The following is a 72,089-nucleotide window of genomic DNA, read 5'->3' as shown; positions in this document are numbered from 1 at the left end:
GAAAGAAGGAAGGAAGGAAGGAAGATAGTGAGGAAGGAGGGAGGGAAGGAGAAAGAGAGGAAGGGAGGGAGGGAGGATGGAAGGAAGAAAGGAAGGAAGGAGGGAAACAAGCATTTATTAAGTAATTAACATATGTCAGGTACTGTGCTAAGCACTTTAAATATCTCACTTGATCTTTATAACAACACAATGAGGTAAGTGCTATTATTATTCTGATTTTATGGTTGGGGAAACTAAGGTAGACAGAGGACAAGTGACTTACCCATGGTCATGTTGCTAGTGTCTAAGGTCAGATTCAATTTCATGTATATATAATATACATGAATTATTATCTATTACATATATATGTGTGTATATATATTTAATTCAGGCCCAGCACACTACCTAGTTACTTTATTGCTGAGATGCAGCAAATAATCAGATGGAATACGCAATAGTACACAATCCTTTTCTCCTCAGAGATGTACAGAACCAGGGCAATGGAAGGACTAAAAATCGAACATAAGAACAATTCCATCAAAACAACAATTCTACCTATACGGTACAGTGGATAGAACACCAAGCCTAAAATGAAGAAGACCTGGGTTCAAATCCAGCATCAGACCTTTACTAGCTGTCTGTCCCTGGGCAAGGCACTTAACATTGTTTGCTTCAGTTTGATCCTCCTTAAAATGAACTAGAGAGTATCTTTGCCAAAAAAACCCAAATAGGGTCATGAAGTATCAGACAAAACTGAAAAGACTGAACAAAAAGATGAAGCATTTGTTATGCAAATATAATTTGGGTCCATCTTTAGGGAACTGAGATGGGGTCAGAAAAGGAGGTTTTAATGGGCCCCCAAAGAGAATTACACTAACTTCAGCATCACTTTCTTATGGGTATGTTTCATAAGGTGAAATTTCATCTCAGAATAGATGTAAAATTACAAACACTGTAAAGATTTCTTAAACCAATGCAACTCTATTGAATGATCACCTGTTAAACATTACCTTCAAGACACTGAATAGGTACTTTGTCCTCTTAAATGCTCTAGCAAACTGCAGTAAGCATTAGGAAAACAGTTATCAGTTAATATTGAGACTGCTCCACTGTAACCTCATCCTTATATTCCCTAACAGAGGGATTATATAAGTGTTCTTTCCAGTGACATTTTGTCTGTGTACAAGTCTAGATTCTGGCCTGCCTTTTTTCTCCACCTTTAAATGGAAAATGTTTTGTTCTGCTCTTATTCCCTCAAATCATTTTCTGGCAATATTATAGAATTGTCATAATCAAAAACCCAATGCCTCTGAAATATTAAGCCTCCAGGAAACTCACACATATTTCCTGGATATTGATGTCTTCAAAGTTCTAGCTGTATAATACCTTCAGGTTTGTGCAGAACAATGGCACCTCCATGCTGATATGCTTAGCCCTAACAAGGGAGTAGTCCTTATACTGTAAACCGAAAAACCAGTTTGCAATATAAGTTCATTTGGTCTAGTCAATAGCGTCTATTAGATTGTGACACCTTCTCCTTGCAGACTCCCTCAGTGAATACCAATTGGTCAAAAAAATGCCTTGCTGATCAAGGAAGTTTAGAATCCCTTTGATTTATACAGTACTTCATACTTTACAAAGCATCTCAACATTCACTGTCTCATTTTAGATTCACAATAGCCCGAGAGGGAGGACTCCCGAAGTAGAGTTCTGTTTTTTAGAGGTAAAATGTAAGCTACTTGAAGAATTTTGTTTTTATTTTTTAAACTCATATCCACAGTACCTAACACAGTGTCACATTAAAGTGAATTGGATTGAACTGAACTGTTGAACTGCATCATAATGGAGGGTATGGTCCAGTTCTCTTAATTTCCACTTGGGTTCCACTTTCATTGGCTCAATTGGCCATGCAGCCAACATTTCAAATATTAATAAATAAAAGCTTATAGGTATGAAGTGCCTTTCCTAAGTTCACACAGCTTATTAGTGGCATACTGGGGTTCAAGTCCCAGTATTTTCCTTCTAAGTCCAGTGCTATTTCTACTATTCTATGCTGTCCCTCTCAGCTCAAGTTAAAGTGAAACTTGACTTAGACTAGAACTAACTCCAAAATGGTCTTAAAAACATGACTAGAAAAGAAAGTTCACTTCTTATTATATAATGGGAGACAATAATTTTGAAAAAAAGTCAGAAAGCTGCAAATAATCAAAAAACCAAAAGTAAACCTCAAGCAGAATGGGCAGACTCCTTATAAATGATTTTTGAAATATAGGGGCATAAATTGTACAGGATGAAGACACGTAGAGTCATGCCTTATAGCCCAATATCAAAGGTAAAAGAACCATTATGGGGTAGAAAATTTCTTTCAGATAATTTTAATCATACTAGCTCGTTTTTCACCCAATTTGACTGACCTTGATAGTAAGATAGACAAAAATGTTATGAACAGGTTACTAAAGACCTATACAATGATTGAATCAATGACCAAGCATCAGTGAACTCCAGGTGTATATTTTAGACAAGCATAATAAGGAATTGTATTTGAATACTAGAATCCTTAAAAGGGTCTAAGGATATGAACAGGCAGTTTTCAGAAGAAAAACATCAAATTTAGAACTCAGCATGAAAAACTATCCACCACCACAGAAAGAACCGATGGAATCTTAATGCTGATTGAAGCATATTTTTTTTTTACTTTCCTCATTTTTCTCTTAATTTAACTTTTCTTTTAAGAATTTGGATGCTAAGGGGCAGCTGGGTGGTGCAATGAGTAGAGCACTGGCCCTAGAGTGAGGAGGACCTGAGTTCAAATTTGGCCTCAGACACTTGACACACTTACTAGCTGTGTGACCTTTGGCAAGTCACTTAACCCCAATTGCCCTGCCTTCCCCTCTCCAAAAAAAGAATTTGGCTGCTAGATTATTGGGCATATATGTTTAATATTGACATTGCTTCATTGTCTATAGTACCTTTTAGCAAAATGAAGTTTCCCTCTTTAACTCTTGTAATTAGATCTATTTTTCTTCTGCCTTCTCTGAGAATGCATTAGTTACTCTTTTTTCATTTCTACAGCTGAAAATTAATAGCCCCTTATTTTAACTCTCTGTATATCTCTCTGTTTCAAGTGTGTTTTTTTGTGGGTAACATTTTGTAGGATTCTCGTTTCTAAAGCTATTCTGTTGCCTGCTTCTGTTTTATGGTTGATTTCTTCCCATTCACATCCACAGTTATGATTACTTTGGATTTCCTTCCATCCTGTTTTCCTGTTACTCTTTCTCTTTTTGCTCTGTATCTCCCCATACACTTGTACTTTCCTGGGGAGAAAGATTTGTACATGCAACTGAGTATAAAAGTTATTTCCCCTTTATGCCAATTTTGTTGAGAATATGGTTGAAACATTACTCACCACCTTCCATCTTCCTCTTCAAGGTACAAGCTCTTCTTTTAATGCCTCTTTTATGTGAGATAATTTTCCCATCCTTATAATCAATTCCTTTTTCTAAGCATTTAAGTTTTTAGAAATCATCTGATCATACTCAACTCATTCCCATGCCCTTTCATTATTTATATTTCTAACTGCCCTAATAATGAGAAAGTTATTATAAATAATAAGTATCTTCCCACATAGGAATGTAAACAGTTTAACCTTTTTCAGTGCCTTTTCCTTTTTACCATTTTCTGCTTGTGTTGTATTTGAAAGTTAAATTTTCTATTTAGTTCCTGTCTTATCATCAGGAATGTTTGGAAGTCTTCTATTTCATTAAATATCTATTTTTCCCCTGAAGGATTATATTTAGTTTTTCTGGGTACTTTATTTTTGGTTGTAATCCTGGCTCCTTTGCCCTCCAGAATATCATAATCCAAGCTCTCCCATCCTGCAAAGTAAAAGCTGTTAGGTCTTGCATTATCCTGACTCTGGCTCTATGATATTTGAATTGCCTATTTTTGGTTGCTTGTAATATTTTCTCTTTGATCTGAGAGCTCTGAAGTTTGGCTATAATATTCCTTGGAGCTTTTGTTTTGGGATCTCTTTCAGGAGGTGATAGGTGGATTCTTTCAATTTCTATTTTATTCTCCGGTTCTAGAATATTGGGGCAGTTTTCCTTGATAATTTCTTGAAAGATGATGTTTAGGCTCTTTTTGATCATGAGTTTCAAATACTCAAATAATTTTTTAAGTTATTTTCCAGATCAGTTATTTTCCAATGAGATATTTTACATTTTCTATTTTTTCATTCTTTTGCTTTTTTTATTTCTTGATGTCTTATGAGGTCATTAGCTTTCACTTGCCCAATTTTTATTTTTAAGAAAATATCTTCCTGAATGAACTTTTGTACCTCTTTTTTTCCATTTGGCCAATTCTATTTTTTAAGACATCCTTCTCTTCAGTGGGTTGTTGTGCCTTTTTTAAATGATCTGGCCTGTTTTGTTTTTTAAGATGTTATCTTCACTATTTTTGTGCCTCTTTTACCAAGCTGTTGATTCTCTTTTCATAATTTTCTTGCATCTTCATCATTTATTTTCCTAATTTTTCTTTTACCTATATTATTTGATTTTTAAAATCTTTTCAAAAATTCTTCCAGGAATTCTTTTTGATTTATGTTCAATTGACCTTTTTTTTTGTTTTTCCTCTGAGGCTTTGCATATAGTTACTTTGATTTCATTGTCTTCTTCAGGGTTTGTGTCTTGATGTTCCCATCTCCACACTAACTTTTTATGGCCAAATTATTGTTGTTGTGATGGTTGTGGTTGTTGTTGCTGTTTGCTCATTTCCCCAGCCTTTTTCTTGACTTTTAACTCTATATTAATATTGGGCTCTTCTTCTGGGGTTGAAGGTATGCTGCCCCAAGGTTCAGGATTTTTGTGCTGCACTTTCCGTAGCTAGTTCTGGGGGTCAAAAAGTTTTTATTTCTTCCAAGGTGGTATGATCTAATGAGAGGTATGGTCACTGCTTTCCTGGCCTATGCTCTGGCCCATGAGCTTCCACAAGCACTCTTCCATACTCCAGAACAGCAATAAGGGCCCTTATTCCCCTGTGGCCTTGAGCACTCTTGATCTTTCTATCTCTGGAAATTCAAGCTAAGTGATAGCTCTCCTCCATGCCTCATACCTGAGATAAGGGCCCCACTCTCCTGTGAATGACCACAAACACTCCTCTCTATCCTGGAATTGTGATCAGGGCTTTTTATCCCCTAGACCACAATCACTAATGATCTAGTGTTGCTTTTTGCCCTGGAACCCCAACCCAGAACTGTGTATGGTCAATACAAAAAGGTCCCAAACCCAGTGCCAGCTAAGGTTCCCTTGTAGTATCCTTCTATTTGTCTGATCCCCACCCCATACAATCTGTATGCTGAGAGCTCCCTAAGCTGCTGCCCAGATGGTGCAGCCTCCTGCAAGGTTCTGCCTGAGCTGGTCTCTAGGTACCTATCACTCCCCTAGTGAGACAGACTTATCTTGCCAGCTTTCTAATTTGTATTGGTTGGGAAAATGGTTTTACCCCAAGCTTTTGTTGGTTCTGACATCCCAGAGTTTGATTTGAGGCATTACTTTCAAGTTGTTCAAAGTGGAATTTGGCAGAGTTCAAGTGAGTTTCTATTTCAATATCAGCTTGGCTCTGCCCTCCTTCAGCTCTTCATTTTCAATATTCTCATTGAATTAATATATTATAGAGTCAAGGGAGATGTCTGTCATGCTTTAAGTGTAACTATACTGTTTTTAGCGTGTGGGGGAGAGGGATTAGGACATAGTGGAGGATAAGAAAGTATAGTATGCTAGGCTGCTAGACAATGTTGTAACAACAATGTTGCTAGCAGCTGCTGTGGATGTGAAAGACCAACAACAAGAGCACACAGGAGAGTTGCTAGCACAGGTTCTTTGATCTGCTTTTCTAAGGAAAGCAACTTTAAGGGGTTATCAATCTCACTTTAATTAAACATACATTTATTATTCACTTAGTTCAGGGGAAAGTCAGCACCCAGAACTTCAGAGAAAATACAAACAGAAATTATAAGCAGAAATTATATAAATAGACCAAATACATACAAATCAACAGACAGGGTTTCTAGCTGTCTGACCAAGACATTGCATACATAGTTACCAGAAAGAGAAGCACAACATCTGGATTTTCAAAGCCAGGGGGCTCATTGACAATTACTTAGAGTCTCCACACCAGCACTCTTCCAATGAGTGTGCCCCCAAAAGCAAAACACCAACCTCAGAGCTCATATACCCTGTTCAGGGCCCTGAGGGCTCAGAGCCTATTTTGCAAAAAGGGTGTGGGAAAGATCTTTAATCACTAGCACCACATCATATACATTGTTTCTAATCCATGACTCTTGATTCAAACATAGACAAGACTCAAAGGGATTGCCTTAGTGCTGGGAAGTACTCCAAAACAAAAGATCCCACTTTGCTTGCCATTACCTTTGAAAGACAAGACTCATCAAAGGTACTTGATTACCTCAGTGCTGAGAAGCACTCCAAAACAAAAAACAAAAGGTCCCATTTTACCTACCCCATTCAAAGGCAGGACTTACTAAAGGCACTTGATTGCCTTCACATTCCAAAAGAGAACAGTAAAGAAGTCCCACCCTTCTTATCATTACAGAGGTACACGCTGTGTTCCCTAAGGGAGGAGCAGTTTCTCTATTCATGTTACTGTACCCAACCATTGAGTACCTCATAGGAATGTCAATAATTGAAAATTAGTGCTTAAATCCCCAAACATTTCCATAACATCTAGCTTGGACAACCTAACCTCCATGAAGGATATCCTGGTTTCTCTTCAGTTCCCACATTCCTCAACGCTCCCAACAGGCACATATACTTTATGTATGCCAGAGTAGGAAAGCGAAGGAGTAAGACTTCTGAAAAGAATGAACAGTCACAAATTCTTCCTACCACAATTCACTAAAAACTACAGTAAGAATGCATGAATCAAAGAAATAGCAACTGGAAATTCAATCAAGATTGTATTTCTAAAAATTAAAATAATTATTATTTAAGGGAGACTTAAATTTAAATAGCAAATGTGATAACCTTAAAGAGGGAGAGATAGGCTAGCAGAACTGAAATCAGACTTACCACAGTATAGTGAAAAGCCTATGCACTCAGGTTATAAAGTGCTTGAGGTCAGGAGACCTGTGTTCTTTGCATTTTATGTTCTTTACAATGTTTATGGCTAATGTAATTTTTCTGAATGAATTCATTTATGACTCTTGAATGACAGATTTTTTTTCAAGTCTTCAGAAAAACAGTTTTCAGATCCTAGAAGGTAATGCTAAATTCATAAATGCACATAAACATGATATCCAAAAGATAGGGATCTGCAATGTTTGTGCTCTCTGGATTTGGGAATTTCCTTCCTCAAAGCATATGGTTGCCCCTTCTCTGACTTAATAGGTAAATCAGATGGAGTTGCCTGAGGCACACCAAGACTTGACTCTAAGTTGCACACTATATTAACTACAACCTGTCCATGTTGCTCTCTTAAATATATTGAATATGTATATAGAATATATATATTGAATATGTATATATATATATATATATATATATACTGAATACATATGAATTAACTTAAACATTAATGGACACCTATAAAGTAATATTGATGAAAAAGAATGAATAATAATATCTTGTGTTTAGGATTCAGGGAAATGATTAAAGACAACCATCTCTAACTCAAAAACAATCTCAGTAAGGATGCTGTGAGATTCTTAGATACCAATTCAAAAACAAACTATAAAGGAGTATCCCTAGACACCTATTTGTCAAATTTTTAAATTTTATATGCAAAGACAGAATTTTACAAGTTGCCAAGAAGAAAAAAGAAGAAACATTCAGTGAAAAAAAAGATAAGAATGACCTGCCTCATACCTTTCAGAATTTGTAAAAGAAATGGGATAAAAATTCCTCTTATGATATACTGTTGGAAAACTGTTAAAAAATATTCCAAGACCTAGAAAATGTGGAAGAATTTCTCAATATATCCCAGATCCACTCCCAAACACACTTCATCATAGTACCTAAGTTCATATACTGTCTCAAATACTGTATAATTTATATGGTCCAAATTTTCCTTCAAATATTTATTAGCAATGTGAATATGGACACATCATTTAAATCTCAGTTTCCACTTCCTGATCTATTAAATGGACACAATATTTGTACTGGTTAATGCATAAAGTTCTTATGAGGAAATTAATTTGGAAGTGCTATCCAAATGTGTTTTTTTTAAATTAATATCAGTGTTTAAAATTTTATTTTAGTAAGACAGGAATCATTCTTTACATCTCTTTGTACTACCCATAGTTCCAAGCACAGTGACTTGTACATAGTAACTGCTTAACAAATGCTTATCAGATAACTACAAATTTATATACTCATATATGTATATAGATGCATATAAGTACATATGTTGTATACATGCATATATGTATGTATGTGTATGCATGTATATCTGTCTGTCTATAGAGAGAAAGAAAGAAGAGAAAGAGGAGGAGGGGGGAGACTTAACATGGAGATTAATCCTTCTACAATCCTACTGCCAAGCTTACCTGTAGAGTCACAGAACTTGAGATTTGAAGAAACCTAAATGATCATCTAGTCCAACCCATATTTAAAATAATTTACTTGGGGGCAGAGCCAAGATGGCAGGTGGAAAGCAGGGATCTGCCTAAAGCTCTTCCCCAGGACCCTCCAAACACCTATAAAAAATGGCTCTGAACAAATTCTAGAACTGCAGAACCCTCGAAATAGCAGAGGGAAGCAGGGCTCCAGCCCAGGACAGCCTGGATGGTCGCGGGGTAAGGTCTATCACGCACAGAACTGGAAGCAAAGCCCAGCATGGGCTGCGCCTGGACCAACCAGACTGGCAGCTGGGCAGAACAGGCCCTAGCACCCTGAATCAGGAGCTGTGGCAGTTACCAGACTTCTCAACCCACAAGCACAAAACACAACAGAGAAGGTTACTGGGAAAAAAACTGTGGGGACAAAGTGAAAGGAGTTCACAGTTAGTCCACTGCCTGGGGGGCAGCTGAGGTGGTGCGGCTACAGAACTACAGCTACAGTTGCTTCCAGCCCCAGGCCCACCTTGTGGGAGGAATTAAGTGGCAGATTAGAGTGGGAGTACAGAGCCAGCTCAGATCTTAGTCAAGGTATAGGTTGGCGGTTATTGGGGAGAAGGAGCACTGGTGTGGCAGAGCTTCTGCTGTAGAAGTAGCTCTGAAAACAAGAGCACAGCCCCTCAAGATTAGGACAAAGTACTCTATACTCTACCAGCAGTCATATCCCAATGAAAAACTCAAGGGTCAAGTAATTGGCTGGGAACATGGCCAGGTAGCAAAAACAGACTCAGATTCAGACTCAGACTTTGGAATCTTTCTTTGGTGACAAAGAAGACCAAAACATACAGCTAGAAGAAGTCAACAAAGTCAAAGAGACTACATCAAAAGCCTCCAAGATAAACATGAACTGGTCTCAGGCCATGGAAGAGCTCAAAAAGGATTTGGAAAAGCAAGTAAGAGAAGTAGAGGAAAAATTGGGAAGAGAAATGAGAGTGATGCAAAACAAAACATGAAAAACAAGTCAATGACTTGCTAAAGGAGACCCAAAAAATACCGAAGAAAATAACACCTTAAACAATAGACTAACTCAAATGGCAAAAGAGCTCCAAAAAGCCAATGAGGAGAAGAATGCCTTGAAAGGCAGAATTAGCCAAATGGAAAAGGATTTCCAAAAGGCCACTGAAGAAAATACTACCTAAAAAATTAGATTGGAGCAAGTGGAAGCTAGTGACTTTATGAGAAATCAAGATATTATAAAACAGAACCACTCTTCCAATGAGTAAGCCCCAAAGCAAAATACTAACCTCCAAGTATATATACCCTTCTTAGGGCCTGAAGGCTTCACACTTAATCAGCCAAAGGGTGTGGGCCTGGGGTATCACACCTATTTAGCAAAAGGGTCTGGGCCTTCCTACAAACAAAGGCAAGGCTCAATCAAAGGCACTTCATTGCCTTAGTGCTAAGAAGTACTCCAAAAGAAAAAATAGCAAGAAGACCCACTTTGCTTGCCATTACAGGGGTCTGAACTTAAGGCTACTCAGAGTCTCTATCAGGGAATCAAAAGAGCCTTCTCATAAGCAAAACCCCACAGCAAAGTACCAACTCAGAGTATATGTATGTACTTCTCAGAGTCAGAAGGCATCACAACCCTTGTGACTCAGTATATAATTAACATAGTACAAAAAGGTGTGAAAGCCTTCCTACAAGCAAGCCTCCCCCAAGCAAGCTCCTCCTTAGATAAGTCCCACCTCCAATGAGCTCTATTACTCAGGATGTATCACAGCTGTGAGCTGGGCCAGAGCTCAAAGCAAGTCACATAGGCCTATTAATGAAAGGGGAAGATCTTCCAATTCCATTAACATTACCTCAGTTAACTAATTCTCTTTACTTCCTCTGACAATGAGTAATGAGCAGTTTGTGAATATGAGTGGTAAAGTTGTTTGGTAAACTTCTATGTCATATTAGAAATCAGACAATAAGTAGAGGTAAATGTGTCAGAGAGCATCTGGACTGACACAATGGCCTTCTAAAAGTACTTCCTACTTCCTCTTTTTTCTTTCTAATTTAGCATTCACACTACTGACAGAGTCATATTCTTTCCGAAAAGATTTGGTCATAGAAATTAGAACCTTCAAATAACTCCTCATTGCCTATCAATGTCTAAACATCTTAGCTTTGACATTGAAGAGCTTTCTCAATCTGTTTAAATCTACTCTTTTAAGTTTTTTTCTCATACTGCACCCCTTCATATACTCTATGCTCCAGTCACATAGAGCTATTCACAATTTTCCATAAAATGCCTCTCCATTTTAAGTCAGTATGTCATTGATCCTTTTCTACATCTCTACTTCACTATTTGAAATGACACCCAAATTCTGAAGCCCAGTGTAAATGCAACCTCTTCCATATGGTCTTCCTTGATCTTTCTGTCCAATGATGAACTTGACTCTGAATCTCAACTACAATTTTTTAGAAAGGCCTCATTTAAAAGTTTCATGTATTTTTAATATAATAATTTACACATGGCTGCATGTTCCTACCTAAACACAAGTTTGATGTTAGCAGGAATGGCAATTTAACTAGTCTTTGAAACACCTTAATAGGTAGTAAGCAATCAAAATGTTTATAAATTTAATTATATTAATCAACTTTAAAATAATTAACTTTAAACGAAAACAGTCTGAACTCTCTAAAAAAGAAGAGAGGATACATTGGTTTGATTTAAAATTGAGCTACGGTAGACATGAAAAACCAAAAGACATAAAAAAGCCTAAACCTATAGTAATAATACTTGTAAAGAATATGTGAATACATGAAAAACAGAGGCATTGCTATTTGCTGTCTGGTAAAATAAAAGATTTAATGGCAAAAAATATTAAAAGAGATAAATGAAGTCAATACATATCATAAACTATACATCATAGAATGAAAACTGATAATATCAATCGTATATACTCTAAGTAACATTCCAACAAAACTTTTTTAATTCACATCTAAAATGGGCAGATATATAAGAAAATATATGAATATGTGTGTATATATACAAACACTTGTTAAAATTTTAAATGTGAATTTTAACATTGCATTGATAATCTGACATCAAATAGACAAAAATTAATAAAATTTTAGAGCTGAATAATATAGTAAATAAGGCAAAAGCAACTGACCTTGAAAAACAATGATTAGAAAAGATACTTTCTTTTCAATTATATAAGTATAATTCCCCCAAACTAAGTATATAATATGACATAAATATGTAGTTGTTTAAGAATAAGATCCTACATTTTATATTTTCAGACTCAAATAAAATAAGATCAGAAAAAATAAATCAGAATTTAATGGCATACTCATCTCATAGAAGTGTTTATATTCTTCTACATATTCATTATTCAAACTATAAGCTAAGTTTCTAGTGAATACAGTATACCATGATTCATTCATTGTTATAATAAATTCTAAGGAGTGGTCTGAACCACAGAGAGATTATGTGACTTCCCTACATCTCACAGCTTGTAAGTATAATAATTAGGATGTAGAACCATGTCTTGCTGATTTCAAATCTAGTATTCTATCCAACTATCTCTCATCAGACAGCTATAATAAAATAGAGAAAATCATGCACACTTGACAGAAAATGCTATATGATTTTCATAATTTATGGGGCAGGAGATTAAAGATAATTACTAGTGGGGAAACTAAGGAAAGTTTCATAGAAGAGAATGGCATTTGAATTGTGCTTTAAAGATTGGGAAGGAACTTAAATAAATTGAAAAACATAGAATGAAATTATTGCAAATATAAGGAGTGATATTTGAGAAAATAGGGAAGTGGGAAATCATGGCATATGTAAAATGAATAGTTAATGGGGAAGTTTTGCTGAAGTACAAAACTCTTTGGTTATAATCTGTTGTCACTCCCACTTGTCCCATACCTTCATGTCTCCTGACCCTCCTTGTCATACTCAAAAGGGCCCCAGCTTTCCTTACTATCCTGGACCATAATCTTTGTTTTGGCTTTAGTCCCTTTGTGAACTCTATTTAACTAAAGAATCAGCCATTTCAATGTTAGACACCATTTTTGCCACATTTTCCTTTTCTGTTCAATGTATTCTCAGCTCTGAGGGTGCATTACCACCCGACCTCTCCATCCTCATTCATAAGATGCCTAACAGAGGAGACAAGATGGTGGCTGGAAAACAGGGACTCACTTAAGCTCTCCCCTAAATCCCTCCAAACACCTGTAAAAAATGGCTCTGAACAAATTCTAGAGCTAAATCACCCATGAAATAACAGAGGGAAGCAGTTTTCCAGTCCAGGACTGCCTGAATGGTCACTGGGAATGATCTATCACATTGTACTGGGAGCAGAGGTCAACCCAGCATGGACCTCATCAGGAAGGACCAGGCCAGGAATAGGTCAGGAGGAGCAGGCCTTAAGGCCATGAATCATTGAGCCAGACTTCTCAACCCACAAATGCCAAAGACAATTTAGCAGTTCAGTAGGAAAACTGCTGGATATGCAGAGACATGTGCAGTCCAGCCCCAGCCCTGGGACGGTGGAGGTGGTGGTCACACCAGCAAGAAGTTCTGGTAACTGCTTCCAGAGCTCCAGCTGTGGCTGCTTCTTTCCCCAGGCCCACCTGGTGGGAGGAATCAAGAGGCAGATCAGAGTGGGAGTGCAGGGAGCGGTTTGCTCATGCAGACACAGAGGTATCTTGCTTTGCCCCACTTGGATCTGGGTTGCGGTCCTGGTTGGTGGTTTTTGGGGGAGGAGGAGCCCTGCTGTGGCAGAGCTTGCTGTGTAGAAGTAGCTCTGAAAACAGCAGTGCAAGACCCCTGAAGCTTGGGACAAAGAATTCCCCAATGAAGGCAGTCATACCCTGACAAAAAGCTCAAGCATCAAGTAGTTGGTTGGGAACACAAGTAAGCAGCAAGAAAGGACTCAGACTATAGAATCTTTTTTTGGTGACAAAGAAGAAGACAGCTAGAAGGAGTCAACAAAGTTAAAAAGCCCACATCAAAAACCTAAAAGAAAAATATGACTTGATCTCAGGCCATGGAAGCCCTCAAAAAGAATTTGGAAAAGTAAGTAAGAAAAGTAGAGGAAAAATTGGGAAGAGAAATGAGAGTTATGCAAGAAAATAAGTCAATGGCTTGCTAAAGGAGACCCCAAAAATACTGAAGAAAATAACACCTTAAAAATAGACTAACCCAAATGGCAAAAGAGTTTGAAAAAATCTAATTAGGAAAAGAATGCCTTAAAAGGCAGAATTAGCCAAACGAAAAAGGAGGTCCAAAAGATCACTGATGAAAATACCACCTTAAAAATTTGAATGGAACAAGTGGAAGCTAGTGACTTTATGAGAAATCAAGAAATTATAAAACGAAACCAAAAGAATGAAAAAAATAGAAGAAAGTATAAAATATCTCATTGGAAACACAACTGATCTGGAGAATAGATCCAGGAGAGATAATTTAAAAATTATTGGACTACCTGAAAGTCACAATCAAAAAAAGAACCTAGACATCAACTATCAAGAAATTATCAAGGAAAACTGCCCTGATATTCTAGAGCCAGAGGGTAAAACAGAACTTGAAAGAACCCACTGATCACCTCTTGAAAAAGATCCCAAAAAGAAAACTCCTAGGAATATTGTAGCCAAATTCCAGAGTTCCCAGGTCAAGGAGAAAATATTGCAAGCAGCCATAAAGAAACAATTTGAATATTGTGGAAATACAATTAGGATAACACAAGATCAAGCAGCTTCTACATTCAGGGATTGAACGACTTGGAATATGATATTCTGGAGGTCAAAAGAACTAGGATTAAAACCAAGAATCCCTACCCAGCAAAACTCAGTATAATACTCCAGAGCAGAATATGGATTTTCAATAAAAGAGAGGACTTTCAAGCTCTCTCAATGAAAAGACCAGAGCTGAAAAGAAAATTTGACTTTGAAATACAAGAATCAAGGGAAGCATGAGAAGTTAAACAGGGAAGAGAAATCATAAGGGACTTACTAATGTTGAACTGTTCTGTTTACATTCCTACGTGGAAAGGTGATATTTGTAACTCATGAAACATTTCTCAGTATTAGGGTAGTTGAAGTGAACATGCATATATATAGACAGAGGGCACAGGGTGAGTTGAATATGAAGGGAAAATATCTTAAAATAAATAAATAAATAAATACAATTAAGGGGAGAGATAGGAATATATTGGGAGAAGGAGAAAGGAAAAGATAGAATGGGCAAATTATGTCACATAAAAGTGACAAGAAAAAGCAGTTCTATTGGAAGGGAAGAGGGGGCAGGTGAAAGGGAACAGAATCTTGCTGTCATCCAATTTGACTTAAGGAGGGAATAACATACACACTTAATTGGGTATCTTACTCTACAGGAAAGTAGGGGAGAAGGGGATAAGAGAGGAGGAATGATAGCAGAGAGGGCAGATCAGGGGAGGAGATAATCAAAAGCAAACACTTTTGAAAAGGGAGAGGATCAAGGGAGAAAACTGAACAAAGGGAGATAGTATAGGATGGGCAGAATTATAGTTAGTCTTTCACAACATAACTGTCATGGAAGTGTTTTGCATAATGATACATGTGTAGCCTATGTTGAATTGCTTGCCTTCTCAAGGAGGGTGGGTGTGGAGGGAATAAGGGAAAGAATTTGGAACTCAAAGTTCTAAAAACAAATGCTCAAAAAAAGTTGTTTTTACATGCAACCGGGAAATAAGATATGCAAGCAATGGGGCATGGAAATCTATCTTACCCTAAAAGAAAGTAAGGGGAAAAGGGATGGGGAGGGGAGTGGGGTGACAGAAGGGAGGGCAGGCTGGGGAAAGGGGCAATCAGAATATATGCCATCTTAGGGTGCAGTGGAGGGTATAAATGGGGAGAAAATTTGTAACTCAAAATCTTGTGGAAATCAATGCTGAAAACTAAAAAATATTAAATAATAAAATAATTTTAGAAAATAAGATCCTTAGCACTCCCTGCTGGAGGAAGTCTTGGATCCCAATTGAGTGTATCCATTTAAAAGTTAAGCTAGAGAGGAGGTCAAGATGGCAGAGTAAAGCTGTCCCAACCCATCTCTCTAAAAATCTTTAAAAAGTGCATCAAACCAAACTCTGAGTGGTATAACTAACAGGAAGTCATAAAAAGTCATTTTTCCATCCCAGGACAATAACAACACCACACACATGCACATGCACATACACAACACGGACACATGGGGATAGAGAGAGAGAGAGAGAGAGAGAGAGAGAGAGAGAGACAGAGACAGAGACAGAGACAGAGAGGCACAGAGAGACACAGAAAGACAGAGAGAGAGAGTTCTCATATTAAGGTTGTGGACAGTTCTGCAGACCTCTATATAAAGGAATTTTTATGTAATGCGACTTCGCCTGTGAACCTGGAGAAGGGTGAAGGGAGGGAGGGAGGAAGCAGAGCCACCCATGTAGAGAGGGGGCCAATACACAATTCAAGGACATGTAGGGCAGGAAACAGAGAAGTGAGTGCAGGAGGAGGAACACATGGTGGCCTAGCTGCAATTGAGAGGAAGAATACATGGGTATTAGAAATGTGGAGGCCAAACACAGACAAAGACAGAAGAAACAGGGGCTGGGCATAGACACAAGGTACCTGAGTGTAGACATATGGTGGCTGGGGGATGGGGTGGGGCACTGAGCAGAATAGTGTAAACATCACCTCTCTTAGTGTCCTGGGTCTCAACCCAAGACTCTGATCTGGTAGTAGCCTCTGTATGTTCATTCTTCTGCTTACCTGGAGGGTTTTTGGGGGGAGATGTTTTGTTTTGGGGGTTTTTGGTGAGGGAGTGTGAAACCAAGAAGAACCAAGGAGAGGGATAGAAGTGGAAAGAGAGGACAATAATGTACAATAAAGTTAACATAGGTGTTATTTTTTTAATGCAGATTTCTTTTGGAGTTATTTACATATATTTGAATATTCATAATACAAATTTATGTAAAAGGAGAAATGTCTGTAAGTTGTATATACATATACACAGAGAGAGGCACATAGTTGTATATAGGAATTCATGGAGAACCTGTGGCCTCCAGGTCACATGTAACCCTCTAGGTCCTCAAATGTGGCTCTGAAGTTTGGATTCAGTCAACGGGCCATACTTGAGGACCTAGAGGCTCACATGTGGCCTGGAGGCTTCAGGTTCTCTACCCTTTAGATAAGAGGAAGGCAGACAGTGATAAAAGGGAAGGTGCATTAAGTGAGGGAGTGATCATAAGCAAAATAGATTTTTGAGGAGGAGACAGAGTTTAAAAAGAGAAGAAATAGAAGAGAATATGATGGAGAGAAACATATAGCAAGCATAACAGTGAAATATGAATGGAATGAAGTCACTCAAAAAATGAAAGACAATAAAAGAATGGATTCAAAATCAAAATCCAACAATATGTTCTTTACCAGACACATACTTGAAAGAGAAAGAAACAGTTAAAATATGAGTCTGGAACAAAAATTATTACACTTCAGCTAAAGAAAAATAGGCAGGGGTAGCAATCATGATCTCAAAGCAAAAGCAAAAACAGACCTAGTAAGAAGAGATGGTAGGGGAAATTCTATTTTGCTGAAATTTATCATTAGAAAATGAATTAATATCAATACTGCATATATAGGCACCAAATGGTATAGCATAGAAATCCCTGAAGGAAAAGTTAATTGAGTTATAGAAGGAAATAGACAATAAAACTATACTGGGGCAGGACCTCAATTTACCCTTCTTGGGTCTAGATAAATCTAACGACAAAATAGAAAATAAGGAGATAAACAGAATTTTATAATAGTTATATATAATAGGTTTTTGAAGAAAATTGAATGGAAATAGAAATAAATATATTTTTCTTGGGTGAAAAAAATTATACCTTCACAAAAATTGACATATATTGAGGCAGACAAACCTCAAAAACAAAGGCAGAAACACAAAAATTTTAAATGTATCTTTTTCTGACCAAAAGGAAATAAAAAAAATATATGGAATAGAGGGTCTTTGGTATAGACTAAAAATTAATTTGAAAATAATAATCTAAACCTTAAAAAAGAGTAGGTCAAAAAAGGAAGAAAACCAAATTACCAGTATCAAAATTTAAGAGGGTAAATTCACAAATAAAATGAAATTAAAATACTTGTTAGGAGCTATTTTGCCTGACTTCATTGTAATTTAATATAATTATCCTCATGTAATGAGGATAAACTGGAAGGCTTTCCAATAACATCAAGGGTGAATCAAAGATGAAATAGAGTGTCACACAAGGTAAAATGAATAATTTTGATTGTATAAAATTAAAACAAATTCAATTGTGTCTAAATTAGAAATTGTATATAAATAGGAACCATTCTTCAACTGATAAATGGTCAAAGGATATAAACAGACAGTTTACAGAAGAAGAAGTCAGTTATCAATAGACATATAAAAATGTCCTCAATCACTAATAATTAGAGAAATACACTAATAATTAGAGAAAAACTCTGAAGTACCAACTCAAACCTATCAAATTGGCTAAGATGATAGAAAATGAAAATGAGAAATGAGGGAATGTTAAAAAAAAAGATAGGTACACTAATGCACTGTTGGTAGAACTATGAAATAGTTCAAACATACTGGAGATCAATTTGGAGCTGTACCCAAAGGGCTATAAAACTGCATATCCTTTGACCCAGCAATATCATTACTAGGTCTATACCCACAAAGTTATCAAATAAAGAGGAAGAGGACCGATATGTACAAAAATATTCCTAGAAGCTCCTTTTATAATGATGAAGAATTGGAAATTGAGGGTATTCTCATAAATTAGAAAATACTGAACAAGTTATGGTACATGAATGTGATGGAATATTATTGTTATGTAAGATATGATGAGGAGTATGATTTCAGAAAATCCAGGTTAGACTTAAATGAATTGATGCAAAGTGAAGTGAGCAGAAACTGGGGGTAGTAGGGGGGAGCAGTGTAACAATAATGCTGCTTGCAATTGCTGTGGAGGTATAAGGCCAATAACACTAGCACACAGGAGGGCTGCTAGCACAGGTTCTTTTCTAAGGAAAGCAACTTTAAGGGGTTTACAATCTCACCTTATCACTTTAATTAAACATGTGTGTGTGTGTGTGTGTGTGTGTGTGTGTGTATCACCACTCACTTAGTTCAAGGGAAAAAGTCAGCACCCTGAACTTCAGAGAAAACACAAACAGAAATTGCAAGCAGAAATTACATAAACAGAGCAAATAAAAAAAAATCAGCAGACATGTCTTCTGTTGGTCCATAGCAATACATACATAGTTACCAGGGAGGGAAGCAACAACATCTGGGTTTTCAAAGCCAGGGGGTTCCTTAATGGCTACCCAGAATCTTGTCTGGCCATATCACATGAACACTTTTCCAATGAGTGAGCTTCAAAGCAAAATGCTAACCTCAGAATAAAGGTGTCACAACTATGTGACTCAAATTCATGTGACTTAAGCTTTGTAGTGACTTGCACAGGTCATCAAGAACTCTTGATTCAATCAAAGGCAAGGTGCGGTCAAAGGCACTTGGTTGCCCTAGTGCTGAGAAGCACTCCAAAAGAAACAACAGCGAAAAGTCTGACAGCTTGCCATTACAGGGGGAAATCTGTTCTGTAACAAGCAAATTGTATGAAAAATCAACTGTGCAAAACTTAGCAATTCTTATCAATAATAAGATAATATCTACTGATCCAACAAAACTCCAAAGCTCTCATGATATAAAATGCTATGCACCTTAATATAGATAACTATTTTTGCTTGCTCTTTTTTGTTTGGAAAAAATGGTTAATGCAGAAATACATTTCTCATAACTATATAATAGGTATCATATTTTTTTTTCTTTCTCAGTGAGTGGATAGGTGGAGGGATGGAAAGAATGTGAAAAGAGAAACTATCATAAAATTGAAATTGAAAATGTTAAAACAAAAAATGCATGTGAGCCACCCACTAGTCAGCACTGATTATGATACAAGTGCCTTATCTCCATTGTTCATGCATTTTCTGTCCCATTTTTAACATCTATTTCAAATTTTCACTACTTTATTTAGGACCTTGATTTCATCTATGCTCTGTAATGCAATCAGGATCCCTGTACCGGATGGCCAGAAAGTAAAATTAATGGCTATTATCACTCATAAATGACAGTTATTTATTTTTCTTATTTATTTCATTAAATATCATTTTTAAACTTTTAAGTCACAAATTCTCTCCCTTCCGCCTACTCTTCCCCCATCTCTGAGAAGGCAAACATTTTTATTTTGGCATGTGAGATCATGCAAAATATATTTCCATATTAACCATGTTGCAAAAGAAAACACAAGCAAAATGAAATAATAAAAAAAAGGAAGTTTAAAAGTGCTTCAATCTTCATTCAGAGTTCATCAGTTCTCTCTCTAGACATGGATAGAATTTTTCTTCATGGATCTTTTGGAAATTTTGTGGATCATTTTTTTGATCAGAGTATCTAAGTCTTTCACAATTGATCATCTTTACAATATTGCTGTATTGTGTACAATATTCTTATGGTTATTCCTCCAATTACTTTTTTTTGCTTTAGTGCTATATTTAGCAATTCTAGTACAATACTAAAGAATAGTGCTGATAATGGATATCCTTGCTTCACTTTTAATCTTACTGGGAAGGATTCAAATTTGTCCCCATTATAGATAATGCTTGCTCTTTGTTTTAAGTAGATACTTCTCATCATTTTAATAATGACCATGTTGATTCCTATTCTTTCTAGTGGTTTTAATAGGAATGGGTGTTGTATTTTGTCAAAGGCTTTTTTGTATTTATTGACACAATAAAATGATTTTTGTTATTATTGTTTTGATACGATCATTATGCTGACAGATTTTTTTGGTGAATATTGAATCTGTCCTGCATTCCTAGTGTAAATCCCATTATGTCATAGTGTGTGATTTTTGTGATCTATTTCTATAATCTCCTCATTAGTATTTTATATAAAATTGTTGTATCTATATTCACTAAAGAAATTAGTCTACAATTTTCTTTCTCTGTACTCCCTGGTTTAGGTATCAAAACCACATTTATCTTACAAAAGGAATTTGGTAGGATTCCCTCTTTATCTCTTTTTTCAAACAGTTCATATAATATTGGGATTATTTTTTTCCTTAAATAATTGCCAGAATTCACTTTTGAATTCATCTAGTCTTGAGGATTTTTTTTTTTGTAGGCAGCTCATTGAAAGATTATTCAATTTCTTTTTCTAAGGAAGGTTTATTTAAATATTCTATTTCCTCTTTGCTTAATCTGGGAAGTTTATAATTTTATAAACATTCATTCATTTAACTTAGATTTTGAAATTTATTGATATACAATTGGGCAAAATAACTCCTAATAATTGATTTAATGTATATTCATTAGTTGGTACATTTGACTTTTCATTTTTCATAGTAATAATTTGGCATACTCATTAATTTTTTTAAATCAAAATCAAATTACCAATGTTTTATCTATTTTATTGCATTTTTTCATAAAACCAGCTTTTAGTTATATTTATTAATTCTTTTTTGCTTTCAATGTTATTAATCTCTCTTTAGATTTTCAGGATTTGCCTTTTGCTGTTTAATTGAGGACTTTTAATTTTGGGGGGTACGGGGGAGTTTCAGTAGCATGCCCGATTCACTGATCTTTTGAATCCCCCAAATTTTGGAATATTGCCTCATGGTTGTCATCCTCTTTAATGAAAGAATTGATCATTTCTATAATTTGTTCTTTGACCCACTTTTTCAGGATTAATTATTTAGATTCCAGTTAACTTTTGATCTATGCTTCTTCAACCATTTATTAAAAGTAAATTTATTGCATGATGGTCTGAAAAGGGTGTGTCTGAGATTTTTCTTTTTCTGTATTTGCTGAGGCTTTATGCCCTAATGTATGGTCAGTTTTTGTGAAGGTGCCATATACAGCTGAGAAAAAGGCATATTCCTTTTCATTCCCATTGCATTTTCTTCAGAGGTCTATCATATATAATTTGGTTAAGATTCTATTTTACCTAAATTTGTTTAGCTGAGAGGAGAAAGTTGAGGTCCCCAATTAGTGTAATTTCACTATTTCCTCCTGTAACTCATTGAACTGTTCCTTTGAAAATTTGGATGCTGTGCCATTTGGTGGTTTTATGTTTAGTATTTATATTTCTTCATTGGCTATGGCTCCTTTTAGCAAGATATAATTTCCCTACTTATCTGTTTTAACTGGGTCTGTGCTTTCGCTTTGTTTGAGACCAGGTTTGTTAGTCTGCCTTTTTTTTACTTCAGCTAAAGCATAACAGATTCTACTTCAGCACTATATTTTAATGGTTTGTGTTTCTCTGTGTTTCAAGAAGGTTTCCTATATGCAATATATTGTTGCATTCTGTTTTCTAATCCATTGTGTTTGATGCTTCCCTTATATGGATGAGTTCAACCCATTTACAGTCACAGTTATTATATCTCTCCATCTTGTTTTTTTCTATTTGTCCTTCTCTCTCTTTTTATCCTGTCACTCTTATCAAGTCTATTTGCTTCTGACCATTACCTTTTTTCCTGCCCTCCCTTTTATCACCTTCCTTTTGTCTTATCTCCTTCTTCTCCTACTTCCCTGTTGGGTAACATAGATTTCTATCACTAATTGAGTATATATATGTATGTATGTGTATATATATATATATATATATATATATATATATATATATATATATACACATACATACATATATCCTACAATCACTGAACCAATTTAGATGTGATTGAAGTTGCCAGCCCCCCACCACCATTTTCCCTTCCACTATAAAAGAAGAAACAAAATAATTTTAATTTACTCAGTTGGTTTATTCTTGGAATTATTGAAAGACTTCTATGACAAATAGATAGATAACTAACAATGTAATACATCACATGTACAGGAAATATATTGGAAATCACACTATCGCCTCAATAAAAGTCAAGCTGGCATTTCATAAAGTTCAATGTCTCTTCTTGATTAAAAAATCCAAAAAGAGATCTGTATGAGTGTTTTTTTCAATAATGAGTATATATTTTAAATGTCAAATTGATTTTTTTTAAACACAGCTTTTTCCCCAGAACCAATAAGCTATATTGGTTACTTTTTACCACCAGTTTCAAATATAAAATCATTGGTTTGGTTTTCAAAGCCTTTCATAACCTGGCTCTCTCTTACCTTGCCAGACTTCTTATATTTTATTCCTTCCAAGTACTCTGAGAGCTAATGACACAGTCCTCCTGGCTGTTCCTTCTGCATACCATTTTTATCTTCCAACTCTGAATATTTTCTCTGGCTGTCCCCATGCCCTGAGCATCTTCTTAATCTCTGCCTCCCATCTAACCAGGCTCCTTTCAAGTCTCAGCTAAATTTCCACCTTCATCAAAAATCTTTTACCAGTCCTTAATCTTAGTGCCTTCCCTCCAAGTTCACTCTCAATTTATCCTGTCTACTAATTTTACACAGTAGTTTGCATGATGTCTATTCTATTAAACTGTGAATATCTCTGCATTCAATAAAGTAAGGGAAATACTAAATGTAGAAGAGTAGAAAAATAAAACTATATCAAAGGAAAAAAAAACATTTTTAACTGAAATTAACAAAAATGTCACTACAGGTAATGAATGTGTTCAGCAAATACGCAAGATAATAACTTAAATAGACAAAAATTAATTGCACTTCTCTATGCTATTAATAAACAGCTACCAACCATAACAAAAGAGATCTTTTTAAAAAAATAGGGACCAAAATGCTAAATACTTGGGTATAGAATTAATTTAGAATACATGAGCTTTATTAAAATAAAATCATGAAAACCTAATGAGAGAAATGCAAAAAGACATGAATAATGGAGAGATAGATTTTTTTTCCTTGCAGAGAAAACTAAATATAGTAATGATGACAATACACTTTAATATACTGATTTATTGCAATACTATTCAGTGAGGAATAGTTTATAAAAGCTTACAAATTGGTAGCAAAATTTATTCAGAAGAACAAGTAAGCAAAAATATCAGGTTATAATTTATAAAGGGAGTTAAAGTAGTGAATTTGCCCTATAAAATTTTTTAAAAATTATTTAAAATTTAGTTAAGTAAAATAATATTATTTTAAAACAGAAATAAACCAATAGAATTCAATGTCAATTCAAGAAATGAATTCAAACAATTATATACATTATATTAAAATCTGGTCATATGAAATCAATTAAGTGGTAAAGTGAATAGAATAAATATTACTACTGTCCAAATAGACACATCACTAGCATATACCATTGAATCTTTCACTACTTTATCAGGTATAAACATGAGATAAATGTAAAAAAAGTCAAATGAAAAGCAAGAGAATGGGGAGAAATAAGTAGCAAATATAACAAAATAATTTCCTATGTAAAGTGTAATTTTTTAAAATATAAAGCCAATATTCAGATACTATTCACAACTGGTCATATGAAAGTTTATTCATAAGGAAATTCAAACAATAAACATATAGAAATATGAATGTCCTTATTATCCTTCAAAATATGTAAATTAATAAATCTTTAACCCTCTGTTATACACTTAGAGGCATTGAGTTGCAATTGAGAAATCATTATTAACTTTGAAGAGAGCAGCTTCAGTGAAATGATAATGTGAGAAGGTAGATTGTAAGGAGATAAAAAAAATGAGAGGAAAGAAAGTAGAGAGACCCATCATTGATTGCCTTTTTGAGTTGTTTAGCTACAAAGAGTAGAAGAAAAATAGGATAGTTAACAAAGATGGAAGGATCAAGTGAGGATTCTTTCAGTATAGGAGAGTCATAGGCACATAATTAGGCACTAGGAAATGAGCCAGTAGAAATGGAGAGACTGAAAATAAGTAAGAAAATAGGTATGACAGAAGGAGCAATTACTTGGAGGGGATGGGATGGAATGATATCAATTGAACAAGTGATATTTGTGATGTGAAACTTACCTCTGCCTTCCTTCTTCCTTCTTTCATTTTTTTTCTTCCTATTTACCTATGTATCATGATCTTAAATATTTTTTACAGGACAAATCCTATATGTTAATCTCTCTAGTACTCAAATGTCTTCTGAACTTTGGCTAACATACATACATAGACTTTACATGACTGTGATAAATAGATACATACCACTTTGAGTTCTGATTTTTCACTCGACATCTCTTAGACAAGTTTCCACATGTCAATTTACATGCACTTTAATAAACATATTACATTCAATTTTGCCAATATATAATAATTTGTGTAGCTATTCCTCCATTATTGGGCATTTCAATCATTTCCATTTTTTAATGATTATAAAAAGTGTTACTATTCCCTCACCATTTGGGGTATTCCATTTTTTTTATGGTTTGCAAAAATATAATGATTCTGTAATAGGCATGAATGTCTTTGTAGAAATTAATCTGGAAATATGGAACCAGATATGCAGTGTTATCCATGCCTTTTAATACATATAATCCCACAAGTCTTTAGCCTTCCAATCATCTATAATTACACATGATAAAATATAATATGAGAAATATCATAAAGAAAACAATACAGTAGGGAGAAATGCTTATGGATCTCCTTGATTAAAAACTAATTTACTTTATGATGGACGGTATCAACACTATCTCACCTCAAAGGTTTTTCAAATCTGTCGTAGCTTTTGGAATGTAGAATGTGGAGCCTTAGCTCAAATTCTCTTTTTTTTTTCAGGAATCAAAGGGCTTTTATTTAACAAGCTGGTTGTATGCAAAGGGAAACAACATTTGGCAGGAGTTACTGTGAGGAGGCCATGATGCTGGAACCACTCTCTAAGTTGATCTTTTCCACAGTGTTCTTGGGCTTGATACTCTCTTCTTGGCTGCAAATGAAGACCTGTCCTGCTTCATTGGCACTCCAGCCATATTTGCTCATCCATACTTTCAGCTGGTTGTCTGACAGATCTCTCAACATCTCAGCCAGCAGCCAGTGGTCAATATGTTGATATGTGATGGCAGATGAATTTATAGATGGAGTCTTCAAAGCCTGTGATGCCAGTAAGGAGAAGGAGATCCATGTTCTCATCTAGGGCATGCCAGAAAGCTTGGAAATGGCAGGTCTCCAGCAAGTCTCCCAAGTACAGGATCTGCCTGATGGGCTGCTCTCCTTGATGCTTAGCTCAAATTCTCAAGTTTTATTAACAGCAAAGCAATGCTAGTACAAAAGAAGGTGATTATTAGATGGCACTGTGGACAGAGTACCAGGCCTGGAGTCAGAAAGACTCATCTTCCTTAATTCAAATTTGGCCTCAGACACTTGCCAGCTGCGTAACCCTGGGCAAGTCATTTATTCCTGTTTGCCTCAGTTTTTCAACTGTAAAATGAGATGAAGGAGGAAATAGCAAACCACTCCAGTATCTTTATGAAGAAAACCCCAAATGGGGCCATGAACATTTAGATGCAACTGAAAAATAACTAAACAACCACAGAACTGACTAGCTCAGAAATTGTCAAAAGATGAGGATATTCAGCACAGATATTCAGCAAGGATGTTCAAATCCTTGTCTCTGTCTCTGCCTCCAGCTCTTCCTGTTCTCTTTTTCTATGTCTTTTTTCTGTGTCTCTGATGGTCTCTTTTATCTGTGTCTGTCTGAATCTGTCTCTGTCTCTCTGTTTCTGAGTTCTCTCTCTCTCTTTCTCTCTCCCTCCCTCCGCTAAGCACACCTTGGGAAAACCTGGTTATTTGGTACATAAATTCCATTTCTAAAAAAAGACGAACACTTCTGCCTACCTAGTTGCAATAGATCTTAATTTCCAATAGAACACCTAATAAAAAACCATTTTATGAAAGTCAGCTTTCCTGAAGTAATTCAAACTTATAAAATGACAGCATCGTTGCAGTTTCAACCAAAACATCTATATGTAAACTAAATGGATTACCTAAATTATGGTCAAATGGTTGCTTTCTTTTTTTCTAGTAAAATTTGATTTATTTTTTGTAACAATTTTTCTTTTTAAATTTTGAATTTCAGAAACTCTCCCTCCCTTCCATCCTTCCCTTACCCACTGAGAATACAAACAATATGATATCAATTATTCATGTGAAATCACATAAAACACATTTTCTTATTACCCATATCGCAAAAAAGTAAATTAATAGATAAATTGAGAAAATTATACTTCAATTTGCACTCAGAGTTCTTCAGTTCTTTCTCTGGAGGTAGGTAGCTTTTTATTATCCCAAGTACTTGGGAATTGGATCCTCATATTGATCAGAGTAACCAAATCTTTCACAGCTGATCATCATTGCAATATTGCTTTTACAATATTTCACCATATCATCATCACCACCATATAATCATTGCATCCTGTTTTTTTAAGTCCAAAAATTGGTTTATAACCTTTCATCATGTAATCACACAGTATAATTCTGTTGTTACCCACTTAAAATGTAAACAGAGCAGCAGTCTATTCACCAGTGGCATGTACTATATATATATATATATATATATATATATATATATATATATATATGCATTTATCTCTCTCATGCATTGAGAGACATGAGCCTAGAATTCTCAGTGCACATGCATTTTCAGTATTCAACTTCAATGTATATTCACAAGTATTCCATGCATCCTAATCTTGCACCAAATACAGGTTAGTGATAAATGATTTTTAAGTAATACTGGCAATTAAAAAAGCTTAACATAATGATCACACTCCGCATTTTTGCAAAGAACATTTGGCATAAAATCTGTGATAATGATACGGTAAAATATGGTACTGTGCACAATTATCTCCTCATTCTGCTCACTTCACCTTGCATCAGTTACTATAGGTCTTCCCATGCTTTTCTGAAACCACCTCCCACCCATGATTTCTTATAGAACAAAATGAATATTTTCTAAAATCTTTATATGACCCCAAATTTGTTTGAGTACCTACTTTTGTATTATTAATACCTATTATTAATTGATTTGTTTGGTTCCTTTTTCTTTCATCTAAGAGTTATCAACCATGGTTCTAGAAGCTGACCTAACAACAATGCAAAATAATACAAAAGTCTGCTGTGTTTGGAAGTAGTAGAGAGAGCTCTGAGTTTGATTCCCATGAATCCTACCTGTGGGATGCATGGGCAAGTTATTTAACTTCTCTGAGTCTCATTTTCTTCAACTGTAAAAAATGGCATCAATCCATCATTTATTAATTACTATGTGCAATTGCTATTTATTAATTACTAATTAATTGCTATGTGTCAGTCACTGAGCTAAGCTCTGAGAATACAAAGACAGACAAAACTTGTCTCTGCCCTCAAGGATCTCACAATCTCATGGGAGAGGTAACATGTAAATAACTAAGGATATCTAAGATATAACAAAGAGTAGATGCATGTTATTCTAAGAAAGAAAGCTCTAGCAGCTGCAGAGGCCAAGAAAAGCTTCCTCCAGAAGGTGAGACTTGAACTGAGTCTTGAAGAAAGCCAGGGAAACTAAGAGGTATAATTGAGAGAGAACATTCAAAGCGTAGGAGATAGCCAGTTAAAAGGCAGGGTGTGTAAGAATGGCAAGTAGGCTGGTGGGGTTGTATTATAAGAGTGCATAGGAGGGAATTAAATGTAACACGACTGTAAAAGTAAGTAGGAGCTAGGTTATAAAGAAGTTTCAAAGCCAAACAGAGTATTTGACATTTTATCCTGAAGGTATTAGGAAATCATAGGAGTTTATTGAGTTGGAAGGGGAGGGAGTAAGACCTATTCTTTGGGAAAATCATATTGGTAGCTGGGTAGAAGTTGATAATATCTACCTATCTCATGTGGGAGTTGTGAAGATAAAATGAAATACTGTATTTAAAAGCACTTTAGAAAACCTTGTGCTATATAAAAACACCAGCTGTTATTACTCTGTGGTGGTTTCCCAAGTATAAACTATAATATTGGCCCTTATGAGTCCCCACATATACACCTTTACCTCCAAGTCCAGTAATCTCTCCATATTCTCTATTCCCTTCTTGCCTTACCCCAGGACATACTGTAGATGAGAAGCCTGGTAGTTTTGTAGGGAAAAAGGAAAATGAATAAAACTAATATTTAAAAAGAGAAAGAGCCCCAGATTTCCAGGACTTATTTGTAGGTAATAAATCAGTGATGAAGAAGATGTAGTCATTTCTTTCTATCTGAAGATTTCAAATTCAGAGTTTCCAGGTAACACTAATAACCTAGTGTTGACATGGCAGCTCCCTCAGATATATTTCCTCTGACTCAGAATCATCTCATCTACATTCATGGTACTGCTGAACACCTGGTCATTGGAAAAATGTAGACCTCTCACCAAAATGCACCTGTCAGTATTAATGTGCTAGTAAATGGAACTACGAGGGGTGCAGCTTCAGTCTACTGGCAGACATCAGCAGATTGACACCTGGTCATAAAAGTCAGCAGATGGACTCCACCAGTTTCTGGATTTCTGGTTATTGTTCCTGTTTTGTGTCATCTGAGCATTGTATACCAATATTCTTCAGAGTATTATGACTCTGGACCACTGGCAGACCTTGCTACCCATGGAACCAGGCCTCAGCACCTGTGGTTCATCCCACATCCTATGAGTTACATAATTATTCCAAGCTAGAGGCTAGAATCATTCATTGGTCCAGGACAGTGTTGTGTCCTGTGTATTTATAGCAAAGTAGCTCAGGCTCACTTCAGATGATGGTGATGATGATAATAGTACCATTTATATAGCAGTTCAAAGTTGGAAAAGTGTTTTGCATATGTTATCTTATTTGATCCTCACAAAATACTTGTAAGATACATGCTATAATCATCTCCATTTTACAGATGAGGAAGCTGAGACTGAGAGAGGTTCAATGACTTGCCCAAGGTCATACAAGTGTCTGAGGCAAGGTTTGAGCTCAACTCTTCCTAACTCCAACTCCTGTTCTGTTTCCACTATGCCACTTAGCTTCCAATTTCAACCTGTGTCAGGTGGGGAGTATTGGGGATTCTTGGGACCTTTTATTTTGTTACTATAGTTAAGTAGTTACTTACTAAAGTTAAGTAGCAGCCAAGACCTGGCTCACAGAATCATGTCTGAGCAGCAATATTCTGAGACATCACCTTTCCGCAAAAATGGATAATGGCTAACATTTATATGGTGCTTTAAAATTTGCAAAGCACTTTGTAAACATTGTTTCACTTGATTGTCAAAGGAAATCTGAGGAAATGGCATTATAGTTTGAATTTTAGACATGAGAAAACTGAGATTGGAAAATCAAAAGATTTACCTGGGGTGAAACAACTAATAAACACCCGAAGCAAGATTTGAACTCAGGTCTTCAACTCTCCAATTGTAGCCTTTTGTCTACCAAGCCACCTAGCTGCTTCCTGAAAAACTTTAAGAAATATACCATGGTGTTAGAAGAGAAAAGTGCATCAAAAGGTGATTATTGAGGGAAAAAACAAAAATCTTTGAAGTCTGCATTAAGCAGCCATACATTATGAGCTAATTTTTTAAATGTTTCTATAGCCTCCAAATTCCTGCCTTCTCCCCTCCATATTGCCTATAAAATTATCACTTGCATATTGGTCTTGGATTCCATTGAGGAGTGTCATATCTGTTATCTGTTCCAATCTATTGTTATAATCAATATTCTTCATGAACTAAAGAGTCGTTTCTTCCTATATCCTCCACCCTCCACCCTCAGTTCTTCTCTAACAGCCCAACCCATACATAGGATAATACCCCCATTAGTCTCTATGTCTTACTAGGCTGTTCATAATTATAATGGCTCACTTTTATCCCATCATTTCTTGCCATGACAAGCAGTTAGGAATAGCATACTGGACTTGCAGTTAGAAAGAGCCTCTGAGCTAAGTCACTTAATCTCTTGGAGCTGGAGGCAATGCTTATAAGAGTGTAATTTGTAGATAGGTTGTGATATGAATCCATGATTCTAGAAGTTCCAAAACTGAAAAAATCACAAGCCTTTGATATATTGACATATTCCTTATTAATATGCATTTGGATATCTCTGACTATTCCTTCTCCCTCTGTGGCGTTTGCTTTCACATAGACAATAGTCACATTTCATTTTGTCATCATTTAGTTTACTTATGTGCATAATTTAGTTTAAGTAATCTTTCCTCATAAATCACTCCCTCCAGACTATTAATCATTTCCTTGCTCTTATCTAGCTTCCTCTCCCCACCCCAAATTTAAGAATTTTCCTTTAGTGAATCAAAGAGGAAAACTATAATTACATCCAAAAAAGTACATGGAATACAGAACCAATTATCTGTATAATTTAGGTAAATTCATCACTGGATTTTATTCAACATTTGATAGGTTCAGAATAAATATAATTAAAAAATAAAATCCTTCCAGACAATTTCACTTGGGACAGCTAGGTGGTAAAGTGTATAGAATCCTTATTCTGAAGTCAGGGAGAGCTGAGTTCAAATGCAGCCTCAGATACTTAAAAGACATGTGACTTTTGGCGAGGAACTTTAACCTTTGCCTGCCTCAGATTCCTCATCTGCAAAATAGAGATGATAATAACATCTGACCCCCAGGATTTTAATGAGGATAAAATTAGGTAATACTTGCAAAACACTTTGGAAACCTTATAGTGCTATCTATATAAAGGCTAGCTATTATTATTTTTAGTGCTATTATAATTATTGCTTGTGAAATATCCAGGTTTTTATACTAACATCATCTTGTCAGAAATTATCTAAAACAGTATCTGTAATTGTTTAACTTTTATAACTGAGCACCAAAGGTTTTTTTTTGAGCATGTTTTTTAAAATTTATTTCCTTTGGGGTGGGAGAAGAGAATCAGCCTGAGATAGGGCTCATGGGAGAAAAGTGTACTCATCTCTCAGGAGACTGACTTTGTAACTGGTAGATTATCCAATCCCTCTTCTCTCCTGCTGCTCTTTATCCTTTGGACAATGGAAACAGAAAGCTTGTCATGCAACCTGGACCAATAATATTCAAATGGCAAATAGTGTTTTGAGATATTGAAACTATTTTTCTTGATTGTCAAGAACCAAGGAAGGCACAGCTACATAACTCTTGGTCCTACAGTTCAGTTTACACATACCTACTGTGTCTACATTTGTAGGTAATGTAATGAAATTTTCATTAGTGAGTGATGTGCATTGAAGCAATTGTCCAGTGATAAAACTCACTGAATCAAAGATTGCGAAAGGTAGAGTCCAGAGTCCACCTTAATGGAGTCTGAAATTCACAGTCTATTACCTTGATTTTATAAATAAGGAACATGTTTAGAGGGACCACATAATTTGAACAAAGCAACACAATAAGTTAATGCAAGAGCCAGAACTAAAACTGAGGTCTTCTGACTCCAAGTTCTCTTCCACTATGAACATACTGACTCCTCCTGCTCCGATGCCTTTATTCTAGTCAATTGCCTTCTAGTAGTCACATCACCAAATTTTATCAGGCTCATTCATCTTCATTCCCATGTTCCAAAGCATAACTTATTATCTTCCCCACCCCACCCCCAAACTCACCCTTCTTCCAAATTTCTCTATTACTGCAAATAATACTGCAATCCTTCTAGTTACCCAGCTTCAAAATCTGTTTCATCTTCAACTATCCTTTCTCACTTACCTCAAATATCCAATCTCTTGTCAAACTGCATAATTTCTCAAACCATAACACTTTTCAATATATGCCACTCACCTCCACTCCCACAGTCACCACTGCGGTTCAGACCCTCATTACCTCTTAATTGGACGATTGCAATAGTCTTCTAATTTGTCTCTTTGTTCCAAGCCTCTTCCTAATCCACTTATTTATTCATGCAGCTACCTAAGTAATTTTTTCTAAAGTGTAAGTCTGTCCATATCAAATCCTTTCTCCCTCAATACCATTAATTCCCTCTTACCTCTAGAATGATAGATAGATGATAGAGAGATAGACAGATAGATAGATAAAATCCTTTGTTTGGCACTTAAGTATGTTCTTGAGTGGTAGCCTGGCCCTTGCTTGCCTCTCCAATTTTCACAATTCATCTCCCTTTCATGAATTCTACAATGCAATCATGTTAGTCTTCATGCTATTCCTCTCCAAAATCTATAGTTTTGCATTTACTATTCTCCACATCTGGAGTGCTGTTACTCTCACTTCCAACTCTTAAGATCCTTGGCTTCCTGTAAGATTCTTATCAGGCCCTACTCCTGGAAACCTTACCTGGTCCTCTAGTTTCTAAGACTATCCTCTCTAAGGCTACCTTCTATCTAATCTGTATTTATCTCGTATGCAGTGATACATATATGTTGTTTATACATGCTTTCTCCTCCACTAGATGGTAAGCTTCTTGATGGCAGGTAATGTTTTTGATTTTGCTTTTTAGCCCCAGAACTTAGCACAATGCCTGATATGTTGTAAGTGCTTAATTAATGATTGGACTTTGTTGATTAATTGATTGGTTGATTCTCATCACAGAAAAAGAAGGTTTTGCCTTTCAACTAGGCTCTCAGAAAGCCTTTTTTGATTCTATTCCAGCTTCATGGATAATGGAGAGCTGAGCCCCATTACAGTTCTTAGAGATAACCCTTGTTTAGCATACAGATTTGGGTATTCCCCCTTTATCTTTTTCACTCCTCTTCCTTCTCACCAGATATTTTTATAATATCATCTCTTCATTAAAAAAAGCTTCATATTCAATATCCACTTCTCTAAGGGATAATCTGACTTATATAATAGGAAAAATAAGTGTTGTCCCTATAAATAGGTAAACTTGTCAATCACTTCTAGGTTGATTGAAAAGCAAAGGACTCTTTCCAAACATATCTCCCATTTGAGCTAACATAAGCGCTCACTGCCCTTCATTTCACTACAAATTTCCATTACTGTAGCCACTTTTGAGGGAAAGGCATATGAAGGAGAAATACCATATCCCGAAGTCTCATGGCCAAAATGTTCTTATATTATATGGGAGTAAACTTTTGACCTTCTCCCAATCAGACATTAGCACAAATCAAAGTGTAAGCAATTTGCTTCTTTCCATGGGAGAGATCCAGGCCCAAAGAGAGTAAACTTTAATACAGGTAAGTTTCAGAGGGGGAATCAGCTCCAGGAGTAGTGGCAGGGGACAGAGCTTGACACTGAGGAGTCTGAGTAGCTTAGTCATTTGGATAAAAAAATATTCCCCAAGTAGTAGGTATTAATAATGACAGTTTTTAAATATTGTTTACCGACCTCTATCTGTTTTGTTTCTGATTCTTTTTCCTTGCTATATCTGAGGTCAAGAAAACAAATGGCCATTTTGCTGGTTCACCTAAAACAAGTATTTATCAAAAATAAAACTTGGCAAATAGCCTGAGAGCATTTGTCAAACCATCTAACACCCAAATCTGCAGGGGTTATTAGCTAAACTCTTCATCTAAACATATGTAAGTCTTTGTTGTAGTCTTCAAGGAACACAGAGCTACTTAGCCCTAGGCATAGGATTTTTTTAAGCTGGGAAAAAAGCACAAACACAACCAGCTATTATGAACACTGAAAGTTTCCAATTTATAGGTCAATCACTTCAGTCTTCATAGACTCTTGTGACCTGATACTCATACTCATAATCCACTCTAAATATATAACATTTACCAACCAAAAGAATGGCAAAGATGCCAAGGTCTTATGTATACATACACATACGTATGCAAATACATACACACACATATATGCATAAACATACACACACATATAAAGTGGCCACAGGATCACCCAGGGAAATTTGCAAATCATTTCGATTTCCATCATAAATACTTTAAACATTTTGGTTCTGTCTCTAGAGATGATAACTAAAAGCTTACCAAATGAGCAACATTCCCCCATCATTTAAAGCATTGTAATTAATATAATCATTATTCTTTTTTTTTAAAAGAAAACAGGATTGCTCAAGTTTAGTAATGCTCCTCACCAAAATACCATTAATGGTTTCTGCTGTCTCTCATCTGTGTGGTTCACTTGCTACTTGATATAATAATGTTGCATAAAACATCTTGCTATTTAAAATATTGGAATGAAATTAATTTCTGCAACATAGTTTATAGAAAATATATCAAACCTTATTTTTCAACTTTGATTAAAAGGATATATCTCAGAGCACCACCTACCTATCACCATCACAAAGGGAAGATTACTCCATATTTAATTGATTATTGATAATGTAATTGTTCCTTTTGGAAAGAAGAGAGGCAAAAACTGAGTTGGCTTAAAGTGGGGGCTCTTAACCATGTGTATATTCATGTGTTTATGAGTGCATGTTTGTTAGGGTCCCCTTTGGCAATCTTAGGAAATGTATGGAACAAATATCAGAATAGTTTTTTTTTTTAATTCATTAAGTCAAATATATAAGATTACAAAAGAAACCAATTATATTTAAATATATTTAAATATATTAATTTAATTTAATTTATATTTAAATATATTTAAAAAAGCTTACTGACCTCCAGTTTAAGAATCCCCTATGTCTTAAAAGCGCATTGACCTAGCTACGTGTATGTCTTTATGTGGACAAAAGGGAAGTAGAATGCAGGTCCCTTAAGTTCTGGGAATGAATGGAAAGGCCTGGTGAAGGCAAAAGAATTGGCAACTAGGAATAAAGTCATTTTAAAGGAGTGGACAATAGAAGGCCGCAACCAAGATGAGAATGTGCACATACTAATTGGGTTAAAGTCATGAGAATAAGGTTAATTTTATAATATAACTAGTAGGCATTTCTAGGTTCAGAGATTTACTTAAAGCTTTATTAAGTATTTTAAAAAGGTATTCTTTAGCAATACCACTGAGGCTAATAATATAACCTTCTAGGCCTTTTTAAAATGGTATCAACCATTTCTCCATATGAAAGACAACTTTTATAGTAACATTTTGTAGAGCAGCATAGATGTCTCTATACATATAGTTACTCATCATGGATAACTTATCTCAAAAAGTAGGTGGACAGAAATGATAATAAGGGAGAAATGATTAATGCTGTAACCAAGAATGACAAGCTTAGTCCTAAGAATGTCAGGTTCAATTAATATTCACTTTCACTTTTAAACTTAGTATCCTTTACAGTGTTTTATATCTACTTTGTATTCTAAAACCTAAAATCTAAAATTCTGACTCTGTTATATACTATATGTTAGAAATATAGCCCTAGACTTCCAGAGGTGGAACCAAGCTGGCAGAAGATCTCTCTCAAAATTTCCATCCAAACAACTTTAAAATAATGTCTCAAATCAAATTCTAGAGCAACTGAGTCAACAAAAAGTGAGGTTAAGACATATTTTCCCAGCCTGAGATAACTTAGTTGATTAGAAGGAAAGGGCTGAAGCATATGTGGCAGCAAACTAGCTGTGGGCCTTGGAGGTGGCAACAGAAATAGCAGCAGATTCAGATTCAGTAGCTCTCGAAGCAGAGACAGTAAAGTGATCAGGAAACTGATCAGAAAGAGACTACAAAGGACCCCTATGCTAGCACTGAGTGCAGGACAGGTTGATATTTGACAGCTCTGTTGCCTATACCCACTTCAGGGTCATAGTTCCAGGGGGAGAGCGTTGCTTGCTGTCTCATGGGACTAAGAGTCCTGAGGAACAATATCACTTTCAGTCACAAGGGAACAGGAGTCCTGAGGAGCAATATCAACTGTGGTTGCAAGACGATAGTGACTATACCTCTCCCCAGATCACAACACCTTGAGAGCCCCCCAAAACTCCAATATCCTAGAACTAGCCCTGAAAACAGAAGTGCTAAAAAGCCTGAAGTTTGGGACAGTGCCCTTCCTACCCCAAGAACAGAGTGCAATTTTAACATAAAGTTCATAGTCAAGATATAGGCTGAAAAAATAAGAAAACAACAACAAAAATGGACCTGAACATAAAAAGCAACTATAGCAACAAGAAAGATCAAGACATACTCTTGGAAGAAGGCTATGACCCCAAAACAGCTAAAAGCAAAGCCTCAAAGAAAAAACTCCAAGCATTCTATGTAACTCAAAGAAGGTACCATGTTTGATCCCTGTCTTCTAAACATTTTATGCTATTGCTTTAATATATGTTGATTTATTAGCCCTTTTATTTGTTACACCTTATTATTATAAACATATATTTGTGAAGAAAGTAATGTGGATAGAAGTGATACCCAGTGTAGAAATTACTATATCCCTCCTCCTGACCTCCCCATATTCATTCCCCTTCCCATTGGTTAGACCATCTCCTTTCTACATTCATGAAAGTTCCCTATATGGGAGTCAGCTGATCTTCGGGATTTATACATCCCTTTCCCCTCAGTTAGAATACTGTCTGTAGAGGAACAATACTTTAGAGAAATATCCTTCCACTTCTTTTTTTTTCTAATTTAATTTATTTAAGATATTTAGTTTTCAGCATTGATTTTCAAAAGAGTTTGAATTATGAATTTCCTCCCTATTTCTACCCTCCCACGCACTCCAAGATGACATATATTCTGGTTGCCCTGTTCCCCAGTCAGCCCTCCCATCTGTCACCCCACTCCCCTCCCATCCCCCTTTCCCTTCTTCTCTTGTAGGGCAAGATAAATTTCTATGCCCCATTGCCTGTGTATCTTATTTTCTAGTAGCATGCAAAAACTTTTTTTTGTTTGTTTTTGAATGCCTGTTTTTAAAACATTGAGTTCCAAATTCTCTCTCCTCTTCCCTCCCTACCCACCCTCCCTAATAAGACAAGCAATTCAACATATGCCACATGCTTATCATTATGTAAAACCCTTCCACAATACTCATGTTGTAAAAGACTATGTTTTGCTCCTTCCTAACCTACCCCACTTTATTGAATTTTCTCCCTTGACCCTGTCCCTTTTTGAAAGAATTTGCTTTTGATTACCTCCTCTGCTTGTCTGACCTCCATTCTATTGTACCCCCTTTTTTAATCTTCTTCCTCCTTCTTTCCTATGGGGTAAGATACCCAATTGAGTGTGTATGGTATTCCCTCCGCAGGTCAAATCCAATGAGAGCAAGATTCACTCATTCCCCCTCACCTGCCCCTCTTCTCTTCCTACAGAACCACTTTTTCTTGCCACTTTCATGTGAGATAATTTACCCCATTCTATCTCTCACTTTCTCTCTCTCTCGATGTATTCCTCTCTTATCCCTTAATTTGATTTTATATTTTTAGATATCATCCCTTCATATTCAACTCACTCTGTGCACTCTGTCTATATATATATATATATATATATATATGTACCTACATATATACATACATACACACATATACACACACACACATATATATATACGCATATATATGTGTGTATATATATATATATATATATATATATATATATATATATATATGCATATTCCTTTCAGCTACTCTGATACTGAGGTCTCATGAATCATACATATCATCTTTCCATGTAGGAATGTAAACAAAACAGTTCAACTTTAGTAAGTCCCTTATGACTTCTCTTTCTTGTTTACCTTTTCATGCTTCTCTTGATTCTTGTGTTTGAAAGTCACATTTTCTATTCAGCTCTGGTCTTTTCACTGAGAAAGTTTGAAAGTCCTCTATTTTATTGAAAATCCGCATTTTGCCTTGGAGCATGATACTCAGTTTTGCTGGGTAGGTGATTCTTGGTTTTAATCCTAGCTCCATTGACCTCCGGAATATCATATTCCAAGCCCTTTGATCCTTTAATGTGGAAGCTGCTTGTGTTATCCTGATTGTGTTTCTACAATACTTAAATTCTTTCTTTCTGGCTGCTTGCAATATTTTCTCCTTGACCTGGGAATTCTGGAATTTGGTGCCAATAGTCCTAGGAGTTTTCTTTTTGGGATCTTTTTCAAGAGGCGATCAGTGGATTCTTTCAATTTCTATTTTACCTTCTGGCTCCAGAATATCATGGCAATTTTCCTTAATAATTTCTTGAAAGATGATGTCTAGGCTCTTTTTTGATCATGGCTTTCAGGTAGTCCAATAATTTTTAAATTATCTCTCCTGGATCTATTTTCCAGGTCAGTGGTTTTTCCAATGAGATATTTCACATTGTCTTCCACTTTTTCATTCCTTTGCTTCTGTTTTATAATATCTTGATTTCTCTTAAAGTCACTAGCTTCCACTTGCTCCAATCTCATTTTTAAGGCAGTATTTTCTTCAGTGGTCTTTTGGACCTCCTTTTCCATTTGGCTAATTCTGCCTTTCAAGGCATTCTTCTCCTCATTGGCTTTTTGGAGCTCTTTTGCCATTTGAGTTAGTCTATTTTTTAAAGTGTTGTTTTCTTCAATATTTTTTTCAGAATTGTTTTGGGTCTCCTTTAGAAAGTCATTGACTTGTTTTTCATGGTTTTCTCACATCATTCTCATTTCTCTTCCCAATTTTTCCTCTACTTCTCTAACTTGCTTTTCCAAATCCTTTTTGAGCTCTTCCATGGCCTGAGACCAGTTCATGTTTTTCTTGGAGGCTTTTGATGTAGGCTTTTTGACTTTGTTTACTTCTTCTGACTGTATGTTTTGGTCTTCTTTGTCACCAAAGAAAGATTCCAAAGTCTGAGACTGAATCTGGGTCCGTTTTCACTGCCTGGCCATGTTCCCAGCCAACTCACTTGAACCTTGAGTTTTTCAGCGGGACTTGACTCCTTGTAGAGTAAAGAGTACTTTTTTCCAAGTTTGAGGGGCTGTGCCATTGATGTCAGAGCTATTTCTATACAGCCAGCTCTGCCACACCAGCACTCCTCCTTCCCCAAGAACCACCAGCCTGGACCTGACTCAGATCTGCAGCAGGCTCTGCACTCCTGCTCTGATGCGCCACTTAATTCCTCCCACCAGGTGGTCCTGGGGCCAGAAGCAAATGCAGCTGTAGTCCTGTAGCTGCACCACCCCCCACTGCCCCAGGGGGAAGTGGCTGAAATGGGAACTCTTTTCACTCTGTCCCTGCAGCTTTTGTCACTAACCTTCTCTGTTGTCTTCAGTGTTTGTGGGTTGAGAAGTCTGGTAACTGCCACAGCTCACTGACTTAGGGTGCTAGGGCCTGTTCTGCCTGGCTCCTGGTCTGGTTGGTCCTGCTGCTGCCCATGCTGGGCTCTGCTCTCCTCTGCCCCCAGCTCCGTGCATGATAGACCTCCTCCAGCGACCATCCAGGCTGTCCTGGGCTGGATCCCTGCTTCCCTCTGCTATTTCGTGGGTTCTGCAGTTCTAGAATTTGTTCAGAGCCATTTTTATAGGTTTTTGGAGGGACCTGGAGGGGAGCTCATGCAAATCCCTGCTTTCTAGCCCTTGGCTCTGCCCCCCCCCCCATTCTTCCATTTCTACCATCTCATGCAGTCTATACCTACAACACAGGCACACAAGTCTTCCCCTATAGGAATGTTTTTAAGTGCATTACTCTTTTCCCAGTAGGCTAGGTACCTTTCTCTTCTATTACCTCAGTTTCAATCCCTTTATTTCTCTTTTTTCTTTAAATTCTGCATATATTTTCATAGTCATTTCCTTTCTTGAAAAAAAAAACCCTAAGCATGGCATGATTTATTTATGTGTAATTTCCTTGGCACTCATACTTATTTGTCTATTTCTACTGTTTGGTATGTTAGCTACCCAAGACCAAAGAGTGCGTGTCAGAAAATAAGGTTCAATACACTCTTATTTTGCTTCCATTCCAGGTATTTTCTTCTAACCATGCTTTTCTACATTTAGGACAGTATGCTGTCTTTCCCCTTTAGATTGCTAGCTCCTTGAGGGTAGGGACCGTCTTTCCTTTTCTTATTTGTATCCTCAGCATTTAGTAAAGTGCCTGGCACATAGTAGACACTTATTATAGAGTTCAGGATTTTTAATTGCTACATACTTTTGGAAAGCTTAAACTTTATATTCAAATGTCTCTCTGCATTTTCTGGCTTCGAAGTCAATGCCTTCTTTTAAAGGAGAGCTTGTATTAGTTAACAGTGGTATGTTTTACTTCTCTTATGCAAATTTTCCTGTAATTCCATATTTTTGTATTTTAAATCTGTTAATCTCCCTTTTATCATCCTGAGTCCATTACCTCTAGTTTAGGAGGTAGCTTTCTTCATCATTGGTCTTCCAAAATAATGGTTGATCAGAGTTCTTAGGTCTTTCAAAATTGATTATTGTAAAACAATTGTTATTATAGTATGAATTGTTCTTGGCTTTGCATCAGTTCATACATATTCCCAGGATTATATGAAACTATCCATTATATTATTTTTATAGTATATGTTCTATTATATCCAAATACAAGTTAGAGTTCTTTGCCACAACACAAAAGTGTCATATGTATGCATATACACATATGTATATCTCTGTGTGTATATGTAAACACATTCATATATATATATATATATACATATATGTATATAGGACAAATATGTGCATATATATACAAATACACATACATAAAGGACCTTTTCTGCTTTCTTTGTTCTCAGTTGTTTATGGGCCTAATAATGACATTGCTAGGTCAAAGAATTTTCAAAATATAATAACTTTGGGGTATATTTACAAGTTGCTTTGCAAAATCTCTGTACTAAATCATAGCTCCATCAACAGCACATTAATATAACTGTTTTCTTCCAGCCACTTCACCATTTTCTGTTTTTCATTTTTATTCAACATTGTCATTCAGATGGGTATGAAAGGAAACTTCAGAGTTGCTTTTATTTGGATTTCTTTAGGGATTAAGTGATTTGAAGTGTTTCTTTGTATAGCTATAGATAGCCCAAGTTTCTTCTAAAGAAAACTGTTTGTCATATTCTTTGACCATTTATCAATTGGAGAATGGATCTTACTCTTATAAACGTAAATCATTTCCTTATATAACTTTAAAATGACATGTCTATCACAGAAATTTTCTGTAAAATGTTCCTACTTAACTGCTTCCTTTATATCTTAGCAAAATTATTAGTGGTTTGTGCAAACAAAAAACAAAACATGTAATAAAAATTGTCCATTTAATCTTCTGTGACTCTTGCTATCCTTTATTTAATCCTGACTTTTTTCCATACCAAATATTCAAAAAGTAATTTATTCATTTTTTCTGCAAGGATTCATTTAAGAACAACTGCTAATTGAGCATATATTCATTTCTAATTTATTCTCTTATGGACTTTATTGCTCTTTTGAACCATTCTAAAAGTTTTGAATTTTCTATATTCTCTTGGGATTTCATAGGGTTGTTTTTTTTAAGTCATTGTTTTATTTTCTTTTTTTGGTAATATTTGATAAGCAAGCTTTTAATTTCTGTGAGGATATAGTACTCCTCCTTCCATCCAGTTGTAAGATAATGTCTATTAATTTATCTGCTTGTCAGTTCTTATTGTTTTCTTTTTTTGAAATCATAGATGTTTTCTCCTTTTTTTCTCCATATCTCACTGAAATTCCTTTCATAACTCCTCCTTTTTCTATTTATAAGTATATTCCTAAAGTTATGATAAAAATTATTTAGGTTTGATATGAATATCAGTAGCAATAATATAAAAATTATTTGTAAGACATATGTACAAGTATTATCATTATTATTATTAATACTATCATTGGTGTTATACAAATATAATTTGGCTTTTGTTTTAAACTGGAAGACATTTTAGAAATCATTAAGGCTAACCCCATTTATGATAATTCATATAGATAGTAGTAAAATCAAGATTTGAAAAAAACATCTTCTCATTCCAAATCCCAAGATTAATAAACTATAATATGGTGCTGGCAGTCCTTCAGGACTTCCACCTAGGAGTTTTTTCTGTTTCCTATTCTATATATTCTATTCCTTACATTTATAAAAATATCTATAGATTTAAATGTAGATTTTTCCCCATAAGCATTAAGAATACATAGATATAGATACTATATATACACTTAATACACCTTATGAAAAGGTCAGAGATCCAATTCAACATTGGTTTATTAATTACAAATAATGTATAAGGCATTGTGCTAGGTGTTAAGAATATACAAAAACAATAGAAAAAAACTAGTCCCTGTTATCAAGGAGAAAAATGCTTATGACAAAAAAAGAAAAGAAGGGAAAAAAGAAGGAAGGAAGCAAGGAAGGAAGGGATAATTATTTGTTATTTACCCCCACAAGATTCCTTGAGAGTAGTGACAGTTTTGGCCTCTTTTGGTATCTCCAGTGTTTAACATAGTGCCTGGCACATAGTAGGCAATTAACTAATATATATTGATTGTTTAATTGAAGAGAAAGAGGGAGAAAAGGAGAGAGAAATAAAAAGTGAAAAGAGAAAGAGAACAAAAGATAGAGAAAGGTAGAAAAAAAATGAAGACAATAACTTTGCTTCCCTTAGCTAAAATTTCTTTTTTCATGTAGTTGGTTCTTAGGGTTCAGTGGACACCAACCCAGGTACTTCAGCCAAGTAGTTTGAATTCTGATGGGAAGCAGAAATAAAAACAAACTGATTCCTACTTCCTTGCAATCAAATTTTATAAGTGTTCCTGAGATTTTCAGAAACTTTTAGTAAGATAATAATGATAAAAATGAGATAAACCTCAGAAATGTTTTTGACAGCATCCCACTAGGGTATACCTTATATTAGAAGTAGGTGATCAAAGCTCAGTGGCACTTGTGTATATGTGTTTGTGTGTGTGTGTGTGTGTGTGTGTGTATGTTTGTGTGTATGTATGTACGTATCCACAGAATGACAGAATGTGTGTAGCTTACAGACTGTTTTTGTGCTGGGCAAATTTCATTGTCTCTTGTCAATCAATGACAATAATAACACAGACAAAGTCAATGTATGTCACCAATGTATTTCATTATCCTAGCAATTTAAGTGTTAACTATGATATTCAGTAACTCCCTAGTTATTTTGACACAGTAGAGTATTTTAATGTGAAGCAATAATGCCTTCTAGAAATAAATTCTAGTTAAAGACAGTTGTCATATTTCAAAAGAAATTAGGGTCTATAGAGATTTTTTCCCTTTCATACTCTGCTACTTTTAATTCACTACTTTATTCTTCTAGGTTAGAGGTTACTCCAACCTCTCTGGAGGAAATGAAAGTTTGAATGACTCTCTAGTCTATTTAAATTCTCTTTCCTTACTTTCAAATACTTCTACCTGAATACTACAATAGACAATAATTTTGTCTTTTTGAGTTCTGTCTCTACCTGTCCATACCATAACCCTTCTAGGACTTTATAAGTGATCTTCAAAAGCATCTATGGCTGAAAAAAATTCATCATCTTGGGTATAACTTGGTGATGAGCCTTCCCAAAACTTAACTAGGATGGTTCTGCAGTGACATACAAACAGTGACTTAATATACAAATTAGTAGCCTTTTCATAATTGGCTGCATTGATATATCATTCAAGCAATCAAGATCACAAGACATCATGAAAGAATAAAATGATTCCCTTAAAAAGTGATATGAAATCATGATAGTGACTGAAACAAAGCTATGAACCATCTCATGAATATCATACAAGTATCACTCCTTCTAAAAAAATGATTCACTTTTAGGAAGATTTCTAACTAGAGTTATCCCTTCCACATCTCAATTTTCCCTACTATGGTTTCATTATATCATGGGTCAGCATAAGAAATTAAATGGGGGAGGCAGAGCTAAGATGGCAGAGTAAAGGCAGGGATTTCCCTGAGCTCTCCCTCAAACACCTCTAAATACTTAAAAATGACTCCAAACAAATTCTAGAGCAGCAGAACTCACAAAAAGATGGAGTGAAACAAATTTCCATCCCAAAACAACTTGGAAGGTTAGCAGTAAAGGTCTGTCAGCCCTGGGTAGAATTGGAGAACAGGCCACGCCAGCACAGCCCTAGGCCCAGAAAACCAGGAGTAGGCCTTAGGAGTGAATGAATCAACAATGGCAGTGGCAGTGGCTGTTTCTGGAGTTCTCAGGTAAGGGGGTGGAACACTGGTCAGAAAGAGATTGCATGGGTCGTTTTGCTAACACTGAGACAGGACACTATTGCTTTGCCCATACTTGGATCCAGGTCCCAATCCTGGGTGGCATTCCGAGGGCTAAGAGGAGCACTAGTACAGCAGAGCTTGCTGCCACAGTGCAAAGGGTACCCTTGTCACAGTTCCAGGGCAGAAAACCATGCTTGTGGTCATGCATAGAACAGAGCACCGACCAGTAGAGGAGTAAACACCTCTCTTTAGATCATACCACCTTGGAAGAACTGAAAGTTTACAGGTCTCTAGAAGTATCTCTGAAAACAGCTGCATAAAACCTCTGCACAGCACTGTGCTCTCCACCCTGGAAACAAAGCCCTATTTTAACAAAGAATTAAAAGTCAATAATAAGCTGGTAAAATGAGCAAACAATGGAAAAAAACCTCTGACTATAGAAAGTTACTATGGTGACAAGGAAGATCAAAACATATAACCAGAAGAAGACAACCAAGTCAAGCTCCTATATCCAGAGCCTCCAACAAAAACATGAATTGGTCTCAGGCCATGGAAGAGTTCAAAAAGGACTCTGAAAATCAAGAAAGAGAAGTAGAAGAAAAACTGGGCAAAGAAATGAGAGTGATACAAGACAATCATGAAAAATAAGTCAATAGTTTGGTAAAGGAGACACAAAAAATGCTGAAGAAAATAACACCTTAAAAAGAACACTAGGCCAAATGGAAAAGGAGGTCCAAAAGTTCACTGAAGAAAATTATTCCTTAAAAAATAGAATAGAACAAATGGGAGCTAATGACTTTATGAGAAATCAAGAAAAATAAAACATGAAAAATTAGAAGACAATGTGAAATATCTCACTAGAAAAAGACAACTGATCTAGAAAATAGATCCAGCAGAGATAATTTTAAAAGTATTGGACTACCTGAAAGTCATGACAAATAAAAGGCCTAGACATCATCTTTCAAGAAATTATCAAGGAAAACTGCCCTGATATTCTTGAACCAGGGGATACAGTAAAAATTAAAAGAATCCACCAATCACCTCCTGAAAGAGATCCCAACATGAAAACTCCCAGGAATGTTATAACCAAATTCCAGAGTTCCCAGGTCAACCAGAAAATATTGTAAGCAGTCAGAAAGAAAAATTCAAATATTGTTGAATCACAGTCAGGATAATACAAGATTTAGTAGATTATACATTAAAAGATTGGGAGGCTTGGAATTTGATATTCTAGAGGGCAAAGGAGCTAGGATTATAACCAAAGAATCACCTACCAGCAAAACCTGAGTATAATCCTTCAGGGGAAAAATGGTTATTCAATGAGATAGAGGACTTTCAAGCATTAAATTTGACTTTTCAATGCAAGACACAGGAGAAATAAAACAGGTAAACAGAAAAGGGAAATCATAAGAGACTTAACAAGGTTAAACTATTTACATTCCTACATGGGAAGGTGATTTTGTAACTCATAAGACCTTCGTCATTATTAAGGTAGTTAGAAGGAGTATACATAGACAGCAGGAATGGATATGATTTGAATATGAAAGGACAATAACTAAAAAATAAAATTAAAGGGTGAGAGGAATGTACTGGGAGAGAGCAAGGGAAAGGCAGAATAGAGTAAATTATCTCACATAAAAGAGGAAAGAAAATGCTTTTACAGTGGAGGGGAAGAGGAGGAGGTGAGAGAACCTTACTCTCATCAGAATTGACTCAAAGAGGGACTAATAGAATAGGGTATAGGAATCTATATTACCCTACAGCAAAGTAGGATGGGAAGGAGATAAGAGAAGAGAGGGTAATAGAAGGGAGAGCAGATTGGGGGAAGGACTAGTCATAAGCAAAACAGTTTTAAAGAGGGACAGGATGAAAGGAGAGAAACAGAATAAACAGCACAAATAGGATGGAGGGAAATACAGTAAGCAATAATAATTGTGAAAAATTGAAGCAAGTTTCTCTGATAAAGCCCTCATTTCTCAAACATATAGAAAACTGAGTCAAATTTATAAAAAGAAGAACTGTTCCCCAATTGATAACTGATCAAAAGATATTACCAGTTTTCAGATGAATTAATCAAAGCTATCTATAGCCATATGGAAAAATACTCTAACTCACTACTGATTGGAGAAATGCAAATTAAAATAATTCTGATGTACTACCACATACCTACTAAATTGGCTAATAGGACAGAAAAAGTAAATGAAAAATATTCGAGGGGATGTGAGAAAAATGAGACATTAATGCACTGTTGGTGGAGTTGTGAACTGATTCAACCATTCTGTAGAGCAATTTGAACATATGTTGAAAGGTATGTGGGAAAAAATGAGACCTTAATGGACTGTTGGTGGGGTTGTAAACTGATTCAACCATTTTGTAGAGCAATTTGGAATCACTACTAGATCTTTAAAGAGATAAAAAAGAAAAGGACATATATGTACAAAAATATTTATAGCAGCTCTTTCCTGTGGGCAAAGAATAAGAAATTGAGGGGATGCCCATCAATTGGGGCAGGGATGAACAAGTTGTGGTATGTGATTATGATGGAATACTATTGTAGTAGAAGACCTGATGAGCAGGATGCTCTCAGAAAAACCTGGAAAGACTTTCATGGGCTGATGAAAAGTGGAATATACTGTGCACAAAGTAACAGCAATGTTGTAAGATTATCAGCTGAGAATGACTTAGCTATTCTCAGCAATATGACGGTCAAAGACAACTCTGAAGGACTTATGATGAAAAATGTTATTCATCCCCAGATAAAGAACTGATGGTACCTGAATACAGATTGAAGTATGCTTTTTCACCATCATTTTTCTTGAGATTTATGTTTTTGTTTTTTTCACAGCATGACTATTATGAATGTTTTGCATAACTACACGTGTATAACCTATATCTAATTGCTTGCCCTCTCAATGAGGAAGGGGGTGGGGAAGGAGAAAGAGAGAGAATTTGGAACTCAAAGTTTTAAAGAGCAATGTTAAAAACTATTTTACATGTAACTGGGGAAAATAAAATATTAAATGAATATTATCATGAACCCCACCAAAAGAAATTAATGGGAATTTCAGGGGAATTTTGCAGAATCCACAGATGACATGTGAAAGCCAGCAGATGACACAGGTTGCTGTTTTTGTCCTTTGTTTTTGAAAAGGACCATGACATCAGGGAAATGATGACATGACTTGCAGTTGACTTTGATTTGAATAAGGGAGGGCTGTGCGAGGTTACCAGCCTGACCTTCTCTTCCAGAGCCATCTGGATCCAGTGACCAGATTATCATCAGAATGACTGGAGATGACCCAGGATGCAATGAGAAAGGCTGGCCTTTTTAGGTTAAGGCCTTTTCATGTACTCAGAGTGAGGTAATGCCCATTCAGTGAATAGGCCTCTTTAAGAAGTGAATCAAGTGCTATGATCAAATGCTTGGGCCAAATTTTACAATAAGGTAATTTATACACCCCATAAAAGAAAAATCAGACTTCTCTGGTACAAAGAGAGGTCAAAAAATGTATTCAGATTTTCCAGGTGAAAGGGTGGCATCCTCCACAATGTGAAAGGGATAACTGTACTGAAACTTCCATACTAAGAATGGAAAATCAGGATGGTAAACCTAAAGAAGAAAAAACTTAGAGAATTGGGAGAAGGGAGGATTATGTTTATTTTCAAGTATTTGAAAGATCTTTCACATGGAAAGGCAATCACCTATTTTTCTTGGTCCAACCAGGAAATCAAGGAACAGTGAGCAAAATTTTCAAAGAGAGAAAAGTTAGGCTTCATTTGAAGAAAACTTCCTTACAATTGTAATTATACAAAAAACAGAATGGAATACTTCTGATGGTAGTTGATCTCCCTAGGCTGGAGGTCATCAAGTTAAGATGAGATAACTACTTTTTAAAAAAAGTATTTTATAGAAGGAATTCTTTTTCCTGTATGGATTGATTTAGATGGTTTCTGGGGTGCTTACTAACTTCAATATGGATTCTGTATCATATAAAGGCAACTAGCAACAAACTTAAAGTTTAAAAAGACCTTTTTCATCATTATAAGCCACTCATTTCTCATTAAATTAAGTCCCAATTACTCATACTTTGAAAATATTTTGAATGGTAGAAGAAAAAGAATTCTGACGAGGTAGTTAGGAGACCAAGGCTCCATTCTTGGCTCTGATACTAAATGAGATGCATAACTTGGAGAAAGATAACTCATCTCTCTGGGTCTCTATATCAATACCCATAAAACAAACATATTAGCCTAAATAATTCCTTAAGTTTTTTTCTAGACCACCACCTTTTTACTCTAGATTTATATATTTTTTTTAATTCTTATTTCTATAGAGTGATATCTAGGAAGTGCAATGTAGAAAATTATGTTAGCACCAAGAAGACGTGATACAATAACTTCCATGAAGCTTTTCTCATTGGCTTTAGCATGGTATCCCTTGATTATTTACCTTATCAATTCTAAGTCTTGTTCCAATGGCAGAAAAATGTTAAATGTTTTTTTTCTTCTTCTGGAAATATTATTAGGAAAATGTAGGATATTTCATGACAATATATTCATCATAGAGGAAGGGAAATTTACTGTCTAGTAAATGAGCTACCATTTTAATTTCCCCATCTTATCATGGACCAATTTAAATTAATATTATCCTAAAACATTTCCAGTTCAATCAATCAACTTAGACAGCTAAATTAGATAATCTGGCAAAAAAAAGAATGGAAATAAGAGAAGGTTATTTGACCTGGATACTTCAATGCTCTGAGGTGTTCTACCATCTTATGGACGTGGTTGAGCATTCTCCACTGGTCCATATTATAACCAAACAATGCCTTTTCATGCTGTATGACTTTTAGGTGTGTCCTCTTATAAATCCTCCACAAGGCTTCCATCTAAATCTCATAGATGTTCTACATATGTTGACATTGCATGATTGCTAATGAAAAACATAAACTATCAGTTAGTTATTCCTCATTCCTATTATTTGACCTAAATAAATCCTTTTAAGAGTAGATATATGTAATTGCTTAGATTCACAGAATTTCAGATCCAGAAGGAACTTTAGAAATATTGGTTTCAAGTTATTCATTTAAAATGAGTTTTCAAAGGTTATAAAACTAATTTATGACAAATTCATGATAGTGAAAAATAATTTTCTCTTTTCATTGTTCTTTCTACTTCTGCAGAAACATATTAAATGTGTTTGTATAAAAACAATTAAAATAGCAACCAAACTTTTTATTTCCACTACGGTGTAAGCCACAGAATCCCAGAATGTAAATGTACCTCAAGTCTATCTAGTCTAAACTGTGCCTCAATTAGAATCTTCTTACAGCCTATACTTTAATAGTCATTCAGCTTTTTCATAGATACCTCCAGTAGGGGAACCCACTAAATCAAATTCTACTCCAGCAATCTCTGGAGTACTTGTATGAGGAAGCTCTTTACTAGTCAGGGAAGTCAGGAATTAGTAAAAAGCAAGAGAGTTTTAAACACCTTTAAGTCATTAAATTATATGCATGGGGATTTGTAAAGCATGTCAACAATCCTGAGTAACTAGTTGTTTAATTTGCATGCATGGTACACCAGCAATAATGTAGATGCAGCTCAAGCTTCATTAAGCCTAGAACATATAGTGTATTATATCTAACAACTCCAAAGCATTTTTTACGTAGACACAGTGGTATTATGGCAAAAATAACATCAGGTTGCCATCTGATGTTCCATGTTTTCTACCTAAGTGTAAACACTTTCAACTCTCTCCATAATCTCACCTCACATTAAGTTCCCAGGTGAACCTACTACTACTACAAATACAGACTTTTCAATAGTAAGTTTCCCTTCTTCCTTGTCTTATGGATGTAATATGCTCATGACAACTTCTATACCTTTTCATTCAGGTTTCTCCTTCTCACACCCCTCTATAGTTTGGAAAGTCCTTCCCCATTTCCACTATGTAAATAAACCCTGCCTACCTAGTTCTGCCTTCTTTATGAAGCATTCCTTGACTACTAGCTTGTGGGTTCTTTAAGAGAAGGGATCTTGTTTTAAGAATCTTTTTTTATTCTTCATATCACCTAATATAGCACTAGTTCCACAGAAGGAGATTAATAAATACTTATCAACTGAATCAAACATTTAACAAAAATTAAATGATATACTTGAGGTTGGAAATATGTAGAATATTTGAAACTTTTTGCTTTTATGCAAAGCTGACCTATTCCTATCCCCTTCTTTCTTCATGAAGACCAACACATAAGAAGTTTCTTTTTGCTTTATAGAGACTGAAGTGAACAGTTATTTTCTTTTCTTAGCTATCTTACCATACCTCCTCCTGAACTTCTGACATTAACTGCCACTCACTGTCAGAAAAGCTGTCAGTGAACATGAATCAATCTTTCTATTCAGGATAAATTAGAGCTGAGTTACAGACAATAGTTCTTTATAACTCCAAGACTGCTTTACTTTGAGCTACCACTTTGCTTATAAAATAAAGTCACCTGGAATGTTATTTGAATGAACTGCAATTGTTATTAAGGACCTCAATTAGAAGTTCAGTTTCCAAATAAATAAATAGGGCTCCAGTGGAGAAAACTGGGTGTCTTGGAATTCGAGGTAGCCAATGAAGAGAAAACGTGGGTTCTAGTTCTATTCAATAAGGTTGTCACAGATTTGGATCCAATGCTCTACCTGGTTTCGACATCAGAACGATGCTTCTCTGAGGATAAGCTCATCACTTCTAATCCTACCACCATGCTGCTAACTCAAACCTTAATTAATACTACTTCCCTCAGCTTCCTTACCTCTCTGATTAGAGTGCTAGAGGGTAGAGTTCCAAACTCCTGCCTTCCTTTATGGAGGATAGATACTAGAATCTCAGCTCCTCCACTTTGCATCTTCTGTTCCATCCAGCATCAATTCCATGGAACAAGATGCCTCTATACCAGGCACCCCGAGTTCACTCCTACTTTCTGTCCTCCTTTTTTGTATTGTCTCTTCCTTTAGATTACAAATTCTTGAAGTCAGGACCTATCTTTCTTTTTTATTAATTGTGTACTTAGCCCTTAACATTGTGCCTGGCACATAGTAGGTACTTAATAAATGTTTCTTAGATTGGTTTGAATTGGAGATGAGATTTGAAGTGTGAGAATTGAGTAAACCATGCTTATTCCATCTTGTGACTCAATTTTAGATTAGCTTAGTTCCCTTTCTAATCAATTATGAGTCTAGCTTAATTTCTGTCCTGTGAGAAAACTTCATTCAATTAGGGGAATTGTGAGAAAACTTTATTGCATTGTTTGAACATAGCCTTGCATGGCTGGGAAGCTAAACCACTTCTACCTACTGCGTAGACACCCTTAACTAAGGACCTAATTTATGCTGATCAAAACCTCAGTCAAATCCAAAAACTTATATAAGGAGTTTTCTCACAATTATATACCCCAAGCAACCTATATTTCTTACCTGAAAACTGTCCCCATACTGGTCAATCAGCTATTCTTGCCATGTTCCTTTGATTGAATACAGATACTTGGGGGAAGTAGGACACCTTTTTTGTCTGACTTTGAGGAACTGCACCTATTCACTCTCTCTCCCCAACCCCCAACTTGGAAAGTCCCTAATATTTCTTCTAATTAGAAATCATATTACCTAATTTCATATCCTGGTTGTTTTCTTTTAATTAATTTGTCTTATTTAATTAATTATTGTAACACATAAAAATCTGTCTCACTCTGCATTCAGAGTTTTTGGACTAACTGGGGATCCATTTTTTATGTTTTGCTAATAAGTCATATAGCTCACATTGATTCTTCAGTTATTATTAATTATCCAGGACAGAAGAAAAGCAGAGAATGTAGGAGGCAGATATGATGAAGATGAGCATTTCAGGTATTGGGGAAAGCAAGTGAAAAGTCACAGATTCAGGACACACCAGGAGATCAATTACATTTTGTGAAGAACAATGAGGAAGCCAGTATCATTGGACATTAAATTAAAGAGTATGTGAACAGAAGAAATGCATTAAAAAAGATTATAAAGTTAAGAAGATGCAAGGTTATGAAGGGATTTTAAAGCCAAATAGGATTTTACATTGAATCCTGGATGTAACAGGGAGTTGCTGAAGCTTATTAAAGGATGAAAAGTTGGAATAAATAAAGATTAGGAAGGTCTCTTCTTAGCTGAGTGAATGATGGACCAGAATGGGAAGAAACAAGGCAGGGAAACCAATCAGAATGCTGTTGCAATATTCCAGTCACGAGGTGATGAAGTCCTGTAAAACAGTGATGGTAGTTTCAGAAAAAAAGAAGTTAAGAAGATTGTAAAACTTTGAAGAAAAGGTAACAGATTTTTATTTCTTGGATTTTGGATAGAGACAAGAGAAATTAATGGTAGAACTTTTAAAATGCCGTATTTATGAGATACATGACATTTAGCTTTGTCTTACATCAAAAATAGTGAATTTTCATGACTGTTCTCCTACAATATAAAGGAATAGTTTGAAGGAAAACAAGAATTTCCCCTACCCATCCATCCACCACCTAAAATTATTTCCCGTGTATACCTACTCCTGATGGATGAAATTGTAATCAAGAATATTCATCCCCTAGTGTTAAAGTGCTGGTTACTATGAAATAAAAATTCCACTAAGATGAATGCTACACTAAATAAGTTATCCTAATTTGCTTTTATTTTTTACCACATGTGATAACTTTTTGACAGGGATTTTATGGAGGTAAAGCAGAAGAAACATGAGTGCAATGGAAAATTTGGTTAGCAAAGTAGAAAAGAGAAACATATTGAAAACAAAAGCAGATTGTCCAACTAAAATTTCTTCTGTTTTAAAATTTTGTCTAGAGCTCACCATGGAAAATGAATGGGATTAGATAATGTATTCAAAGCATTTTTTCACTATTAGTGAAAGAACCTCAAGAGAAAAGAGAAAATCATTACTATCTCCCTGCCTGTTCAGAAACTTGCCATTGAAGTCTTCTTTTCTCCTATGACATGGGTTACATATTATAATTTGGTTTAAATAAACCTCTTTGAATTAAACTATTGAAATTTTTATTCATTTCCCCAATAACTTGGAGATTTATTATAATTATTACTTTGAAAGCTAATATTTTTATTGCTTTACTATTCAATTGATGGATAAGGATAATAACTTAGAACTTTGAGCATCTAAAGATTTGTACTTAAAAAACAAACAACTTCTAATGTGTGAATTCTTATGCAAAGGTTCATGAACTTATTTATAAATATTTTGATAATGGTATTTCAATATAGTTTGTTTCTTTTGTGATCTTATATGTGTTACTCAAATATATTTAAAAGCGTTATTCTGAGAAAAGGCCCACAGACTTCACCAGCTTACTAAGAGTTCCTTCACAGGGTTCAGGGCTTGTTCTCTAATGTAAACTAGAAAGGGGTGCTAAAATAATCCAATTTTTAAGTTATCAATAAACTTTAATTTGGTTATTGGTGCTTTGAATATATGATTCTTGTCTAATGACTAAGTGGACATAATGTTAAAAGAGCTGAATCACATCAATCTTTACATTCTTAAAATAAATAAAACCAAAAGAAAGAGAGAAGTTACAGTTTAATGGAAGCATGAATCATAGCCACTGCTTAGAAAAGACAGGAGCTAGTGGAGTGGGTTTTGTTACTTTTTGTTTTTTTCTTTTTCTAACTCTAATCTCAGCTCTGAGTTTTAGCACTCATAGGCAAAATGAAACTTTTTCCCCCAGGTGATATTAGCTATTTATGTATTGTAGCATGAATGACTGGCTTTTACAAAAACAATTAAAACTCATGCACCAGTATCTAAATTTAAAGATAAAATGATAGATAAATTTCTACAGTGAACTTGATTATATCCAAATTGGATTGACATACATTGATACTTGATGACTTAAATGCAAAGATGACAAAATATAAGGATGGGAGAAATATATTTAAAAGAATTATTTGATGAGAACAAATGATAACCCCATGACATAGAGAAGCTTTAAACTTCCATATCCTGAACACTTTTCTCCAAAAAAAATTTGCAGACATAGTGAGAAAAAAAAAACATCAGGAATGAAACAAATTATATTTTACAGACAAGAAAATGTCTGGGACCATAGCTTTAGAACTGGAAAGAAAATAAGACAGTGAGAAGTATTTGGAAAAATTTATGTTGGAATTATCCCTGATTCAGTTGTCTCAGTAAAGTCAGATCAGAGCTAACATTAAAGTTAGGGGAAAAAAAACCAATGAGATAAAGATTTGTATTTGTGTATATACATATATGAGGTACAACTAAAACAACTTAAACCTGAAATATTTTTTAAAAGTAACTGAAAATTTAAAATGGAAATGGACAACAGAAATTATATAGGTACTAGATATAATAATTATATCCAGAAGTTTGATGAATGTTAATAATTGTCACAACAATGAGACCATCATATCCCAGAAAACACCTCATTCAGCAAATATTTCTCTTGCTGTACTTGTCAAACTGAAACATGGCTTTCAAAGCTAACATTAGATTAGAAATTAAATGCATTTGTAAAATCTAAAGAAGGATGATGGATTGCTATCATCTCATAAAGCAGAGGGAGTCAGTAAAGGATGTAACCACTTTTTACAAAACTTGGTAGGTTAGTTTCTTAAAGAAAATTTCTGAAGGGGACTCAAGGTTGTAATTTAAGGTGAGATATAGCAGGGGGCAGCCAGGTGGTGCACTGGATGGAGCACTGAGCTCAGAATCAGGAAGACTTATTTTCATGAGTTTAAATATGGCCTCAGATACCTACTAGCTGTGTGACCCTGGACAAGTCATTTAACCCTGGTTACTTCAGCTTCTCATCAGTAAAATGATCTGAAGAAGGAAATGGCAAACCACTACAGTATCTTGCCAAGAAACCCCAAAATGGGATCACAGAGAGTTGGACGTTACTGGAACAACTGAAAAACAATAATATGTAGCAGAAAAATAAAGAAAATATTTGGGGAAAAAATTGACATTCATTTGTCTACCATGAATGGTAGAACTACTACACTTGGATCTTAACACCAAAGTCTTGGATGTACTTATAGAGGAGGCAAATATAACACTAAAAATAATAAAAGCAGGAAATGTAGAAGGATTGAACAAAGAACAAATTGTCTATAAAGCACATCTGTGTTGGAAGATATCACTGTGAGGACATTGAGGGAATAACATATAATATATCTGAAGGAGGGCAAGATGGTAAAAGCAGGGAAATATATTAAGTAACATTAATATTGTAAAGAGACAACCAAGGGAACATCAATAACTACCAATTTATATGCTTACTCTTCCATCTTTATAAAATTTTTATGGAAATGATCTATATGTGCTTCAAAAGTATGAGAGAACAAATATTCTTCCACAAGGGATATGGAAATTAGATCAAATCTTTATCATTTCACAATCAATCGAAAGACAAAGAGAATAAAATACCCCATGGTACTTATAATTTATTGATTAGGAAAATAATTCTTTGTTTGAACAAAATATTCCATTAGTGGTCCCTTTGAAATAGTTTCCCATCAAAACATTAAAATCATTCAAAATTCTATGGATAGCACCACAATAGAAATAACCCTGTTCAGCAACTCTCTGATAATAAAGATGAAGCAAGTCTCAAAAATAGGAGGTATACACTATCCAAAAGGTACTTATCACTGTAATACATGATGTTTAGAGCAGAATCCAGGTAAAAGAGGGATTCTCTGTGGATGGTAAGGTCTTCTAGAAGTTACTGTTTTCAAATAACATTGTCCCAGAACATCACAGAACTTCTTGGAATAAATCCGTAACTAGACAAAGAGTTTGCCCTATGGGTCAACCCAGGAAAAAAGAAATGGATGAAAAAAGTGCATTGTCTAAATTTTAATTCCAACATGAAATTAGAAGGACACTATACAGACCTACAGAGAGACTCCACCTACACATATATAAATATATACATATACATATGTTTATATGCATACACATATAATATAGATACACAAATTGAATATAAGGGCCCCAAATTTAATAGAAATAAAAGAGTGGGTAAGATGGCTTCAGGTAAATGACAAAGCCCCTTTCTTAACTATGAGATTGTAATAAAAGAAAGGACATTTTTAATACTAACATTTAACTAGTGTTGATTTTTTTCCATCAAGACATGGAATATACTACCGGCAAAAACCTTAAAATGAGTATCACATCGTGAAAATGGAGTTTCATGTGGTGGATGTGAACAAACTTTGTCATCCAATGAATAAGGAATTCTAAAGAATAAGGGGCCTTGAAGGAGTTGCATAAAAAGATTGCTTTGTTTCAAGTGAATTAAAAAGTGGGACAAAAATATTGCCAAAATGTCACATTCCTATCTTACAGATTTCAGGAAAAAGGAAAGAAGGTCTCCATATGTTGGATGAACCCCTTCTGGTAAACTTTTGCTAAGAAATAGATAAAATTTGCATAGAATTGACAGGCAATAATGTATTCAATCTAGATTTTTGGAAGTAGTTAACCAACTGATGAGTTCACAAGCCCGTTTTTGTGTCTGAGTAACCTGATTAATTCAAAGACATCATTGATAATATTGAAAACAAAAAGATACTGGCAAAAAATAGATTATGGAAATAGACTGCAATAATATCTTGCTGAAGTAAAACTGATGCAAATCAATTGCCTTAGCAAGAAAACCAAGAGTCTAAAAACAACTTTAGTATACAAACACATGACTTTTGGAGAAATATGGCAATGAGTGACATTTCCAAATATAAATTACTTTTAAATACTTATGAAAGAGTAGAAAAAGAGTATTATCATATAATTAAACAGAAGAATTGAGATTGCATACAGTTTAAAGAAAGTTTGTTGAAATATTCAGATAAGTAAAGTAATCTGAAGGTCATTTAAAGATGAAGCTAGAAGACAGAAAGTAAACAAAATAAAGATATAAAACATTGCAATGATTTTTTTTTGATAAAACACTTTCTATTATCATGAAAAATAGAGCTAACATACTTTATCTATGACATTACAGTCTCAGATTTGCTACCTCCATAGAACTTAGAACTGTCATTAAATAGGTCAAAGCAAGAGCTTAGACTAAATATAAATAACAATAACATTTATCGTTGTTACTAGTATAATTATAAATTGTTTTATAGTTTGCAAAAAGCTTTATGTATGCTACCTCATTTGATACTAATGATGACCCTGTGAGGTAGGCACTATTTTAATTCTTCTTTCATAGATGAAGAAACTGAGGTAAAGAGAAGTAAAAGTCATTTGCCCAGGGTTACCAAGATAGTAAGTGTCTGAGGCTGGATTTGAAATCAGATTTTTCTGTCTCCAAGTCCAACACTCTATCTATAGCCAGAATAGTGAATGTAGTGTGGAGGTAATTATGAGAAAATTGAGGGATTGATTCACAAGATATCTAAAATGAGAAACACGGGAAATAACAAAGGTGTGAATAAAATTATTTTACCAAAAAGAGGAGAGACTAAAAGAATATTAACAACTGCTGAATGATTTGTCTGCTTTACATCTATATCAAAATTTTGTGATGATAAGATACATGTACATCAATATCATGTGTAATAAGGGTATTTTTAGGGAATAGTCAAGTGATTAAAAATTATTCTCAATGGTAGACCAGATATTCTCCATAGAGCCATTGACTAAATTATACAGAGAATACATGTTTCCACTATGCTTATTCTTTACTAACTATAAAAAAATTGAATTAACGAAATAGCATTCCATAGGATCTTTTCCCAAAAAATTGCTTCCTATCTTTTCCCTCCACTTCTATCCCCTCCCCTGCTCACCCATCCGCTCACCTCCCCTCCCCTCATCTCCCCTTCCCTCTCCTCCCTTCTCTTCCCTTCCCTTCTATTCACTTCCCTATCTCACTCATACAAAAAGTAAAGTGTCCATTCAAGTACAAATCACTGCTGAGTGAAACAGAAACTGGTCCTTTCAATTTCTGATAGGGGCTAGAAAATCTATTCAATTTTCTTCCTCTATATTTAATTATGTGGCAAACTCAAGGTCCATTTTAAGGACTTATCTAAAAATAGACAGATAAATAGATATATCTACTCATAACGGACGAGGGCAGGCAACAACATCAAGAATGAACTATGAAGAAGAATCAGAGTAAAGGATACCTTGGAGGAAAGGAGGAATAAAAAGGATGAGAGGAAGCAGAAGAAGAAGGGTGGGGAGGAGGAGAGCGGAAAGGGAGAAACAGAAGGAGAGGGAAAGGAAGAAGACTATTCACAACATAAGAAGGAGAAATAAACAATGGGAAATATTGTGAGAAGATGGCAGTTTGTTAGGACATTAAAGAACCCAGATCCCCCTTAAACAACCTTATAAAGCTCTATGTACCAGAAGAGACAATGATAAGAACAGAGAGATAGTTACATGCTCTCTTTATTCATGAACTCACAAGAATGTTGTAAGGGTCCTGCAGAAACTATAATCAGAGACAAAACAGGATAAGCAGAAAGTAATATGTAAAAGGAGCAGAGATCCAGGGGAGGTGATAAGGTTATAACAGAGTCTGCAAAAGGATACATGGCAAGACCGGTGCCTAGGGTAACATTCAGCACTTTCTCCCCACACCTTGCCACAATCAAAGCAGGACACAAAACCAGAACATCAGCCCAGGTAGTAGAAAGATCAGAACCTGGCAGTATAGTTGCCTGGCAGTACTGCCTGAAGAATAGTAGGTGAGAGAGCAATACTAAAACCCAGGTACACATTGCCCAGGCAACCCACATCTGACCTACTCCAAGAGCCACAGTAATAGAAAGGACAACACTGCCAAAGCAAAACACAATGGAACTTCCTAGTCGAAAACCTCTACATGTGGCCTTCCAGGCTCACAGTCATGAATGCATCTAACTGTGGAATGAAAACTGTGCACATTCACAGTGAAGAGATATGAACTGAGAGAAGACCAATAAGAGAGTAACCACAGAACAAGTCAAATTGAGCTTCAGGGAAAATTTCCTGGGCATCAGAACTATGGGAGAACTTGGAGAAGATAGACTTTTAAAATGTGACTTCAAAGAAAATGACGGCTGTGAAGGAAAAATTGTGAGGAAAATTAATAACAGTACAGATAATGAATAAACATACCCAAGAAATGAAACTCCTGAAAACTAGAATTGGCTAAACAGAAAACAATACCCCTTCTTTGCAAACAGTGGGCCCTATGGAAAAAAATAAGAAAGTGCACTGTATTTGGTCCTTGTGCCATACTATACTAACTCCTGTTTAAAAGACTGGTGATGAAATATTCTACCCACTTCTTGACTTAGAGTTGATAGATGCAAGATGTAGAATAATACATATATTTTTCAGACATGGATAGGTGGGAAGATTTTTCTTTGCTTGACTATACATTTTTGTTATAATAATTTTGATTTTTTATTAAGTGGTATGGCTAGGAAAGAGAGAGGAGGGATACAGATGAGAAAAAATGAAAAGAAATAAAAGAGGAAAAATGCAGAATTCTTCTAATACACAGAAGAGAAAAAAGGGAAAGCCTGAAAGAATCATAGATAAGCAGAACAACTTTTAAAGTTGCACATTGTGATTATTTTATACTCAAAAAGAAAAAAATATACTTTTTATAATACAGATTCACAATTTCATATACAATACTTTGTTGTTTTTGTTGTGTATAATTTCTAAGTAACTTCCCATTTGGGAGGTATTTGGGAGGTTCAGTCACAATCAGGAGATGTTCAGAATGGGCATACAGGAATAAGTTATGGCCTGCATCATTGGAAGAAATAGATGAATCAGTTTGGTCCCAGATCACATTGGGTATTTGAGTGTTATGTAATTTCAAGTTTTTCTCTAAGTCAGATTGAGTACCATCCTGAATTAATCAGATTTATGATGAAAAACTATAGGACTAATGAGTGCAATTTTCAAGTTTTTCTTTTCTTCCAGGTTTCAGGGAAGCTCTTCTGCAAAATGTGTTTTCGTCATTAGGCCATGGAAGACAGTACTGTTTGCCTTCATTGTATGATGAGAAAATCACGGGACTACATGTACTTCAACTCCTACTTGATCTAGAATCCCTTCTTCAACATCCCAATAAATGATTACCTAGGCTGTTTCATTGCTGTTATTATTATTTTCATTATTATTATTTTACTCAGTCCATTTTTCCCCTTAAAGAACTCTAGTCATTAGGAAGGTTTTCCTTGCAGAAAGCCTCAATATGTTTCATTGTGACTTTTCTCTGCTGTTTTGTCCTCTTTGGTAAAGCAGAACAGGCTAATCAAACTTCCATTTGAGAGTCCTTAAAATACTTGCAAACTACTACCATACTCCTCCACCCAATCCCCTCTTTCCAAGATAAACATACTATTTCCCACAAACTATTCTCTAAATTCTGTTGTAGTGACCTTGAAGCTATTCGCCAATGCCCTACCCAGTTTATCATTATCTTTAAAACGGATGATTCATTCCCATGTGCACAAAGAATATTAACTATTGGATTTGCTAAAATGCACATTTAACAAAAAAAAAACGCAGAACTCAGTAAAATAACTAATAACTATTATTATAATTGGCTTGGAGGCCAGCACTTAAACCTCATCATAATGTAAAGCAATTTGCAGAATAACTAGTTAAACTCTTTTTTTGTTTTTTACCTTCCAGTTGAGATTTATAATTTCCAAAAACCTCATAGTACATGTCTACTAGTAAATGTTCAGGCTTGGGTTATCCACAATGTCTGTTGCCATCTTCTCTAATGCAGCATCTTCACTTTCTGCAAGCCAGCTTAACTTGATCTGATACCAAGCCTTCTGTGCTTCCCACACGTAAGAGCTTACTTCCATGCTCTGAATAGGCAATTTTCTTTGCCTAAGACCATGAAAGAACAAATTCAAAAGTAATAGATCAAAGTTTGTTTCAGGCTTGCCTAAACAGGACAAGATGTGGTGGCAAGGAGAGGTAAGCCACCTAATTTCAAGACAGAAGGAAAGGAAAAGAGAGGGAGGAGAAAGGTCAATCCCTTTTTCATATGCACACAATCTTCAGCCTTTCTGAAATGAGCAATATATGGCTGGAAGAAGCCCCTTAAAAGTCCCAGATGATCCACCCTGGTCAGGGAGGGCAACACTGAGCAAACTTCATACATAGGATTTCTAGCAGCAGACATATTACTTACTTGAAATGGCTGGAAGGAGTAATTTATTTTGAAACAGGTTTTTGAAACTGTATATCCCCATAAAGATGTGGGAAAGAAAAGCCACTTTGAAGAAGGGAAAATATGGCTGGAACAAAAGTATTAGGGTCATTATACATTATATGTCAGGCAGCAGAGAGGAAGCATGAGCATATTCAAAGCAAGTTAACCTAGTTAGCTGCACAAAAAAATAAACTCTAGGATGTCGATAGCATATTTAGGCTGAAAAGCAAATAAATAACAGGCAAATAAAGAAAGCTAGCTAGATAAATAAATAAATAAATGGTTATACAAATTAATTAATGATGAAAGTAAAACATAAATCTTAAGCCTTGGGAGAGGAGAATTATAGAAACTCCAGCAAATCATCAAACAATTGTTTTTTTTTCTTTGCAAAGCTCTTATTTTATCTGGGAGAGCTTAAACACCCTACTAAAAATTAGCATGCTAAAAACCCCAGGACCACCTTGCACTCCATTGCTGACAATGGCACATTTCAATCCATTCCCTACACTTTATTGTCCTCCGCTTTCCCAAAGAACTTGATGTGGAATGCCACCAGTAATCTTTCCTTCTCATTTTTAATCAAAGTTAATGCTACTCTGAAGTTCCAAAAATAAGCTTTCAAAACCATCACCAAATAAAAGCATAGGCACAGCTGGGCTGTCAGATTATGAGTGAGAGATCTTTCATGGTTTTCAATGAAAAGATGCTTTCTTCTCTCCCCTCCCTGCCCATATCCCTACTCACACACACAAACCCCTTAGTACATTTCTGCCAAGTTTGACTAGAGTTGAAGAGGCCTACAATTAAATATCCATTATTTAGCTTTTCAATTAATAAGTTATTCAATCCTTTGGAAATAGTTACTTGTCCATCACTCTGTTAGGCTAGCTACACAGCATAATCTACTTATGCACCAAACCCATTATATTTAAGTTGGTAAACACATTCAAAATGAACATTGGCCTTACCACTTGGAAGGATATGATGAAAATTTACTCAACATGAGGAACTGGATTTTAATTTAGAATTTCCAGCATTTGAGGTGTGTGTGTGTGTGTGTGTGTGTGTGTGTACACATATATGTATCCGTGTGTGTATGAAGTCAATGATGTTAAAAAAAGAATTTCAAATGAGAAAAAAATTTCAAAAGTAAAAATAATTAAAATAAAATTAAATTATGGATTAATGTGTACGTGTAAGGTAGAGGGAATACCTGAAAAAAGTATAAATTAAAGTCAGTTAAGACTTCTATAACAGTAGGAAAGAACAATTCCATTGGTGATATTAAAAATCCTTTGGTTAAGATTTCAAACTGCGGAAATATGAATTTTTCATCTGACAGGATTGTATGATAAACGCTAAATTTGGAAAATATAATTAAATATTAGCAATGGTCTTTTAAAAGCTGTCATTATAAGTATGTGATTTCCTTGTGCTACTGTGAAAAATAAAGATAGGGATTTGAGAGCAGAATAAATCACATGTTCTTTGTAAATATGATAAATGGTGTGTCTAAGATAAAGGATGACCCATTGACACTGAAAACAGTTGTAATTACTTCATTGTTCTTCCACACTTCATAATAATAAATCAGATTTTCAAAAACTAGTTTTATACATCAAATTTTAGACAAAGACCATTTTAAAAGACTATAAACTCTTAACTGGGATGGCAAGAGACAGATATTACAGCATTTTTACATTATAGTGTGGAAAACAACACATTGGATATATATGTAAATAAAATATTTCCAAAGTATACATTTGTCTAAGTATACTTTGAATAAAATATAGTAAAATTAATTTATTTGGGGGAGAACTACCAATGGGACGGATCAGTCAAGATAGATCTCACATAGGTAGGTGCTGGCACTTAAACTGAGTTTTGAAGGGTATCATCATACAGTCACCAAAGCTTGAAACTCGGGAGTCATCCTTGACACATCATGCTCCCTCAGTACTACATCCAAACATCTTTAAGTCTTCTCAATTCTACTTTTTTAAATTACTTTTTTAAATTTCTCTCATGTGTTCACCCTTCTTTTCTCTAACTTTTCCATCCCTCTGGAGTAGGCTTTTATCACCACATGCCTCAGAATACTGCAATAGTCTGCTGGATGCTCCAACTAACTTAGTTGGGGCTCTACTCCAATCCACCCTCCAATCAGCTATCAAATTGATCTTCCTAAAGCACAGGTATAGCCCTGCCTCTCCCATGCTCAAGAAACTCCAGTGGCCCCCTACTATTTCTAGGATCAAATATAAAATGCTCTCATTGGCTTTCAAAGCCCTTCACAATCTCGCCCCTTCCTATCTTTCCATACTTCTTACACCTCACTCCAAGAACTCTGCAATTCATTTGACATTTGACTTCTTGTTCCTTAAAAAATGACAGCTCATCCCCCAACTCCAATAATTTTCACTGGCTACCCCCTAGCCCTGGAATGTTGTGTCTCCTTTTCTCAGCCTCCTGGATTTCTTGGCTTTATTCAAGCCTCGCCTAAAGTCTTACCTTCTGCAAGAAGGTTACTCCAGTCCTCCTAAATCTTAGCATCCTCTCTCTGAGATTACCCCCTCCACAGTTTTTCTTGTAAATGTCTTGTTTGTCCATTGTTGATTGCATGGAGTTCCCTCTCTTATTACCCTCCCCAGTAGACTGTGATCTCCTTGAGAGGAGAGGCAATTGGAGACGACGGGTCTTTCAGAGTATCCTTATTTTTTTTTTAGCACACTATTACACAGATCAGGTGCTTAAAAAAATGTTAGCTTACTGAATAAGTACAAGGCTAATTTAAGGTGGAAACTACATTCTAAGCATGAGGGCCAGTCTCTGCAAAGCAAGCTGAGTAGAGAAAGATAAGGGGGAATAGTCATTTATGTAATGCCTGCTCTAAGTGTCAGGCACTGTACTAAGCCATTTACTAATGTTCTCATGTGATCCTCACAATAACCCTGCAAGGTAGGTGTTATTGTCCACATTTTACGGTAGAGGAAACTGAGGAAAACAGAGGTTAGGTAATTCTAGAATCCATCAGCTAGTAAGTCTTTGAGGACAGATTTGAATTCATTTCTTCCTGATTCCAGGCCCAGAACTCTATCCTTACATCATCTAGCTGTTTCTACTAATCAAGTGGAGATGGAATGTGTTATGTGAAGATAAGGAGGCCCATTTCACTAGAATGTAAATGCAATGAAGCAGAAGAAAATGTGTAATAAACACAGAAAAGTAAATTTCAGCCAGACTGTGAAGTCCTTTAAATAGCAGAGGGGGGGTTTGTCATTTTTATCTTGAGATCCTCACACATCAGCACTTGAAGCTTTTTGAGCAGGGGGTTTACATGTTCAGCCAATTGGGAGTCTAGTGCAATTATCCAGGTGAAAGAAGATATGATGACCTGAACAGTGTTAGTATAGCGGGCATGTGAGCATAGAGAAGGGGGCAGATATGAGTTATTGTGGAGACAGAATCAATTAGGTTTGACAACATTTTTGATTACGGAGGGAGTGAGAGAGAATGAAGACTCAAAGATGACTCCAAGGATATGAACCTGGGTGACTAGAAGCATGGTGTTTCCCTTGATAGAAATATTCATTGCCTTAAAAATAGTGATTTCAAGAGCCCAAAAGGAATGCTTGAGCCTAAAATTATGTCACTAATTTATGAATATAGGATCACAGTTGAAAAGGACCTCAGATACCATCTAATTAAATCCAGTCATTTTATAGATAAGACAACTAAGGCCCAGAGAGATTAAGTAAGCAGCTGGGTGGTACAGTGAACAATATAGGGGACCTGCAGTCAAGAAGATCCAAGTTCAAATTTGACCTCAGACAATTACTCTTTGTTTGACCCTGGACAACCCAAAGCTCTATTTGCCTTGGTTTCCTCAACTGTAAAATGGGAATAAACACAGCACCTACCTTGCAGGCTTGTTATAAGGGTCAAATGAGATAATACTTGTAAAGCACATGCACACTGCCTGGTACATATTGAGCTCAATAAAAACACTTGTCTTTTTCCCTTCCTCCATTTAATGATTTGCCAAAGGTCACACAGTTTTAAAGTGACAAAGATGGAATTTGAACCCAGGTCCCCTGACTCCCATTTCAGTGTTCTTTCCATTTACACAAACTTAAAAGCTGGGGGGTGGGGGTGGAAAAGGAGGAATAGGGTAGACTGGCACTGTTTCTTGATGTAGCCTGATGTCTGTTATCACTACTCCCCTCAGCTGAGTTGAGTTTTCTTTTTCTGAACTTTATAATAATAATAAACAAACTCACAAACACACATTTCAATATACAAAGAACAAAAAGAGCATTGTATATGAAGTTGGGAACTTCTACTATATACAGTTTAAGTATCTATTAAATTTAACATAATAGTAACAAAATTACCCTCTTATTTTTATCTCCTGAACTTATCATTCATCTAAATTTTGCTAACCACCTCTCTTAATAATATGTCCTAGCCATTCGCTGAAATCAAAGTCAAATCCATTGTCTTAAAGATGGGAGACTCCACTCTCTTCCTCTTTTGAAAGTTGGAGCCCTTGATCCTCTCCAGTTCTGTGGCACCTTTTCATTATTATCCCGAGAAAATTAACAGTGGCTCAGTATTATATTTGTCAATTCTTTCAGTAACTTTAGACATAGGTATTCTAAACTTAGGGACATGAAGATACAAAGGGCAGTGAGGTGCTCTCAGCATATCACAACTTCTCCTGCTTTTCACCTCCCTTTTAGGCTTTTATGTTTTGCATTTCCAATGTAAAATATTTATCCCTTACAGAGAAAACTGAAGCAAATTAAATGGTATCTCCCCTTTTTCTCTGCCATCCGTTATTCATTTCCAATGAAAAATATTTACCCCTTATAGAGAAAACTGGAGCAAATTAAATGTTAGCTCCCCTTTCTCTCTGCCATCCAGTATCCTTACACCATCCACCCCAAAGAGTAGCCCTTTCCTTTCCTTTTCCACTATTTTCCTCGATATAACTTATTTTCATTTGTCCTTAGTTTTCTGCAATGGCCTAAACCCATCCTGAGTTTTTGTCTGGACTTAACTTTGCTTCTACTTTTCCTGCATGTCTTTGAAAAATCCAAATGTTACTGGGGCATTGAATATCAGTCTCTATTGAGAATTCACAGCTTTCTTCATCATTAGAACTTTTTTCTCTCTGAGTCTTCAGAATTTAATTATCACACCCTTCTAGGCTAACTAGCTCTAAAGAATTTTAAAGTCTTCAGGATAATAACTCACATATCTCCAAATCCTTTGAAACTCTTCTCCAAATGTCTAGGGTCCCTAGTCGATTATGCTTATCTTTTTTTGTTCTTCATTACAAATTCTAATACCATATATTCCCCTTAAAATGTTCGTCAGCTTCATCCCAGGAATCATTGCTTTCCTGTTGATAAAAATCAAGGCCTACATAGAGATTCTTCTTTTTGGTTCCTCTCCCTTTTGAAGGATGAAAGTATCATTAAGGTAAGTAGAGATATTATTAGCAATTATGTTTTTGGCAGCGAGCTCCACCAGATGTCTGGATAATTGAATTCTGCATTCAAAACTGTGCTGTGTCTCCATGGAACACTTGTGATCTGTTTATCTATTTATTTCTTCTCTTTATCTAAGCAGTCTTTTACCAAGGGATAATATCACTTCTGTTTCTGCCTCTGTTCATTTATACTCAAATTCTCTTCATCATGCTTCCATGTTTAGGTTTCTATGTAACCTTATATAAGTGCATCTTCTTCATGTATAATATTACTTCTTTGCCCCATAACCCATGGTGTTAGCTGTTCTGTTCCTTTTTTGGGGGGGGGATGCAGGGGAAAGGGTACCATATCATTAATAATTTTAACATCATCTGCCAGGACTCTTTCTTACAAAAGTAGAGGAGCTGAGTGATTCTTGACTCGCCTAAATGACAATGTGACAAGGGTGATTGCTCTTCTCTTCCTGATTCCAACAAAAACAAACTATGTGTTGAGTTAAAAATTATAGGAAGGTTATGGGTAAGTGACCACTGCATCTTAAGTGGGTGATGGACAAGGAGATGAAAACTGGGAATTGCCTGACATATACCACAGGTTTGGGGAGAACAGCTTTCATAAGGTTAATAAAAATGAGAGGCAAGATCCAATGGCCTAAAATCATATGAACAAATTTATTCTTGTTATTGATAGCACTTTTGTTGATAGTAGTAGTAGCAGTGGCAACAATAAAAATAATAGAATTTATATAAAGCTTTTAAATTTGCAAAGTACTTTACAAATATCTCATTAGGTCCTTACAAAAAACCTGGGAGGTAAGTGCTATAATTATATTTATTTTACAGATGAGGAAGCAGAGGCAGAGAGGGGTTCATTGACTTGCCTAGGGCCACACAACTAGTCTAGTAAATGTCTGAGGCTGGATTTGAAGTCAAGTCTTTCTTACCCCAGATCCGGCACTCTATCAACTGTACCACCTAGGTTCCTCCAATATGGAGGCAATTTGCCCCTCCCTCCCCCATAGTCTTTCAGGGAATTTGACACCAAAGAAATGAGAAGTGCTCAGAAATGAAATTTGGAAGATATAAGCAGAAGTTATTATGATGAGGAGGAAGAGGGAGAGATGGCATGGCTCCATAGCTAGCTAATTGACTAGTTCAGATTTTAGCTGACATATGTAAAATATGGTAGCAAGGCCAAATAATAGAGGATGCCTTTAAAAATAGCAGTCCCATCCTGTAAGAATAGTGTTAGAAGTATCAAAACCTCAAATGATTTGTAGCTTCTAATGACTGATAATACATTTTGAGATGATACACTAGTAAGCCTTTGTTGTGTATTTTTACTATGTGCAATGGACTGTGGGAGTCACCAGAAGTAGAAGGAAAATGTGAAATAAACGAACATGGGGGGAAGAGTTGATACAAGTACCTCTTTATTAGATACTGAATTCTGAGTGTGGTAGCCAAGCTCATCTTTTAAGGTACTACAAATTATGAATTTTTACCTGTAGAAACAAGGCAAAATAATTCACCAATCCCCTACATGGTATTTATATTGAAAAGACCAGAGTAATTCCCATTTCAGAATGGGAGTATTGCATTACTAATACACTATCTATCAATCAATCTATAAAATATATCCACACTTAATTGTAGCCTGCTTGGGTCGGGGGAGTTATGGGTGGGGAAGAACAAAGTAAAAAGTGCATAGCAGAAAACAAAAGAAAACTTACAGGGAAGCAAAGAAAAGATGGACGAGTCAGAATATAACATGTATTTATTATATAGACTTACTTGAAATGGAAATTTATTGCTATACATTTTGAATCCTCTCTCACGTTCTACTATGCACGTGGCAATGTTTTTTTTTCTAATTTTGTATTTAAGTTTAAAGTAAATTAATAAAAGCATGTTTTGTTTAGAAGAATCATTTTAGTTCAAAAGGAGGGGAAATAGACAAATATTTGCATATGATATATCAAAGGAATGCAATCTCACACTCCTTAATCTGAAAAGGGTGGGGGGGGAGGGCACAAGGTTAGGGTGGAGTTGAGGTTGGCATCTAGCCAGCAGATCAGGTACATCTCTGATGTGCAGAAATTTTTATTTTTCTATGAAGACCAATGAATATCTGTCATACATTCATTCCTATGAATCCTTCCAAAGGGCTAGAGTTATTCTCTAACATGAGAAATTGGGTGCTGTAGTTACTCTGTGGGTTGTAGAATAAGCAGAAATAAAACAGATACCTGATATCTAAATCATATTGGTAGTGACAAGAAACATTCACATTTTGTACAAGTAAGAAATATTAGCTATGGAAAAGGATGACATACTTTGTAATAATGTGATAACAAAACAATACCAATTTCCCCAAGTAAAACTACCACATCATAGTTTTATGCTAAATTGTAGCAATCACATCAATGGGTCCCTTGTAGCAATACATGTTGTGGCTTGGGATGTTCCAGGTTTGAATGTTCATGTGGTGACTTTCATGGAACAGAATCTTAATGGGAACCAAAAGGAATTTTCTTTTTCTCGCTTCAGAAGCAGACTCTATTAATGGAGTGGTAATTTAGAAAGAAGAAAACAGTTGCACAATATCAAATTTAGGATTGAGTTAACAGAAAAATTCGTATTAACTATAGGTGTTTCAAATTCAAATGGGATCCCTCAGCAGGCAAAAGCTATCCTATCCATCCCCAACCATGACTAGCATTTTAGGTGTTCAAACTAAGCCTAAATGACCACTTGTCAGGTATGCTACAGAGAGAAATCCTTTTCAGGCATTAAGCTGAATTGACTACTGAAGTTACTTTTAATTCTCTGATTTTATGATTCGTTTAAAAAGACAGACAATGCCTACAGTTCTCCATGACTAACTGGATGGCTAGCTTAGGATCTAAATAATAAAAAGCTATGATACTTCCTGGAACTGTTACTAAAATTTCTAAGACTCCCTCTGCTGTTGGGAGAAAACTGTCTTGCAGATAGAATTCAGTGGATTCCAGCTCATGGAAGGTGCACATGTTTGTGGCTGTTTTCTTTATTTTCTGTTTATTTTGTGGTAGTCATAATGTATATTGTTTCTTGGCTCTAATTCATTTACTTTGCATTAGTTCCTAGAGATATTTCATATCCATATTAATCAATTCTCCATATTAATCACATTCATGGTTTCATAGAGCAAAGTAATATTTCAGTACATTCATGTATCATAATTTGTTTAGTCATTCCCAAATAGATGAGTATCAACTTTTTTCCCCTGAGTATTTGCTATAACAAAAAGTGCTTCTATAAATATTTTGGCGTGTTTGGGAACTTCTTATCAATGGCCTCCTTTGGGTACAAACCCAGTAATGAAATAAGGCATAGAAACATTTTAGCTATATGTTTTGAAAAATTGAAAATTGTTTTCCAAAATGGCTGTACTGATTCACAGCTGCATTATCAATGCACCAGTAAACCTAAAATTCTACCATCTCTCCAATGTTGACTATTGCCATTTTTGCCAATTTGAAGGATGTGAGCTGAAACCTCAGGGCTGTTTTATTTGAATTCTTCTTATTAATAGTGATTTGTAGCAGTCTTTCATGTGGTTTTAAATTTTCAATTTTTCTTTTGAGAATGGGTTGCTTATGTCATTTGGTGATTTTCCTATTGAGGAATAAATATTTGTATACCCACACGCTTATATAAATTCATACAAACATACATATATGATATGTTTTGATATGTCTATCTCAAATCTATAAAGATATAAATGTATATCTATATATTTCTATATCTAGAGAGATAGAAGATAGATTCTTGCTGTTGTTGTTCATCCTTCATTCTCAAATAAGACAAATGATATCACAAGAGTTATGTCTTGACTTGTACATGATTTGGATTTGAGTGAAGCAGAGCCATGCAAACTTATTAGCCTTGCTCTCTCTAGTCATTGGAGTCCAGTGGCAAGACAAAGATCAAGATGAATTACACACACACACACACACACACACACACACACACACACAGAAAAAGAGAGAGAGAGAGAGAGAGAGAGAGAGAGAGAGGGAGAGAGAGAGAGAGAGAGAGAGATATTATATAACAAACTTTTTCAAAGAAATTTGACAATTTCCATTCTTATCCTAGGTGAAATCATTTTGCCTATGCAGAAGCTTTTCAGTTTCATGTAAACAAAATTATATATTTCACCTTTTATAATTGCCTCTGTCCTTTGTTTGGTTAGAGATATATCTCCTACCCATAAGAGAGAAACTTATATGATCTATTTCAATTTGGTTTATACTGTGATTTTTAACATTAAGGTTCTTATGGAGATATTACAACTTAAAAGTATCATAAATTTATATATATATATATATATATATATACATATATATACATTTAGAATGTATTATGAAATATTATATTGGTATAAGCCTGATTTCAGCCAGACTGATTTCTAGTTTTCACAATAGTTTTTTCTAATCAAATATGTAATTCTTTCCTATGTAATTTATGCTTTCTGTTTTATTGACTAGGTTTATTGAATTCTATTGTTTCTGTCTCCCTTGTCTAGTCTGTTCCATTAAACTACTTCTCTTTTTTTAAATGAATAGAAGATGATTTTGATGATTTCTGTTTATAGTGTAGTTTGTGATCTGAAAATGTTATTGTCCCTTTGTCCCTACCTCTTTGGTTTATTTTTCCTTAATTTATTATTTACGTATTTTTAAACATTCTTTTCTTTTTAAATTTTGAGTTCCAGGTCCTCTCCCTTCATCCCTCCCTATAATCAGTTATGCCACTGGGAGGAGGTATCCTGGAAAAATTAATCAGATATGATGCCTATCTACTAAATATGAATTACAGACTAATCATAAAATTACTTCTGTCATATGGCTGTGACTCA

The 72,089-nt window shown here is 35.4% G+C and overlaps 1 pseudogene; it reads right to left on the bottom strand.

The window, feature by feature from the left end:
• Positions 1-25,353: 25,353 nt before the first annotated feature.
• On the bottom strand, positions 25,354-61,187 carry LOC118842571 (annotated as a pseudogene).
• Positions 61,188-72,089: the final 10,902 nt, after the last annotated feature.

This window comes from Trichosurus vulpecula, chromosome 3 (assembly GCF_011100635.1).
Source record: "Trichosurus vulpecula isolate mTriVul1 chromosome 3, mTriVul1.pri, whole genome shotgun sequence".
NCBI classification, from domain to species: domain Eukaryota; kingdom Metazoa; phylum Chordata; class Mammalia; order Diprotodontia; family Phalangeridae; genus Trichosurus; species Trichosurus vulpecula.
The sequence above is the reverse complement of the archived record's forward strand: the minus strand, read 5'-3'. Positions and strand labels throughout refer to the sequence as shown.